The following is a 72089-nucleotide window of genomic DNA, read 5'->3' on the forward strand; positions in this document are numbered from 1 at the left end:
TAATAATTGCAAGAGAAGCACAATTACTTGTTTTCCCTTATGTGTGTAGGAACTTCATGAAAAATCAATGAACTACGAAAAAACTTCAAGGTCCAGTAAAATTTGGAGTTGCTACATATCTGTCCATGCAAGTCTAATTCTTAAAGATCATCACTTGGATCCCTTAAGATTGAGTCAAATGAAGAAAATCAATACATGAAATTTATACTCCACATCATAGAAAAACTTTAGCACTCGGAATCTCCCAATTCTAAGTTTGTATACAGTGTGTGGGCCCAATCCAATATTTACAAAAACTGCTAATTCCAAACAAAGCGACAAGATTGACACTAAATCCTTCCAAACTTGATGGATTCGAACGTGGTTTGATCCTATGGGCAAGAAAGGCTTTGGAGGGGTCTAAACATGTCCAAGGGCCCTTGGATCAAAGCCTTATGGGTTGGATGGCCGAGATTGGAAGACTTGACCTATATATTGTTGGGAAACCCTAACTTTTCACCCGGGAGGCACTCTTTGGTGCCAAAATTGTAGCACCATAACCTCCATCTATAGAGTAGAAAATTCATCACCAACAAAGAGAAAGGGGGCCTTCCCTCTCCCTTTCAGCAGTTGTGGTAAGTCTGCCTAGGGACTCCACCATTTCCACCACCATCTTCCTTGGACCAAACGGTTCACCATTGTAAAAAATAACATGTAATCTGCTACTAAGACATGGTGTTTGATTAATGAATAATTTGCCTATGATTTGTTTCTTGTTTTCATGTCTGAGTAGTTTTCTTTTGTCCTAATATACCGGTGTTCTAGGATGCTTAGTATGCATTGTATGAATTGTTATTGTGTTGTACTAGGGTGTTAATATAGAGGTGCACACTATATTGAATCACCCTTAGAGTAAGCAATGTGTTATGATAAGTTTAGTATGGTAGGCCGGAGTGAAAAAAGTCGTTTCTTGAGTTTAGGAATTATAACATAGGCGTTTCGAAAGGAACCCTAGAGGAAGTTATGGCCACGATTAACGTTTTACCTGAATAAATCTCAGTATTTGTGGATACTTGCTAGGAAAACAATTTTAAGTACATGTGAGGCCATTATTTTGCAGCATGTAAGTACATGCTTCTGCCGCATAACAATTCTAAGAAGTTTGTGTACTGGGTTTGCTATGTCACCGATTGCCTAGGGAAAATTCCACCGCTACCTTCACAACCATAAAAGTTTCTCTCATTTTATTTTTACAAACTACTCCCTCTGTAAAGAAATATAAGAGCAGTGAGATAAATGCAATTATATTTCTTTTCGAAGGGAGCAATATATAGTAGTACCTAACTATTAACTTTATCATTTTATCTTAGTTGTAGATAGATACTTTAAACATAGTAAACGTTTAGTGGGTTCTTTTCTCCTGGCCGCCAGCGGGGGCGATATAGGAGGTGGCAGGAGTGGGGATCAAGGCAATACTGAGTTTTTTTTTCAATCACAAAGTGAAAGGAGTTCTTTTTAGAAATGATAAATACTGAATGTTTGGGATTTGATCATGGAAGATCGAACCTTTTTTATGACAATTTTAGTTGACGCGAGGATGAAAACTTTAGGTGGAAAGCATGACAATTTTCTGGCCAAAAATGAACTTAAAGTAGATTGTCTATGTTTACCAACTAAACTTGTCATGGTAAACAAGTATAAATTGTCAAAATAACATTTTATCTAACATGGTCAAATCCGGACTTATGGATGTTTTTTTTTTGAGAGTATGCCAAAGGCGTACCATATTTTCATAGAAGGCAGAAGACAATTATAAGAAGTTACAACTCGTTACGAACAACAAGTGTAGACAAACACCACACCCAAGCTAATCCGAAGAAAAGCCTCCGCACATATTACATACACAACACAAAGACACCTGCCCTAACCAGAGCAACATAGCCGCGTCGCGACCAACACCGATCATCTCAAAGAGCAACAACTTCAATGGACTACCCTAGTCGATGCACCAACCACCCTTGAATGCCGAAGAGGAGATGACGAGTAGTTGGCGGGACTCGGCTGGTCCCAAGAAAGCCACCGTCTTGAGCTCACCGGCAATGGCGCCCAGAACCTCCAGTTGGACCAATGACATGCACCGGAGGACCACATTACAGAATCACCAAGCCATGTCTCCACACCCGATGCCCCCAACGGAGAAACGACGCAACAACGCCGCCATCGCCGGTCCAAGACCTAGGCTTTTGCCCGGAAACGACAATCCGAACAAGAGGCGAAAGATGGCGACACACCGTAGCAACGCCTCCAAGGAGGTGAACGATACCCACATGCGTCGTTGTCGCAAGCACGGACCAAAGACGTGTAGGATTTTCATCCGTAATGCCGCGTGCCGCCCACCTCCCATCCCTCGCAACGAATTGGGCCACTCATCTGTAAAGGATTCACACCGCCGCCGCCGCAGCACCTAGCCATCATGGATGTACCATCGCAGAACACCGACGCCCAGCACGGCCGAGGGCACTCAGACCATCACCCACCTCCCGCACGGCCGGGGAAAGCAACTCCAGACCACCTTCCCAACCCAAAACCAACACGGCCAGGGGCCGCCGGCGCCTCAAGCAATGGCTGAACGCGCCACTCCTGCCGGACAGCCACGCATAGAGAGCAACCCTCGACGCCTGGAACCCACAAATAGAGGAAAACCAACGCCGTCGGATGGAGCTCCCTGCCGAGAGCTGTTGTTCCGAGCTCAATCTCAAATCTCACACCACTCCATCTCCTCCTCCTTCCACTCGCCAGTAGCAGCCCCTACACCGGCTTCACCATGAGGCACAACGCACCCCGTCCACCGCAGCAGCTCCCGACCATCGCTAGCGCAGCCCGCCTGGCCGAGATATGGTGCCTCCATGACCGGGTGCGCCGTCCCCTCCGAGATCCGCCGCCTCTATGACTGGGAGGGCCGTCGCGCACCAACACCTCCTCCAAAAGCCCGCGGGCGTGCTCCGCCTCCACATGCGCACCTCGTCGCCTGCCACGCCACCCACCTCATCGCCAGAGAGACCACCGCGCCGCCTAGTTGACGCCACTCCCCCGCGCGTGGGAGGCCCATCGGGGTGCGCCAGACTTCGCCCTCCGCCTTTGACGGCCAGGGGAGCTTGAGGAGGGGGCGCTCGCGAGGCTAGGGTGCCTCCGGAGCGGCCCGCACGAGCGGCTCGAGTACCTCAGTATCTCAATTCTGAAAGTGGGATAAGTTGAAAATCCAGTAGTCAGCTTATAGTAGTGTTGAACTTACGGATTACTACTAATATTGTGGAATGTGTTGAATTTCTTCTTTGTCATCTGCACTTGGTTCCATTTTTATTGATAGACCAACATGGTCTGGTTTTGACTTACAGATTCAATATAATTTTGTGGTACACAGAAGAATAACACATCAAGAAAACGCAAATACAGAACCATCCGCACAGTTTGATCCAATGAAGCTGAGGAAACTTGGGGCCAGCGTTTAAGAAGAATTGGCCCGTAACAGCTGGCAGTTCTTCTATCTACTATAAGGTTTGCAATTTTCGTACCCTTGTTATTTGTTTTACTTCTTTATGGATATTTACTTAGATGGTAACTTTGCTAAATAGTTTAAACAACAATATTCCAGTATGGTACCATAACCCTGAATAAAAACATCCAGCTAGTAGAATTGAGCTATGAGATTGAAGTGCCGCTATTCAGTATTTGTTAACATAACAATTTCATTCAGATTTATGATCCTGCTTGGTATTGTAGCTTTATTTTTACATGACCAGACCACCTTCAGCCAAACAATGTTGTAGATTTTCAGTAGTAAAAATCAACGGTCTGTTCTGTGTCATCTTAAGAGAGTACTGAAGAGCTAGATTATTTCAGAGCTCAATTTTCTTTTTTGCATGGTTAAGATGAATTACACGAAGCGATGTTACATTAAAGTGTAACTGCAGTGCCTTTCTTATCTTCCAGCACTGTACAGTTGGTGCTGCTGCAATTGTACTAGTCAATGGGGTGAAAGCTAAGAACCTTGGCCTTCAAGTTATTGCAAGGATAAAATTTGAGCTGAAGGTAGTCTGGTCTTGCCTTACATGCCTTTCATTATTCATTGCTGGTGAAACAAATGTTGTTTGAAAATTTTCGACCCATTATTCTTGTTAATGATTACTTATACAAACATTATCCTTTCCTATGTCTCAAAACTGTGAACCTAGATAATATCATCCAATGATCTTTTTCTGTAGGATTCAATGTTATTTTTTTCTCTCTTCTTATTATTTTGCATTACAATGAGTTTTTTGTGTTAACATTCATTACAACTTCAAGCGCTTGTACTATTTACAACAGCTCCAACTCTTGCTATCCTAAAGGTTATATCAAATTCAGGTCTCAAGATTCACAAATAGCCTCATTCTAGTGGATACGATCAAGAAAGCGACAGTTTGGTCACACTTGGATCGATCTGGTAAAGCCATTTTTGTTCGATTTTTAGGAATGTCGCTGTTACTTTTAACTCAACACATGGAGATGCTAATTGACCCGAGCTATGTGAAAATTTCCATAATTGAGGAAGAACTCTAATTCTTACTACTACTCGAGCTTCTCGACTTCTTGTGAAATCTATTCATTTAGCAATGTACAGAAGGAAATGATAACTTCATTTTCAATCAAGATATACTGAATGGATATGTAGGAATCAAAGCAACCGCTAGAGCTCTGGAATCAGAGTTCTTTGAATTTGCACATTAAAATATTTATGACGGGTTATATGAAAATAATCTTACTGCATTTGTCTTCGATAGTACATTCATTGTTTTTTTACCACATGTACTAAAAAAGAGAGTTCATGGCCGGAGCTCCAAGTTAAAGAGCCAGCCATGTTATAATAGCTACATAAATGTTCAAATATCTCGATTCTTAAAAAGGATAGGTGACTTTGGTTATTTTATTGTCCTTGCTACTTGTTTATTTTCCCTTAGGGGTGAAATGTCTGATGGATGGATATAGCTTCAGCTCGTTTTTATTCCTGCACCATTCTTCATTAATCATTGCTCACGCAATTTTACTATTTCAGGCCACAAAATGACTGTAATAGATTTCATAGATCTGAGTGATCATGATATTATTGACTTGAGCAGCAGCGATGACGAGATTGTTCAGGAGGGTCATATTGCAACTAAGCACCGGGCGGCGTCGCTTGATAGGCAGACTATGCATGTCATAGCTGGTGTAGGAATCCAAGATGTGCAGGCTGCGTTTGTTGCAACTAGTGAAGGAAGGCAAGATGTGCAGGCTCTGTTTGCTGCAGCTAGTGAAGGAAGAAAAGAGGCTGCTGATTGCGGATATGCTTTGGAAGTCACCACATCGTCCTTGGTTACGGAAAAAGAACCTCTTGTTGCAGCTAGTGAAGGAAGCCAAGATGTGCAAGCTGTGCTTGTTGCAGCTCTTGAAGGAAGCCAAGATGTGCAGGCTGCGTTTGTTGTAGCTAGTGAAGGAAGCCAAGATGTGCAGGCTGTGCTTGTTGCAACCACTGAAGGAAGGCAAGAAGTTGCCGACTCCGGAAATGCTTTGGAGGCTACAGCATCGTCTTTGGTTACTGAAAAAGCACCTCTTGATATGGTTGAATCACACAACTGTCCTCGCTCTCCCACATCAGCGACATTCCCCAGTATATTCCTCTATCCCTTTCTCAGTACAGTTGTGTGTTTATCTTGCAAACAGTCCATATCAAGCAACCATTGCAACAAATTATTATTATTTGAAGTTAACAGCACCCTTCCCAGAAAAATAATTTAACATTGACCTGCTGCAGGCCCGACTTCTACCGTTCTGAAGGCTCCGACCTCTGAAGGTGGCGATGCAAAGCTGGTAAGAGGGAAGGTGAAGCGTCCCAGGAAGAACTACCACACCGGTACTCCTAGGACAAGTCCTAGGTTTGAACTGAAGCCTGAATGTCGGAACGGGCCTCTGGACGAGCTGCCAGCAAAGGCACTGACCTCTGAAGGTGGCGACGCAGAGCTGGTGAGAGGGAAGCTGAAACATCCTAGGGAGAACTACCCTGCTGGCACTCCTAGGACAAGTCCAAGGTTTGAACCGAAGTGCGAATGTCATAACGGGTCTGTGGAAGAGCTGCCAGCCGAGGTTCTGACCTCTGAAGGTGGCAACGCAAAGCTGTTGAGAGGGAAGGTCAAGCATCCTAGGAAGAACTACCATGCTGGCACTCCTAGGACAAGTCCTAGGTTTGAACAGAAGCTTGATTGTCATAACGGGACTGTCGAAGAGCTGCCAGCCGAGGCACTAATTTCTGAAGGTGGCGATGCGGAGTTGGTGAGAGGGAAGGTGAAATGTCCTAAGAAGAACTACCATACCGGCACTCCTCGGACAAGTCCTAGGTTTGAACCGAAGCGTGAATGTCATAACGGGTCTGTGGAACAAATGCCAGCCGGACCTCTGAAGGTAGTGATGCTGAGGTCGTGAGAGGGGAAAGAAATATTCTAGGAAGAACTGCCATACCGGCACTCCTCGGACAAGTCCTAGGTTTGAAACAAAGCGTGGATGTCGTAACGGGTCTGTGGAAGAGCTGCCAGCTGAGGCTCTGACCTCTGATGCAGAGCTGGTGAGGGGGAAGGTGAAACATGCTAGGAAGGATTACCATACTGGCACTCCTAGGACAAGTCCTAGGTTTCAACTGAAGCGTGAACGTCGCAAGGGGCCCATGGAAGAACTGGCAGCCGATCACATGAGGTTCCGCACACTAGAAGAATTAATTGCCTCTCCTGACAATGCAGAATCTGCGAAGACCCCCTCTACCGACTCTCTGAACTAAGGTAGTTGACTGAATATGATGCCCATGAAACTTTCAAACGGTTGTTGCTCTAGATTGTCTCATGCATGTTTATGGAACCACCATTGTTGCATTTGTAGTGTGGCTGGAGCTCACATTTTGCCCCATGTATCTCAGAATTAATATTCCCATTGCACCAAATCCATCTAAATTGCAACTTGTGGCTGGCTGTTGACTGCAATACTTTTGATGTTCATGTGCATTTCTGCGATATTATGTCTGACACACTGCTTCTAGTTAAAACCTCAGAAAGACTTTGAACTTGTTTTGTTTGTCATGCACATTTTGATGTACTTGGAAAAGGTACATGTCTGCTGCTATTTGGGACTTGAGAAAACTTTCAGATTGAAATTTGTGAAAGGAACTACACTTAAATTTGTGAAAAAAAGTGTGTTTGGTACATGAAGCCCGAAGCTATATTTTAGTTCTGTTCACAGATGAATTTACAACTGTGAAGGCTGAACACCATCAGTACTTGAAAAATGTTGTTCCTTGGGAGTTGAGAAAACAACACCAGGCTGCAAGCTGAGATGTAAGTGCGCATTAATCATGTAACCAACCAGCAATAGGTTCAAAATTGTGAGCAACTGCAGTGTGAAATTTGTGAAAAACTCTGTTTTTTATCTGGAGGTTAGAACTATATTTAGTTGTGTTCACAGGGGAATTTACAACTGTGAATGTTGAACAACGTCAGTTAGTGCTACTTACTGGAAGTATTTTCTTTTTGGCGAGGGTACTTACTCGAAGTTCCGAGCCTGAGCATATACTCTTCTTCTGAGCAACCGTAAGTATAATAATATTGCGGAGACATATTGTCTGAAATCGTCTCATATTTTTCAAATACTAGTCCAGAAGACTAAAACTGTATAACTGATGATATTCAGGACAGAAGTGTTGTTGACATGGTTGGTTCAGAAACAAAGATATAACGCACCATGATTTATTTGAATCGTGAACGCTAACTTTTGGAGCATGCGATTTCTGTCTTGAAAGTCCTTTTAGAACTACAAAGCCCAGGTTGCTCAGAAGGAAAAAAAATACAAGCACACACAAGACTAAGACTTGATGCTAACTATGAAGAGAAAATTGTAGACATGCCTGCTGATGTAACGAAAACGGAAAGAGAGCAGGCAATAGTTAGTGAGCGTGAAGAACTTCACTTTCTTTAACTTTTCTTGTTAAGTGAACAACCGAGAGATATTTGGAAAAAAAAGGGGAAATGTTTTGCGCTGTTAGAAAAGATGTTAAATGCAGGATTCTTTTCCTACAAATTTGACACGGCTAATATCCTACAAATTTGGGTTAAGCCGTTAAAATCCATTTGTCATAAAAGAATCATTATTACTTTAGGGGAAAGGCCATGAGTGGACATTTTTTTTTAAGTTTCAATTCTTTTCTTCTTATTATTGAGATACATATTTCAATTTCTAGAACAGTTGAAAGGGGTAAAAAATAACACCAGCTAGATGCATAGAAGTAGTAGTTGAAAGAGGCTGATGCTAAGGGCATCTCCAAGGCGGACCCGTAAACCGCCCGCAACCGTCTGGATCGCGAAAGTCATCCAACGCGGTCCTGTATCGGTCCGCGGGGCCGTATGGACGCGATTTCTCCCGCAAAACGGAGATAAAAGTGGGGGAGGTTTGCAGGAGTTCGGACACGCGAAACTTACGAATCCTACACCCCAGGCCCACCCAAAAACCCTTCCCGGGCCCCGCGACTCAATCCTCCCAATTTTCTCTCCTTCCTTCTTTCTCTCTTGCCGTCGTCGTCACTCCAGCACCGTGGCCACCACGCCACATCCCTGCTAGAAATCTGCGTCTCCGTCACCTCCGACGATCAAGTAGGGCTCCCTGGAGCTTCTCCTCCATCTCCGTTCAACCCCCTGTCGTCTGACCGCCCCACCAGGTACCATCCTCTACCATGCCCGACAACTGTTCGATGAATGCCGGAGCTAAAAACAGTTTTCCTTCTTCTTTCTAGCAATGGATTCTGATTTGGAGTACATATACGAGCAGTAGGTTGAGTTGTCCGACGGCTCGTCGGACGAGGAGTACTCCGATGAGACGGCGATGATGCAGGCGGTCCTTAAAGACGTGGAGCGTGCGGAGGAGCATGTACTCAATTCCAAGGGCCTGATCGAAGGTCATCGAGTGCTCAACCGCAACAAGGCGCATGGCCATTTGACACTGATGGCCGACTACTTTGCCCCCGATGCACTCTTCCCTGACCATTTTTGTCGGCGTTTTCGGTTGCGCAAGACTGTCTTCGATCGTTTGTACCATGGCGTCAGGCCTTACGATGACTACTTCTTCCTGAAGAAGGACGTCGTGGGAACGATTGGCTTCTCTGGTTACCAGAAGTGCACGGCCGCACTCCGAATGTTTGCATATGGCATGGCCGCTGATTCGTAGGACGAGTACCTACGGATGTCTGAGAGCACATGCGGAGATGCCATGGTCAGGTTTTGCAACTGTCGTGGTCGTGGTGTTCGGACCTCTATACCTGAGAGAACGAACCGTGGCAGACACTGAGAGGCTCCTGGCAATCTTAGAAGCAAGAGGGTGCCCAGGTTTTTGGGCTCTCTTGACTGCATGCATTGGAAATGGAAGAACCGCCTGAAGGCCTTACAAGGGAAATATCAGGGTCATGTTAAGAAGCCCATCATCATTCTTGAAGCAATTGCATGCCATGATCTTTGGATTTGGCATGCTTTCTTTGGCATGCCCGGTTCTCACAATGACATTAATGTGCTGCAAAAATCGTCGTCGTTTGCGAGGCTGACTGAAGGAAAGTTCCTCCTTGCCACTATACTGTCAATAGACATGAGTACAACATCGGCTACTATCTGGTTGACGGCATATATCCTCCATGGGCTACCTTTGTCAGCACCATCTCAAACTCGGCTAGCCAGAAAAGGGCTCACTTTGCCCATAGACAAGAAAGCAGCTAGAAAGGATGTCGAGAGGGCATTTGGAGTTCTTCAGGCCCGTTTTGCAGTTGTTCGTGGACCTGCAAAACAATGGGATCGAAGACCTTGTGGGAGGTGATGACATGTTGTGTGATCATGCACAATATGATCGTTGAGGATAAGGGTCACGATGTTGCCGATGTCTGGATTTTTGAACATGGGTGATCCTATCCAATTTCCAGACCAGAATCCGGCTACATTTGAGGAGTTTATTCAAATGCATCAATAAATTCGGCATCGACCAACTCACGAGCAGCTCAAGGAAGATACAAAATTTTAACTAGTGCTGCATGCGGTTATTTGAACTTCTGTACCCTTTGCATGCGGCTATTGATCGTGCGGACTTGGGGAAAAATCCAGAAGACCAGATGTATGCGGTTACAATTGGATGCGGCCTTCCGGATTTTTTTCGGGTCCACGGACGGGCTGCGGGGCGTTTTTTGCGGGTTGCCGTTCAAGATGCCCTAACGGAGTAGAATAGAAGCATAATAGATACTACTTTTCCACTTGAGCAACACAAACGCCATCTTATTTGAAAGAACCTGAGGAGGGTGGGGGAGTAGTAGTAGTAAGATGGATGCATTTAGACTATATTGTGTACTACTACAAACAAACAATCTGGCTCATACCCCAAAAATTAAGGAGATACAATCACAAATCAGTCGGTTTCCCTTGTCTCACACGCCACACAGGCAGCACTCCACTCCACTCGACAGGCAGCACTCCACACGCCACACTGCCTCAGCTTGCTTGTGATGGATGGTGCAGAGTCGACAGGAGTAGAGGATGGGCGCTGACCGGGCGTCAGCGAGAACCACCTTTCCAACTGGGTTGATTGGTTGAGTAGCCACCCACATAACCTGCAAAGCATTCTACTAGAGTAGCTCCTTTTTTTTTTTGAAACTTGACCCTCCAAAGCAATGAGTGCACGGCTGTGAACTGCTCGTGCTTGTCTCGTTGCCATGGCGGTGTTAGGCCAACTCCAAAGCATAGCCTCAAATAGACGTTCATTTTATTCGGATTTCGTCCGTTTAGTGCGATAAAATGGAGGCCCGTGTTCGGTTTGGCCTGTCCGCCGGCCGGTGCGTTCAACACGCGGCACATCACTTTTTTTCCGGCCCCAGATGAAAAAAAGAGATCGGCCACACATTTAAAAACATAGAAATAAACTTAATTAAACAGTTCTAAAATATTTAAACGTTTAAAACAAGTTCCGGCCCGCACATTACACTTAGAACTTAAAAAACATATAAAAAACTAGATGCCGCCGACGCCGTGGCCGTCGTCAATGTCGTCGCCGTCTTCAGGCGCCGCCGTACTCCTCGTAGTCGTCCCTGGCTACGGTTGGACACGCTGACGCTTCGGCGGCCATTTGAAGGGTCATATCTGTAGATGCTCTTAACTATGAAGAGAAAATTGTAGACATGCAAAATCACCAATACACGTAGCTACTGGATCAGGTGAAAATGTTGCCACCCAAGAAAAAAGTACAACGTATGGTGTAGAGTTACAGATCCAGCATTTCCCAGCGTTAATGCAACGAGGGGGAGTGATTTCAGCTGCTACCACTTCTGCAGAAGGTAGTGACCAAGCCGGAGATCGTCGAGGAACTGAGGAAGTTGTTGATGCTATAGAGACAGAAGCATGTGGAGATGATACAAGAGGAGATCAAGCTACAGGATGGGATGTCCTCCAGTATGCCAGATCTGAAAATGTCTACTTAGGTGGCACAAGGACTCCTCTTGCTGCAGTCGGAGGTCCCATTAGGAATCACCATAATTTCAATAAGAAAAATTGGTGGTAAGACTGATATGTGCAGAAGTAGTGGAGAAACTGCGCAAAAGTTGAGTTGCCCCTACACTACTAGTCGTAGCAAATCACTTGCAAGAGTGGGCTTGCCCGGGGGAAAGGATTTTGATCCATGGCCGCTTCGCATGCCCTTGCCACATTTTGGTACAACTTCCCTGGACTCTTGTTATAATGTTTTAGAGCAACTTCAATGGGGCGACCCATTTCGCCCGTCGCCGTCTGTTTGGGTCGGCACGAACAGAAAAGGCGGCCTAACACGCCAACCTAAACGGACGCGTGTCCGCTTGGCGTCCGCATGGCAACCCATTCCCGGCCCATTTTTGAGCCGGATTTGCATCGGCGTGGCCAGAAAAGGCGGCCCAACGCGTCAACCTAAACGGACGCGTGTCCGCTTGGCGTCCGCATGGCAACCCATTCCCGGCCCATTTTTGAGCCGGATTTGCGTCGGCGCGGACACGGGACGGACGCGCGCGCGCGCCTACTCCTCTCCTCGGGCCCGCCGGTTGGTGGCAGCTGCCACCACCATTTCCCTCCATTTTTCCCCAAAACACTCCCGCCCCAACCAGCCATGGACGACGCCATCGACCTCGACGTCGCCGCCGGCCTCGCCTCCCTCGCCTTGTTCGGCGCCACCGCCCCCTCCAGGAAAGGCAAGCCTCATGCCCCGCGCAAGACGACCGCCACGACCAAGCCAAAGAAGGCGTTGATGCTCGATCAGCGGGCATGCATCGGCCAAGAGGAAGGGTCAGAGGCACGCCGCGGACGCGAGGGATGAGGCCACCGCGCAGGGCGCCGCCGTCACCGCCGCGCAGCAGGAGGTGCGGCAACGAGGGAGGCGCTCTATATGCTAGGGTTAAACCCTAGCCAACACGGCCTCGTCCAAGCCACCGTCGCCGCGGCCAGCACCGGCTCATCGGCGTTTCCTCGGATGGTACTGCCCGACTCGCCCCAAGCGTCGGCTTGCAACCCGATCCCCGGCTTCCACGTCTACCCGCATGCCTCCCGCCTCTCTGGGAAGTGCTCGCCCGACGTGAGTTTCAAGAAGCAATGATTTCTAATCAACTCACAGGAATTTCTCTTGGCCCAAATTGCCCTCCCATCCACTCACTCATGTTTGCATATGATCTTCTAGTTTGTGACCAAGCTTCCATACAAAAGGCAATGACAATGAGTAAACTCATTCAGGGCAAACACCAAATTGGCATAAATCTGGAATTATTTTCAGCAAAGGTGTGGACAATAATATTAAGCAAACTATCAAAAGTATATTTCCAGTTCCAGACATAGATCAAAATACTATTCATCTAGGGCATCCGCTTATTCTTCCGGCCAAGGACAGATCCAAAGCATTTAATTTTGTCATTGATAAGCTCTCTCGTGCAGCAAGACTCACTCTCATTAACTCAGGTTTTGCTTCCATCCCTGTTTATTACTCCCTCCGTTCCAAATTACTCGTCGCAGAAATGGATGTATCTAGAACTAAAATACATCTAGATACATCCATACCTGCGACAAGTAATTCGGAACGGAGGGAGTACATGTCCAATATTTCCCCCCCAAAAAGTTCTTATCTAAACTCACTGCCATCATTAGGAACTTTTGGTGGATAGAGGTGAGAGAAAATAATAATTCAAAATCTCTTTGTCTTCGATCTTGGAAAGATATTTGTTCACCAAAAAATGAAGGAGGCCTTGGAGTAAAAAATATGCAAGCCACTAATCGAAGTTTAATTCTTTCAGTGGCATGGAGAATAGTAGAGGATTCTAATAGCTATCCCTCCAAGATACTCAAATCCAAGTACTATCTTGATACTTCTTTTTGGAAAGCTAGCCATTGTGTTCCCAAATCTGCCTTTTGGACAACTATCTTGAAAGTTAGACCCATGCTTATTAAAAATTCTTTCTACCAACTCACAGAAGGGAACATTTCTCTTTGGAGTAATCCTTGGTACAGTTCTTGGGATAATATATATGACCATGTCATCATCCAACCTAGAGATTATGTCTATCCATCTCTTGTCAAAGATCTTTGGCTCCCAAATATGAAACAATGGAATAATCAACTCATTGACAAACTCTTTCATCATAAAGCAGACTCCAATCATCCAGGATGTAGGAGAAGATCTCCTTTGCTGGAAACTTACTCCTACAGGGAAATTCACAACAAAGAGTGCATATAGATTTTGCTTACAGGTTTTACAAGAAGGAGGAGAACCACATCCAAGAGCTATTTCAGAGAGCTCAAAGGAGCTTTTAAAACAAATTTGGAAAGCGAAAAATATAGCACCAAGGATTCAAACATTTGCATGGAGACTAATCAGGAAAGCTCTTCCAACGGGTAAGAGAGTAGGTAAATACATTCCTCATATAAGTAAACTATGTTCTAGGTGTGGAACGGAAGAAGATGAGAAACATATTCTCTTTTTATGCCCATTTGCCAAAGCTTCTTGGTTTGTGCATCCCTGGTATATTAGAATAGATGAACTCTTGAAAGACTGCAACTCCATTACAGATATGATTTCTTGTATTCTCAACTCCAATCATCCACATGCTGCTTTAAGCAATATATTTACTTTCATGTGGTGTATATGGAAGTTAAGGAATGACAAACTGTTTCAGAGAAAAGAAACCTCTCCTCTACTGGTTTTTTATGCAGCCCAAGCTATTCAAAAGTGTCTATCACAAGAAAGGGGAGTCCAGGAACAATCTCATCAAGAGGATAGAAATCAAGAAACACAAATATCAGGTTCTCATATGCAAGGGACAACAATAGATTTGTCACAAATACCAACAACAAACAGAATCTTCATTGACGCTGCACGGAAGGCACAGGATCAACACAACAGCAATACAAGAATTGGATTAGGTGTTCTTTTGCAAGTAAATCAAGGAGGCTAAAACTGAAAGTCCAAGTCTGGGCTACTAGACATCAAGCAAAATCAACATTTCAAGCAGAAGCACAAGCTTTAGTACTTGCAGCCAACTTGTTAGACCAATTACAAATACAAGAAGCAGCAATCTTCACAGATAACTTATCTTTAGCAAAAGTAGCAGCAACTAGATCTCCTAGAACAGATCCAGGACATTGGGAAGCTAGAGGTTTAATTGCAAAATTTTGTGCAATCACTGATCCTCCTTCAATTCAGGTATTTCATATCCCAAGACTTTCATAATAAAGAGGCTCATAATTTAGCCCAGTTAGCTATCCAATGAAGATCAGTTCAAGCACTTGAAGTCTCTTGTAGCAATGTGATTCATGTTTAGGAAGGTTGTCCTTTGAAGTGGCTATGTTCTAGCATGAAAGTTCAGGGAGTTGTAACAGTCAATGTAAATTGTTTGAACTCTGAATAATTTGGTAATGAATTGGCGCCTTGGCGCCTTTGGTTGTTCAAAAAAAATTGTAGACATGCCACCTGCATGTAATGAAAATGGAAAGAGAGCAGGCAATAGTTAGTGAGTGTGAAGAACTTCTTTTTCTTTAACTTGTTCTTGTTAAGTGAACAACTAAGAGATATTTGAAAAAAAAGGGGGAATGTTTCGTGCTGTTAGAAAATATGTTAAATGCATGATTTTCTCCTACAAATTTGACTACTCTTTTTCTGGGTGGGGAATTTGACTACTCTAATATCCTTTGGTTTAAGCCTTTAAGGACTCGTTAAAAGAGAGCCTTGGATCAATGGTTGGGCATGCAGTTGTGCAGCCTAGCGACTGATACGTCTCCAATGTATCTATAATTTTTGATTGTTTCATGCTATTATATTACCTGTTTTGGATGTTTATGGGCTTTACTTTATACTTTTATATCATTTTTGGGACTAACCTACTAACCAGAGGCCCATCCCAAATTGTTGTTTTCTCGCCTATTTCAGTGTTTCGAAGAAAAGGAATATCAAACAGAGTCCAAATGGAATGAAACCTTCGGGAGAGTTATTTTTGGAACGGAAGCAATCTAGGAGACTTGGAGTATACGTCAGGGAAGCAACAAGGAGGCCACGAGGCAGGGAGGCGCGCCCTACCCCCTGGGCGCATCCCCCACCCTCATGGGCCCCTCGTGGCTCCCCTGACCGACTTCTTTCGCCTATATATGTCCATATACCCTAAAAACACCGAGGAGCACAATAGATCGGGAGTTCCGCCGCCGCAAGCCTCTGTAGCCACCAAAAACCTCTCGGGAGCCCATTTCGGCACCCTGTCGGAGGGGGGATCCCTCACCGGTGGCCATCTTCATCATCCCGGCGCCCTCCATGACGAGGAGGGATTAGTTCACCCTCGGGGCTGAGGGTATGTACCAGTAGCTATGTGTTTGATCTCTCTCTCTCTCTCTCTCTCTCTCTCTCTCTCTCTCTCTCTCTCTCTCTCTCTCTCTCTCTCTCTCTCTCTCTCTCTCTCTCTCTCTCGTGTTCTTGATTTGGCACGATCTTGATGTACCGCGAGCTTTGCTATTATAGTTGGATCTTATGATGTTTCTCCCCCTCTACTCTCTTGTGATGAATTCAGTTTTCCCCTTGAAGTTGTCTTGTCGGATTGAGTCTTTAAGGATTTGAGAACACTTGATGTATGTCTTGCCATGCTTATCTGTGGTGACAATAGGATATTCACGTGATCTACTTGATGTATGTTTTGGTGATCAACTTGTGGGTTCAATGAACTTATGCATAGGGGTTGGCACACGTTTTCGTCTTGACTCTCCGGTAGAAACTTTGGGGCACTCTTTGAAGTACTTTGTGTTGGTTGAATAGATGAATATGAGATTGTGTGATGCATATCATATAATCATACCCACGGATACTTGAGGTGACATTGGAGTATCTAGGTGACATTACGGTTTTGGTTGATTTGTGTCTTAAGGTGTTATTCTAGTACGAACTCTATGATAGATCGAACGGAAAGAATAGCTTTGTGTTATTTTACTACGGACTCTTGAATAGATCGATCAGAAAGGATAACTTTGAGGTGGTTTCGTACCCTACAACAATATCTTAGTTTGTTCTCCGCTATCAGTGATTTTGGAGTGACTCTTTGTTGTATGTTGAGGGATAGTTATATGATCCAATTATGTTATTATTGTTGAGAGAACTTGCACTAGTGAAAGTATGAACCTTAAGCCTTGTTTCCTACCATTGCAATACCGTTTACGCTCACTTTTATCATTAGTTACCTTGCTTTTTTTATATTTTGAGATTAAAAAAACCTATATCTACCATCAATATTGCACTTGTATCATCATCTCTTCGCTGAACTAGTGCACCTATACAATTTACCATTGTATTGGGTGTGTTGGGGACACAAGAGACTCTTTGTTATTTGGTTGCAGGGTTGTTTGAGAGAGACCATCTTCATCCTACGCCTCCCACGGATTGATAAACCTTAGGTCATCCACTTGAGGGAAATTTGCTATTATCCTACAAACCTCTGCACTTGGAGGCCCAACAACGTCTACAAGGAGAAGGTTGCGTAGTAGACATCAAGCTCTTTTCTGGCGCCGTTGCCGGGGAGGCGAGTGCTTGAAGGTATATCTTTAGATCTTGCAATTGAATCTTTTAGTTTCTTGTTTTATCACTAGTTTAGTTTATAAAAGAAAACTACAAAAAATGTAATTGAGTTTGCCTCATACGCTTCATCTTTTTAATATCTTTAGTAAGTATGATGAAAAGGAAAATTGTGCTCAAGTGCTAGAAGAAGAAGTCTATAAAATGTTTGGTACTAAATCTTTGAATGATGAGCATGATTGCAATGTTGTTAGTATGAACTCTTTGAATATCCATAGTACTAATGATGATTGCCCTAGTTATGATGAAAATGTCTCTTATAAGCATGTCAACTTTTGTGGAGCGCATAGAGTTTGCAAGTACACATCAAATAGGGAAGATAGATTCTGCAAGAGGCATAAGTATTTAGAAACTAAATGGTTGCAAGAAAGGCTAGATGTTTGTGCTGAAAATTTAAAATTTCTTTGTTGTACTTGTGAACTTTGCAATGAACGTGGTCATTTACATCTCCGATGCAAATTGTTTCATGATCGAATCGTGTCCAAAAATTGTGATGATTTGATTTCCCTTGCTCATCATAATGAACTTAGTTTGCTTTTGGGTTATGAAGAAATGAAACGTTTAACTAAGCATATTCCAGAATATAACCTTATGCAATTCCTTGATATTGATCTAGAGGAAATTTATATGTATTGTGTGGCGAATTGCATTGAAAATCCTTATATTGCCAATTACATAAAGAAAACAAAGAAAATAGAAGATGATGAGAATACTAATGAAAGGGAAGAGACTTCTCAATATCCTCCTATTATTTCTTATGATGAATCAGGTAACGAGGAGGAGATTTCTATTCAACCAGTCTCATTAATAAGGAGCTCAAAAAAGAGGGTTAAACCCACACACGATGTGAAGAAGAAAATGAAAAGACGGAGGAGCAAAGGTAGAAAGGTATCCCTCCCAAATGATGTTGCTCCTACTACTCATTGTGATGATGATAACTGCTATACTATTGGTGCTAGCCATACTATTAATGATGAGAGTGATTATGCTTATGATATGAAAAGGCCCAAGCTTGGGGATGCTATGTTTGATGAGAATGACATGTTTGAGAATATATTTGCTGCAATTAATGTTTGTCCCAAGCTTGGGGATGCTACGTTTAATGAAGATGATATTTTTATCTCCCAAGTTTCGATGAGGAAATTTATTATGATGATAGCATGCCTCCGATTTATGATGATTATATTGATGAAAGTGGGTTTGGAAGAGTGTCAACTTTAAGAAGTAATGATCCCACTATTTTGGAGGGTGTTGAATCTTATGATATTTATGAAAGTGGATTTGGAGAGGTCATGACTTTATTTAGTGATGGATCCACTATTTTGGAAGAGGTTTCAATTGATTATGATGAGAACAAAGTTGCTACTTATGATGATTATTGTGATCAAACTTATGCTATAAAAGGTAGTGATGATTATATTTATAAAACTTGTCATGATTATGATTACCTTTTTTCTGAACATTACTCTTTTAATGTGGAAACAATTTATAGTATTCGAGTCTCTTATGATACTCCCACTATTCCGAATGAGAAGAATTTTGCTTATGTGGAGAGTAATAAAATTTCTATGCAAGTAGATCATGAAAAGAATGCTTTATGTGCTGGTTATATGGTTAAATTAATTAATGATGGTACTTAAAATTATTATGAGGGAGGAATATATACTTGTAGGAGTTGCATTAATATCAAGTTTCCTCTCTATGTGTTGAAAATCTTGAAGCTATGCTTGTTTTGCCTTCCTATGCTAGTTGATTATTGTTCCCATAAGTTGTTTGCTCATAAAATCCCTATGCATAGGAAGTGGGTTAGACTTAAATGTGCTAGTCATATTCTTCATGATGCTCCCTTTATGTTTCAATTCTTATCTTTTATGTGAGCATAACTGAAATCATCATGCCTAGCTAGGGGCGTTAAACAATAGCGCTTGTTGGGAGGCAACCCAATTTTACTTTTGTCATTTGCTTTTGCTCCTGTTTAGTAATAAATAATTCATCTAGCCTCTGGTTATATGTGGTTTTATGTTTTAATTAGTGTTTGTGCCAAGTAGAACCTTTGGGAAGACTTGGGTGAAGTCTTTGTGATCTTGTTGTAAAAAAACAAAAACTTTAGTGCTCACGAGATTAGCTGCCATTGTTTTACTGGAGAGTGATTTTAGGTTGATTCTTTTTGTAGATGATTAATAGACAAATTCCTCAGGTCCACCAATTTATTTCAGAATTTTTGGAGTTCCAGAAGTATACGTTTGATACCGATTACTACAGACTGTTTTGTTTTTGACAGATTCTATTTTCTATGTGTTGTTTGCTTATTTTGATGAATCTATGAGTAGTATCGGAGGGTATGAACCATAGAGAAGTTGGAATACAGTAGATATTACAACAATATGAATTTATAATGAGTTCACAACAGTACTTAAGTGGTGATTTATTTTCTTATACTAACGGAGCTTACGAGTTTTCTGTTGAGTTTTGTGTTGTGAAGTTTTCAAGTTTTGGGTAAAGATTCGATGGACTATGGAATAAAGAGTGAGAAGAGCCTAAGATTGGGGGTTCCCAAGGCACCCCAAGGTAATATTCAAGGACAACCAAGAGCCTAAGCTTGGGGATGCCCCGGAAGGCATCCCCTCTTTCGTCTTCATCTATCGGTAACTTTACTTGGAGCTATATTTTTATTCGCCACATGATATGTGTTTTGCTTGGAGCGTCTTGTATGATATGAGTCTTTTTTTTAGTTTACCACAATCATCCTTGCTGTACACACATTTTGGGAGAGACACACATGATTTGGAATTTATTAGAATACTCTATGTGCTTCACTTATATCTTTTGAGCTAGACAATTTTGCTCTATGTGCTTCACTTATATCTTTTAGAGCACGGCGGTGGTTTTATTTTGTAGAAATTATTGATCTCTCATGATTCACTTATATTATTTTGAGAGTCTTTTAGAACAACATGGTATTTGCTATGGTTATAAAATTGGTCCTAGAATGATGCGCATCCAAGTTGGGTATAATAAAAACTATCATAGAAAGTGAATTGGATGCTACGATAGTTTGATGCTTGATAGTTGTTTTGAGATATGAGGATGGTAATATTAGAGTCATGCTAGTTGGGTAATTGTAAATTTAAAGAATAGTTGTCTTGAAGTTTGTGATTCCCGTAGCATGCACGTATAGTGAACCACTTTGTGATGAAGTTGGAGCATGATTTATTTATTGATTGTCTTCCTTATGAGTGGCGGTCGGGGACGAGCGATGGTCTTTTCCTACCAATCTATCCACCTAGGAGTTCATTATAAGCACTCTCAATGATTTATAGATTTTTGCAATAAGTATATGAGTTCTTTATGACTAATGTTGAGTCCATGGATTATACGCACTCTCACTCTTCCACCATTGCTAGCCTCTCTTGTACCGCGCAAATTTCGTCGGTACCATACACCCACCATATACCTTCCTCAAAACAGCCACGACACTTACCTATTTGGCATTTCCATAGCCATTCCGAGATATATTGCCATGCAACTTTCCACCATTCCATTTATTATGACACGCATCATCATTGTCATATTGCTTTTGCATGATCATGTAGTTGACATCGTATTTGTGGCAAAGCCACCTTCATAATTCTTCCATACATGTCACTCTTGATTCATTGCATATCCCGGTACACCACCGGAGGCATTCATATAGAGTCATATTCCGTTCTGAGTATCGAGTTGTAATCTTGAGTTGTAAGTAAATAAAAGTGTGATGATCTTCATTATTAGAGCATTGTCCCAAGTGAGGAAAGGATTATGGAGACTATAATTCCCTCACAAGTCGGGATGAGACTTCGGACTTTATTAAAAAAAAGAGAAAGGCCAAATAAAAAAAAGAGAAATGCCAAATAAAAAAAGAAAAAAAAAGAAGAAGAAAAAAGAAAAAAATGAGAGAAAAAGAGAGAAGGGACAATGTTACTATCCTTTTACCACACTTGTGTTTCAAAGTAGAACCATGATCTTCATGATAGAGAGTCTCCTATGTTGTCACTTTCATATACTAGTGGGAATTTTTCATTATAGAACTTGGCTTGTATATTCCAATGATGGGCTTCCTCAAAACGCCCTAGGTCTTCATGAGCAAGAAAGTTGGATGCACACCAACTTAGTTTCTTTTGTTGAGCTTTCATACATTTATAGCTCTAGTGCATCCGTTGCATGGCAATCCCTACTTACTCACATTGATATCTATTAATGGGCATCTCCATAGCCTGTTGATACGCCTAGTTGATGTGAGAATAACTTCTCCTTTTTATCTTCTCCACAACCACCATTCTATTCCACATATAGTGCTATGTCCATGGCTCACGCTCATGTATTGCGTGAAAGTTGAAAAAGTTTGAGAACATAAAAGTATGAAACAATTGCTTGGCTTGTCATCGGGGTTGTGCATGATTAAATACTTTGTGTCGTTAAGATAGAACATAGCCAGACTATATGATTTTGTAGGGATAACTTTCTTTAGCCATGTTATTTTGAGAAGACATGATTGCTTTGCTAGTATGCTTGAATTATTATTGTTTTCATGTCAATATGAACTTTTATCTTGAATCTTTTGGATCTGAACATTCATGCCACAGTAAAGAAAATTACATTGAGAAATATGCTAGGTAGCATTCCACATCAAAAATTCTATTTTTATCATTTACCTACTCGAGGACGAGCAGGAATTAAGCTTGGGGATGCTTGATATGTCTCCAACGTATCTATATTTTTTGATTGTTCCATGCTATTATATTACCCGTTTTGGATGTTTATGGGCTTTACTTTATACTTTTATATCATTTTTGGGACTAACCTACTAACCGGAGGCCCAACCCAAATTGTTGTTTTCTTGCCTATTTCAGTGTTTCAAAGAAAAGGAATATCAAACGGAGTCCAAACGGAACGAAACCTTCGGGAGAGTTATTTTTGGAACGGAAGCAATCCAGGAGACTTGGAGTATACGTCAGGGAAGCAATGAGGAGGCAACGAGGCAGGGAGGCGCGCCTTACCCCCCTGGGCACGCCCACCACCCTAGTGGGCCCCTCGTGGCTCCCCTAACCGACTTCTTTCGCCTATATATGTCCACATACCCTAAAAACACCGAGGAGCACAATAGATTGGTAGTCCCGCCGCCGCAAGCCTCTGTAGCCACCAAAAACCTCTCTGGAGCCCGTTCTGGCACCCTGCCGGAGGGGGGATCCCTCACCGGTGGCCATATTCATCATCCCGGCGCCCTCCATGACGAGGAGGGACTAGTTCACCCTCGGGGCTGAGGGTATGTACCAGTAGCTATCTGTTTGATCTCTCTCTCTCTCGTGTTCTTGATTTGGCACGATCTTGATGTACCGCAAGCTTTGCTATTATAGTTGGATCTCATGATGCTTCTCCCCCTCTACTCTCTTGTGATGAATTGAGTTCTTCCCTTGAAATTGTCTTGTCGGATTGAGTCTTTAAGGATTTGAGAACACTTGATGTATGTCTTGCCGTGCTTATCTGTGGTGACAATGGGATATTCACGTGATCTACTTGATGTATGTTTTGGTGATCAACTTGCGGGTTCAATGAACTTATGCATAGGGGTTGGCACACGTTTTCGTCTTGACTCTCCGGTAGAAACTTTGGGGCACTCTTTGAAGTACTTTGTGTTGGTTGAATAGATGAATCTGAGATTGTGTGATGCATATCATATAATCATACCCATGGATACTTGAGGTGACATTAGAGTATCTAGGTGACATTAGGGTTTTGGTTGATTTGTGTCTTAAGGTGTTATTCTAGTAGAACTCTATGATAGATCGAACGGAAAGAATAACTTCGTGTTATTTTACTACGGACTCTTGAATAGATCGATCGGAAAGGATAACTTTGAGGTGGTTTCGTACCCTACAATAATCTCTTCGTTTGTTCTCCGCTATTAGTGACTTTGGAGTGACTCTTTTTTACATGTTGAGGGATAGTTATATGATCCAGTTATGTTATTGCACTACAAAAAATATGTCAACTAGTGACCTTCTGCCACTGACCCTGGAAGAATTGGTCATAGATCTATGACCATTTGAGACCAATTGGTCAAAAGCTGTTCGGGGGGCTCCAAATCCTAAATCATTACAACCATTTTGGTCAGAAAGGTCATAATTTCCTTACACGAAATGGTCATAAAGCAAACAGCGCTAGTCCCATGCCTTATTTTCTAGTTGGTAATGACCAATATAGATGGTCATAGCCTTGTAAATTGTGGTGGGTTGAGATGACTAGGCGCCATCTCATCAGTTTTGCCTATGTGTCATGTCCATGTGTCAATTTTTGCCCTAGGTTGTGAAGCAACCTATATTTCTGTTATTCTAAAAATTCCCCAAAAAAATCTCATAAATTTTTTGGATCATATCTTCATCAAATATGTCAAAAACCTTCCTTGCCTAGTTCAAAAATAATTCAACAATATTCATTTTCCTATTCTGTTCAGAGCAGCACTTTGTGAAGGAAGTGTTATTTATATATTCTTGATTTCCCTAAAAATTTGTGAAGACATTCTTCTTAGTATATGATCATCCTCAGCCAAAACTCACGCCCATTGGTCATGTGCATTTCCCATACCGCTAATCAAACACTTGACTGCTAATTCATGTTTGAGCATAGTTCGGTCTACTCATGAGAATCTTATGTTATAATTTTCTTCCTAGCACCTACATGGGGAGTGCCCAACCCACTAGGCATTCCTTCCGCCCAGAACGCATGACAACACCACGGTCACGCGGTGACCATGCGATGGGCATGCGAGCTTACGTTCTATACAGTTGGGGCCCTCGGCCACCATCCAAACCTTGATGTATCGCCACCAAACCATGTATTTCTGATTAAATAGGTACTTATGTACCTAGAAATGATTTTTGGAAAAAATAAAAAGAAAACTATGAGGCAGCTGCAGTTCAAATTTGACCCGCTTCCTACTGAATCAGCGGGAATTTGTCTTTTTCACCAGAGGTGGATCAAAACTTTTGACACCCAACCATTTTCTCAATTGTGCATTAAATATGGCCTAGTATTTTATAAAATTGATTAGGTCCAATTTTGCAACAAATATATGATAGGTCCTTCACAAAAAAACTCATTTCGGGCACTCGGAAAATGGAAAATGTATTTTCCATGCAAAGAAAATGAAAACTCCCTTAGGCAACATTGTTTGGTATTCCAAGATGCACCCTTGTGCACAGTATAAGATCATTTGAACAAACTATGTTATGAATGTGGCCATAAGATTGATCATTTGACTTGAAAGCTAGGAATCTTCATGCATGATAGCCCATTTCGGAGGACACTTTTTTTAAAATAATTGTCGTATTACAAGTTTATAATTTTTCCTGATAACTTGTTCACATATAATGACACAATGCGAAGGTTTTCCAATTTTTTAATTTTTTTTTGCATTTTTATGCCCATTTCAAAATGCGGTCAAAACGGCGGAAATGACCGTTCCTAGCTAGTGGTATTTGGAAAAAATAAAGATCAAACTATAAGGCAGTTGCAGTTCAAATTTGACACATTTCCAACTTAATCGACGGAAATTTGTCTTTTTCACCAGAGGTGGATCAAAACTTTTCACACCTAACCATTTGGTCAATTGTGCATTAAATATGTCCTAGTATTTTAGAAAATTGATTTGGTACAATTTTGCAACAAATATATTATAGGTCCTTCACAAAAAAACTCATTTTGGGCACTCGAAAAATGGAAAATGAATTTTTCGTCCAAAGAAAATGAATACCCCGTTAGGGCATCTCCAGCCGTTGGCCCCCCAGGGGGGCAACTAAAAGCGCCGCCTGGGGGTGAGCCGGCGCAAAAAATGGCCCTGGGGGCGAGTCGGTCCCCAGCCGTCGGCCCCCAGGGCTGCCCCCAGGCGCGTATTAAAAAAAAGAAGAGCCGTTCGGCGAAGTTATGATAAAAAGTAGTTAAATTTCGGCTAAACATGGCAAATTTCGGCGAAATTCGCGCATTTTCATTACATTAACCTGATCTAAAAAAGAAAGGGGCTGAAGTCGTCACCGCCATCGTCGTCATCGGCCTTCTCCTCCTTGACGCGGGCGCCCCTGCTGGACCTGGCGTCGCCATGGCGGACTGGTGGTGGCGCGTTGTCGTCGTCGTCGTCGCTGTCGCATAGGACGACGACCCCGTCTTCATCGCGGCCGCGTCGGCGCTCCTCGAAGCGGCGCAGGGCGGCGCGCTGGCGCTCCTTCACCTTCTCCCGGCGTGCCTTCTCCATCGCAATGGAGTCCTGGCGTGCCCATTCTAGGGCCGTGTCATCGTCGTCGAACTCCGCCTTCACCGGCGCCAGCCCTGGCTCCGTCTTCACCGGCGCCAGCCCCGGCTCCGTCTTTGGCTTGACGAAGCGCGGAGGAGCCGACAAGGAGGAGGCGTGCCGGCCGCCCTCGTTGATGACGATGCCGGCGCTGCGAGTGCGCCGGCCGAGCGGCGACTCCGCCACGGGTTCGGCCTTGACGCCGAGCAGGGCCGGAGTGCCGGAGGAGTGCGATGAGGATCGGGAGGAGGAAGAGGAGGAGGAGGACCCGAACCTCCTTGGCGCCCATGGCCCGACGCGTCGGTGCTGCGTCGGGGGGTACGCCAACGGCGGGTTGTTGCCGCCCTCGAGGTACGTGAGCACGCCCTCGAGTGTGCAGCCGGGGACGCCCCACCAAAGGTGGCGCCCCTTGCTGTTCTGCCGGCCGCCGACCACCGGCGCTCCGTTGGTGGACGCCAATCGCTGCTGCTGGCGGCGCTTGAAATACGCCGCCCAGGCCGCGTGGTTGTCGGCGGCGTACTGAGGGAGGGAGAGTTGGGCGTCGGTGAGGGACGCGCGCACGATCTCGACCTCCTCGGCGAAGTACTTCAGCTTCGCCACGGCGTCGGGCAACGGGGGAATGGGCACTCCCCCGGCGCTGAGTCTCCACCCCGTTGGCCCGGCGCGCATGTCCGGCGGCGCCGGGATGTTCCCCTGGAACAGGAGTCAGGACTCCTGTTCGCGGAGCGAACGGCGGCCGAAGCCGTTGGCCGCCGCCTCGTCTCCGGGGAAGCGTTCTGCCATGGCGACGGCGGGGCTGGGCGGGCTCGGGAGAGGTAGAGGGAGGGGCTAGGCGGCGGCGCTCGGGAGAGGCAGGGAGAGGGAGGGGCTGGACGGCGGCGAGGGGCGGGGCTGGTGTGGGCACAGGCGAGTGGAGGCCGCCGGCTTTTATAGCCGGGGCGCGCCCGTGTGTACGCGTGCGAGGGAGGGGAGGCGTCGACGCGCCGTCCCGTGAAGCACCGTCCGTGAGGAATCAATGGCAAGGCTGACCGGCGGCAGCCTTGCCATTGATTCCCCGCGGGAACCGAGGCCGTTGGGGGAAGACGAGTCGCTGACGCGGCTGGCCCGCGTCTTTTTCGCGCCAAAACAGCTCGCCCCGGCGCCACCGGGCGCCCCCCAGCGCGCCGGGTTCGGGCTGGGTCCGCCGGCGCTGTTTTCGGCCCAAGCCGGCGAAAATCGGGCTCCTGGGGGCGCGACTGGGCCGTTTTTTCGGCGCCGGCGCGAAAAAATCGCCTGGGGAGGCCTTTCCTGGGGGCGCGGCTGGAGATGCCCTTAGGCAACATTGTGTGCCATTCCAGGATGCACCCTTGTGTACAATATGAGATCATTTGAACAAACTAAGTCATGAATGTGGTCATAAGATTGATCATTTGGCTTGAAAGCCATGAATCTTCATGCATGATAGCTTATTTCTGAGAACATTTTTTAAAAATAATTGTCGTATTACAAGTTTATAATTTTTCCTGATAACTTGGTCACATATAATGACACAATGCGAAGGTTTTCCAATTTTTTGATTTTTTTAAATTTTTTATGCGCATTTCAAAATGCGGTCAAAACGGCGGGAATGACCGTTCCTAGCTAGTGGTTGAATCTTGGAATTTTTTTGGTGTTTCTCTGATTAAATAGATACTTATGTACCTAGAAATAATTTTTAGAAAAAATAAATAGCAAACTATAAGGCAGTTGCAGTTCAAATTTGACCCGTTTCTAGCTTAATCGATAGAAATTTGTCTTTTTCGCCAGAGGTGGATAAAAACTTTTGACACCTAACCATTTGGTCAATTGTGCATTAAATATGTCCTAGTATTTGAGAAAATTGATTTGGTACAATTTTGCAACAAATATATTATAGGTCCTTCACAAAAAAACTCATTTTGGACACTTGGAAAATGGAAAATGAATTTTTCGTCCAAAGAAAATGAAAAATCCCTTAGGAAACATTGTGTGCCATTCCAAGATACACCCTTGTGCACAATTTTGAACAAACTAAGTCATGAATGTGGCCATAAGATTGATCATTTGGCTTGAAAGCCATGAATCTTCATGCATGATAGCCCATTTCAGAGGACACTTTTCTAAAATAATTGTTGCATTACAAGTTTATAATTTTTCCTGATAACTTGGTCACATATAATGACACAATGCGAATGTTTTCCAATTTTTGATTTTTTTTTGAATTTTTATGCCCGTTTCAAAATGCGGTCAAAACGACGGGAATGACCGTTCCTAGCTAGTGGTTGAATCTTGGAATTTTTTTGGTGTTTTTTTTATTAAATAGATACTCTCCCCTCCCCCCTATTCTCTCCCCTCTCCTCTAATGCAGATCCCCCTCGTCCCCCTCGTTGCCGCCACCCACCCCTCTGAACCTCGCCACCACCCACCTCCACCGCCGCCCTCACTCTCCCCTCGTCTCCCTCGCCCTCGACCAACCTCGCCGCCGTGTAGGGGCTGGCTTGTTGCCGCGTGCTGTTCCTGCGGGTTGTCGCTGCGGGGGCCGGCTCCCATGATTCGATCCAACCCTCTCCCCCGATCCCACCTGCCAGCGGTGACCTCCTCTCAACCAGCCCTGCCGCCGGCCTCCAGATCCAACCCAGCAGCTGCCAGCTCATGCCTAACCCCTACCCCGCGGCCATGGCCGTGGCCCTGCCGCTAGGGTTTCTCACCCAGCCTTCCCTCGCCGTCACCCGTGCAGGAGGAAGGAGCCCAAGTCTCCAATGGCCATGAGCGACGGCAAGGACACCCTCGACCTCTCCGCCCTCAGTGTCGCCGTCCCCAATGCCACAAGTTCGTTCGCCGCTCCCGCTCCCCCCTTGCTATTGTTGCCGTTGATGGGGCATGAGGTATTATTGGTTTCGCTGGTGGTGGTTTCTATGCAGAGCTCAGCGCGTGGACTCCTGAGCTCAGCACCGAGAGCTCAGGCCAACCTGGTGGAGTCGATTAAGGTGTGGTTTCCTGCAACGCTTCTGCGTTATTTTGTTCCTCGTTCATTTGGGTGGCTCTGGGTTGTTTATGTGGCCTAGTTGTGCTGATTCGGTGCGGTGGTTGTGCAGAACACGCTGCAAGGATTAGCGGTGTGGCACCTGGACATGCTCGAGAGCCTGTAGCCCAAGGTCAGGAAGCGTGTCGAGGCGCTCAAAGAGATCCAGGTATAACTACAGGGGTTCCACTACGCTCTACTAGGAGATTCGTGGAAGCATGGATCATTAACTGTTCCTAAGTGCGATTTATGTGATTCTCTGATGCAACTTGCAGTTGACGGTACAATTTGGTAGGTACTGCCATTGATAAGAAGTCTTGCGTACCGGTACATCTTGGTTCGTAGTCGTACTACCAACAATTATATTTGTTTTCGATGTGTAGTCTTGCCTAAGGGAGTTTTTTCAATGCTACAAATATACTGATTAAAAAATTTGTTTTCTCCAACATTCTCAAATATACTGACTACACATTCTGCCAAGAATTGATTTACTACACATTCTCAAATTCTCCAACATTATATTTGTTTTCAATGTGCCATTCGATTTGGAGGATATGATGATCCTTTCCCCAGATGATTGGCAATGAACATGCTCAGCGCTATTTCTCTTCGGAGAAACCAAGCCAGTATTCTGATCCTCCTAGCCATTGCACATGCCTGTATTCATATGGCCATTGTGGATAATTCTGTGCTTTAATAATTCTCCTGATATATCACTGTTTATTAGTACGAGATTTCTTCTGCTTGGCCATAACAACAATTTCATGTTGTTTCTTTTGTAATTCGATGGTTGACAGTCTGATATCGAATAATGTGGTTACATCCTATTTACAGCAAAGCTTGTGATCCTTGCTAACAACTGCCTCCGCTCCGCAAGTCTGAGATTGAGTACTACGCTATGTTGGCGAAGGTCACTGTCCACCACTACCATGGAAGTAAGTTTGCATTCCTATTTAATCCAGTTTTTGTGTAGTGGTGAGTCTGTAAGATGATGTTCATTTCTGCCCATGACAGTGCAAAACCCTTCCTACTTGGCTCACAGTCCTGTCTATTACTTGTTGCTATTACTTTGTTGTGGAAGTATTAGCCGTAATTGCAGTAGAAAGCTAATAAATAGTTTGAAATTGTGAATAACATGGTAAAGCAGTCATAATCATGACTTTTTGTTGTTGCCTCAATAATATGCTGCTCAAAAGTAACAGCGCCGAATGTTTGATTTCCAGACAATGTTGATATGGGAACTGCGTGTGCTAAATACTTCCAAGTCTGCTGCCTGAGTATCATTGACCCTGGTATCTAGCACCACATTTCTCATTGTGTTACCTGGTTCATACTTTGATATACAACAACTGGGTTTCTGATCATGCTCTGTTCCTTGTTGAATTTTTAGGCGATTCCGACATCATCAATGCAACACCAGCTGGCCAGAAACCTGTGTATGCCATTTTCAGTGTCCCGTCTGATGTGTCATATGAGGTGTTCTAGAGTGTAGTTCTTGCTGGACTTGATTTGGTCTTGTGTACATCATTTATCAGTCAATGCGTCGGACCAAGGAGAGAGCTAATCAAACCAATGCGTCGGACCAAGGAGAGAGCTTGTCGATGCGGATGTGCAGGGGAACTTCCATGGACGCAGCCCCATCCCCTGCTGCTGGCACCAGGTACATTGGCGGCACCATCAGGAACGTGGGCTCGCCCGCGGCGACCACCGCGCCGGGGGACGAGCTGCTCCTCATGTGCATGTCCACCAGCACCATGTCCTCCTTGCCGCACTTCGCCGGCTCCAGGTTGACCCACATCTTGCAGGCGAACCGGGGCCGCGTCGCCGCGCTCGCCCTGGCGCACACCACGGACACGGCGGTCAGGCCGGCGCCAAGCGCGCCCACGGTGAGGAGGAACACGCGGTTGTCGTCGTCGCCGAGGAGCACCAGCCGCGGCACCGACACCGGCACGCGGAGCTTTGAGTGGATGCTTTGAAAAATGAATAGTATTTCCATGAAATTTTTGTACATGTACTACAAACCGGATGCATTTCTAGGAAATTTTGCTACGGAATCCTTGCTCCTATGTTTTTTCTATGAAAACCCTCCATACTGAATGAGGACTAAAATCTGTTTTTTTTTAGAAAAGAATGAATATTCATTTTGGGAAAAGGCTATGAGTAGTTATTTTTTAAAAGGTCAAGTTAGAAGTTCAATTTTTCTTCTTATTATTATCGAGACACACATTTCAATTTCCAGAACACATTGCAGAAAATTATAGCACAAGGTAGATGTATGGAAGTAGTTGAAAGAAGCTGATGGTAATGGAGTACAAGCATGCTTGATATTTTCCACTTGAGCAACAAAAACGCAATCGCATTTGAATTTTGAAAGGGCCTGAGGGCGTGGGAGTAGTAGTAAGTTGGATGCAATTGGACTATATACTAGTAGTACAAAAGAACAATCTGGCTCATACATACTCCCTCCATTTCAAAATATAGTGCGCCCGCGCTTCTCGAGGTCCAACTTTGACCATAAATTTAACCAACGAGACCAACTGCGGCGGGAGAAAAAATTATATAATTGAAAACTTCTTTCGAATACGAATTCACTGATATAATTTTTGCTCCCGCCGCAATCGGTCTTGGTAGTTAAATTTACGGTCAAAGTTGAAGCACGGGGATAGAGGAAGCACTACATTGTGGAATGGAGGGAGTATAAATTAAAGAGATTTGATCAATCTTTTCCCTTGTCTCACACGCCACACAGACAGCACTCCACTGGGTAAAGCTGCGTGCTAGTACTGCTTTGATGGATGGAGCAGAGTCCAGAGGGGTAGATGACGGGAACCATATTCCTCTTCCCGAACTGAGCGGCGAGCCATGCCATGGGATCGGCCCGGAGGCTAGTGCTGCGCTGCACGTAAAGTACTCCTCCAATGAGTGCAGTGGTAGCTGTGAACGGAAAAAGTCTATTTTAAACCCTGAATTTATAGAGGTTCGACGAAATGAACCCTCAAGTCGAAATCCCGGTCGATTGCACCCTGAACTATGCAATCCTGGTCTAAATCGAACCTTTGGGTCGTTTGGATAGCCGGGATTGGGGTATTTCGCAAACGGCGCACACCTGCTCCCTGCTGGGCCGGCCCGCTTTATTTTTTTGTTAAAAAAATACACCAGCCCGCTTTATTTTTCGTTAAAACAAAAATAGTGCACCAGCCCGCTTTATTTTTTCGTTAAAAATCAAAAATAAGTGCACGGTGAGGCTCCAACGCGAGACCCGTGCTCTACGTATGATCGATGCAACAACCACTAGGGACACGACACATGTTGTATCACTTCCTCCCTTTTTCTTCTTTTCTCCTTTCTTTTCTTTCCTTTTTATTTTTCTTCTTATTTTTCATTTTCCCTTTTTTGTTAAATTCATGATTTTGTTTGAAATTGATGAACTTTTTTCCATATTTGCATATTGTTTTGAAATCCCATAATTTTATAAATTTTTCAATGTTTATTCGAAAAAAATCAGCATATATCACAAAAATGTTCAATACGTATTTTCAAAAATTGTTCGATGCATATATTCATTTTTTAAAAATGGTTATCATATGGGAAAATAATAATGATACAGATGGGTTTCGAACAAATGATGTACTGCTACTTGGCTCGCGGGAAGACCACCATCCAAGGATGGTTCTTGTTAGGGTAGCAGGACAATTTTTTATATAGCATAAATGCGGACAAAAAATTTTAAAGGCGAAACTAGATGACCAGTAAACTAACGTTCCCTTCATATAATTTCTGTATACATCGGAAAAAAATTATACACATGTCTATTTTCTTCACACACATTTCTCATTTTTCTGTATATATCCGAAATATTTTTATACATGTTCAAAATTTTCCAAATATAGGATTAATAATTTTATAAATATCTATTTTTTATAAACATTCACCGCCTTTGGTATTTAACTTATGGTTAACATTCTTTTTTCAAATATATGTATTTGAAACTTTTTGCAAAAACGTGTCAACCATTTTTGGGATGGTATGAAACATTGTTTAAAACTACGTGACATTTTGTACATTGTATACATTTTTTAAAATGTCATGAACATTATTTTAAAATGCGTGAACATTTTTGAAATGCAACATACATTTTTAAATTACATATATATTTGTAACGCTAGAATATTTTTAAAAGTCACAAACACCAAAATATAAGTGTAACCGAAAAAAGCCAAATGGGCCGTCCCAGCGCAGAGGACGGGGGCGCTCTATGGTCAATACTGCCGCTCTCCGGCCCACTAGTCAGATGGATCCCGGTTGAATTTTGCCGGGGTTCGATTTAGACCAGGATTGCATAGTTCAGGGTGCAATCGATCGGGATTTTGATTTCGGGGTTCATTTCGTCGAACCACTACAAATTTAGGGTTTAAAATGGACTTTTTCGCTGTGAACTGATGGTGCTGCGCTGCACGTAAAGGACTGGGCCTGCAAAGCGTTTTACTAAACTGCTATGCAGACGACACTTCACCGCACGAACTTTGGACGACGGAGGAATTAACGGTGATATCCAGTGTTTGGTCTATGCATTTTGGTCTATGCATGGACGGCTTGATGTACTGTATCGTCTGAAAATCGTTCAGATTTGTCGTGTGTGTAGCAGCGTCTTTCAAACCTGATCCTGTAATGAGCGCAGTGGTAGCTGTGAACTGATGGTGCTTGTCTCGTTCCCATGACAGCATCACACGGCCTGTGAAAATCGGCCCGGGCGAGGCGATGCACACACGCTACTTGGTGCGGTTCGTGGAGAAGAATCACCAAGCCAAACTACGTCCAAATGCCATGGGTTTTTTCACAGCCCTAGGCTGCCGCCACGCGAAAAATGCTTTGTCAGCCGCGCCGCTTCCCCCTCCGGCGGTCCGTTTTGTCGGAGGAGCAGCACCGCGTGGGGGTCTTCGTCTTTGGCGGTGGCCGATGGCACAAAGGGGTGGTTGGAGGTGGTGTCGCATAACTGCTGCATGGTGGTGATTCATATGGCCAATGGGGTGTCATAGGTTGTTTCAGGATTTATCTTCTCTCTGGATTGTGCGTGCAACCGCCGTACTAAAATATGGGGGGACGCCAATTTCTTGACAAAGGATCTCGCGGCCACACGAATCTCCCACCCCGAACGCAAAATTGGGAGGGTCAACAAAAAATTGGCTCGGATTCAAAATTTTGGGGTTATCCAAATGCATGCCCCGCCTATCGGTAAAGCCAATAATTTGGTAAGGTAACTTCCAGCTGCCATTAGTCTCGTTGACTTGTTTTCTATTTTAATAAATTTATGATTGTGTTCATTGAAGAAAGCAAAGGCCAAGGGTTTCTTCCCGGACCCGGCCTTTCTCGTACCGTCATGCTCCCAATGCGGCTGGCTGCAGGGGCCAATCTCTAAGATACCGGCGGGCCCAATTGTCAAAGTGTGCCATGCTCTTATTCTTGGAGGAGCGGCACCGGGCTTAGTCTGTCGTTTGGGGCGGTAACTATGACATGGTGGAGATCCCTATGGTCTGATGGGGCGTCGTAGGTGATGTGGGCATTTACGGGCCCTTCTGGATTGTGTGTGCGCCCGTCATACCAAAACATGGGCGAATTCACAAACAACGGATGTTGTGGCCACGTGAATCACACTCGTGGGCACAAAATCAGCATGGGCAACTGAAAAAGCAAGCGTTTTGACTCTCCGCTAGCTGGCATACTCTTCTGCTATGAATGGAACAAAAAAAAATCAATGGTTCAGATCTAATCTTTTTTATAGAAGAAACCTACTGCGAGCTCACGAAAATTCGCTTTCGACGGGAGTCGAACCCCGATTTGCAAGGAAACACCACCGTGTCCTTGCCACTGGGCTACATCCGTAAATTTTTATGGGAGTTATCCAAACGCGTGACATGCCTATCAGTCACCTCCAATATTTTGGCAGGGTAACTCTCGGCTACCATTGAGTTTGTAAGTATATTGTTTTGGTGTGGGTAACTCTCGGCCTCGGTTGTCGCCGCCGTCCGTCGAAGTCGTAGCTTGCTAGAGAGGTTGTTCCCGCAGGAGGTGTGACGACGAGAAGAGCCTTCTCTCAGTCGGGAGACGAGCCATGTGCTGATCTCGCACACTCCGTCCATGAATGCGTTCAAGTTGCGTACCGCCTCTACATGGTGTTGGCCATGACAGTTGGAGATGGCGAGGAGACCATGACACTGACAGCTCTTCCGGCGTCCATGGAGCAGCGTTGCGGCGCGGTGCCGTTGGAGCTTGTCATCGAGGTCGCGTGCCCCTCGTATGAACTGTGGCTGCCTTCTCGATGAAGGAGAAGTGCACTGAGGTGCTCTATTCGTCGATGAAGCTAAAGTGTTGCCGCCGCCGGATCCAGTTTTCATGCTGGAGCAGATTGATTCGTACGGAGTCGGGGGCTCTATAGTACAAGGGCAAGCTCAGATTCGAAGGCCTCCCAAACAAGTCCTGGACTACGAAGTCGGTGAAAGTTGATCTGATGGACCTTGGTGACAACTTGATCGAGGTCCTGGCGCCGACAAACCGCCGCCAGCTCGAGGTAATGGCTTGGCTACGTGACCCGTTCTATGTTGGCAAGCTGGTGACAGTTGAGATACCTGAGCCCAAGCTGTTTAACAAGCCACTAGAGTCGATGGAAGAGTATGAAGCAACACAGTTTGACTTGGGTGACTACAGGCCATTGTCGCCGAGGAAGAAGAAGACACTATTGTATCCAATTATGTGACATATGAAGGAGGTGGTTGATTGCGGTCCTCTGCTCGCCGAGGACTTGCCGGGTGAGTGGCTACCGGGAGAAGATGACATATGGTCAGTTCTTTTGGCGGCTTAAAAATAAGCCGCCTCCTTCCCAACTTTTCTCGTAAGCCGTCTTCCTCATTCATTGAGGCTTCTGAACTAGTTATGAGATAACTAATTTAGAAGTCTCAACAAATTTAGGGAGCGGCTTATTAAGCTAGGAGAGGCAGCTTATTTTTTTAAGCCACCCAAAAAAACTGACCCATAGTCTTGTGCTATCAATAAGAGAAAAAGATAAATAAAAAATCAGTGACTCAGATCTAAAATTTTGGTAGTTATCCAAATGCATGCCATGCTTATCAGTCAATAACGGTAGTTTGGTAGGGTAACTCTCGGCCGCCATCCAATTTGTAAGTAGATGTTTACACTTATAGTATCGATAACTTGCTTTCATTTTAATATAGACAGATTACTTTGTTAGAAAATGGTATTTTTTTTCTAACAAAGCACATTTATTTTAAAAAAAGAATTATGGTCATGTGTATTAGAAGTCACTATTTCTTTTGTGGGGGGAGGGGCAAACTCCATCCCTCAAAGCTCAACACTTTATTATTAGCAGTCTAAGCCGTGTACAGAGATAAGTTTGGCCCTTAGGAAGGAGATGGCTTCAAAAGCCCTTTTGGAACTACATCTGGAACCTTTGCTGCAAAGAAAAGCACAGCTAGGGAAGATGTACTGGAGAAGGATTTCTTAGCAAGATTATGAGCCATAGAGCTTTTAATCATTGGAATGTGCTCAATCCTGTAAACATGAGGACTGAAGACAAGATCGAAGAAATCAGCAAAGTAGGATGCCGAATCAAATCCTTGGCCTCCGGAACTCTTACCAAAGTCCTGCAATCAGAGAAAATTTCGAAACAGTGTTCCAGTTCAAAGCATTGAGGACTGCAGCCGCTAGAAGAAGTCCCATTGCTTCTGCCTGCAAAACTGAACAAACTTTCATAGCAGACGCTTGAACAAATATGGAATGGTTGCTTGATTCATTCCTTAGGAAGACTCTGAGAGAAGCTTCATCAGGAATAACTGCAGGGTTATATGCTGCATCAAACATGTTGAATATTCAAATTTATACATAGAGAAGAGTTAGGAGATTTTTTTGACAGAAGGCCTCCTTTCTTCCTCATTATCCTCCCGTAAACCCGCATTAAGCGTCGCTTTGGTGTCATGGATAACATTTCTTGACATGAGATAGATAGATTGCAACAGATGCAAATGAAATGCTTGCAAGTTGGAATGATACAACACCGCAAGAAGATGCATTTCACCACAGGATTAGCACAAAGCATAATATCCTACAACGACATTTAAGTACCCTACAACGACATTAAAGTTGACTACTAGGCAGGATAAGACTACCATCAAAGATGAACTGCATCTGCTAATAAACATCACCCAAATAGAGTACTTAGTTTAAGCTGGAACTCCGAAATAAGCAACCACGAACTGCCTTGAGTGAGTGCTGGAGCTAATCAAACCAATGCGTCGGACCAAGGAGAGAGCTTGTCGATGCGGATGTGCAGGGGAACTTCCATGGACGCAGCCCCGTCCCCTGCTGCTGCTGCTGGCACCAGGTACATTGGCGGCACCATCAGGAACGTCGGCTCGCCCGCGGCGACCACCGCGCCGGGCGACGAGCTGCTGCTCATGTGCATGTCCACCAGCACCATGTCCTCCTTGCCGCCGTTCGCCGCCGCTGCCTCCAGGTTGACCCACATCTTGCACGCGAACCGGGGCCGCGTCGCCGCGCTCGCCCTGGCGCACACCACGGACACGGCGGTCACGCCGGCGCCGAGCGCGCCCACGGTGAGGAGGAACACGCGGTTGTCGTCGTCGCCGAGGAGCACCAGCCGCGGCGCCGACACCGGCACGCGGAGCTGGCTGGCCTTGCCGTACTGCACGGCGCGCACCGGCACCGAGTGGACGGTGTGGAGGTGGCCGGCGAGCGCCTGCGGCGCGCCGACGTAGCCGCAGCCGGGCTCCGTGCAGCGGCAGGGCGCGTGCGCGCACGCGGTCTGGTGCTCGGCGACCTCGTGGTAGGTGACGTACCTCGGGCAGCCGGCGTTGGGGCACTCGATCCTGGTGGAGGACACGACGGCGTCCAGCGCGGGGCAGGGGTCGAAGAAGCCGGCGCCGTCCACGCACGCCTTGCACTGGCCGCAGGGCAGCTGGGCGACGCAGCCGCCGCAGGCCAGGTGCCCCGCCTTGCACTGCAGCAGCAGGAACACAAATCGGAGTCCGCCGGTAAATCAGCACATCTTCTTGAGGAAGGAAAGGATGGATGTTTCACCGGCCGGCACGGCACCGAGGCCGAGTGTGGAAGAAAAAAGGGAAGAACCTGGAAGACGGGGGGCTTGAAGGGGAGGGTGCAGAGGGGGCAGTGGAGCAGGCGCTTGTCGATCCTCACGGCGAGCTCCTCTCTCGGGCTGTACGGCGCCGCCGCCGCGACGATGCCCCCTGGGTCTCCTCCTTCGGCCGCATCTGGAGCGACGAGCTCTTGCTTCACGGAGTGGGCGTCGGGCAGGTCCAGGCGCGGCTTCTTGGCGCTCTCCTCGTCGGCCTTGTCCGGCGAAGCCCTGCTCCTCCCCTCGGCGGCGGCGGCGGCGCCCTGCATCCTGGCTGGCCGGACTTTGGGGAAAGAAAACTTTTTTCTAGCAGGAGTTGTGAGAGAGAGAGAGAGAGGAGAAGAGCAGAGGTCCAAGAAGAAAAGGGGCCGAGGCAGCTACTGTTCCAAGTACTACTGCAGTATAAATGCTTCTGTCCTCATTATCAGCACTTGCCACTGTTCCACACAATCCCCCTGCATTAACGTAGTAGTACTATCTCTTCATGATAAACGAGCCAAAATGATTTGATATATGCACATTACTGTCATAATGCCCCAACCAGCTGCATGTATGTTATATCATTGTTTAGCGTAAAAAAAGGAAACGTTTGGGCGCGGTGCGCCAGCCGAAACGTTGCGCCGGTTCGCACGCCACGCTGGCAAACGCGCCCGTGCAGTGGCCCCGCCTCCTTCCCTATGCGCCTCCATCCCCTACCTCCAGCCTAGTGCGCGCATCCTTCCCCTCCCCCGGGCTGCGACTAGGCCACAACAGACTCCATCGCCGGCGGCCAGGTGCTCCCTCGCCGGCCGCCATGGCTGCCTGCTGCCATGGCTAGATCCATCCCCTACCTACAGCCTTCAAGCGCGCGCATCCCACCCCCTCCTCCTCCCGGGTAGCGACTGGGCCACCACAAGCTCTGTCGTCGGCGGCCAGGCGCTCCCTCGCCGCCCGCCATGGCTGCCTGCCCGCTATGCCCGGATCCATCCACGTATAGAAGTGTTGCAACCGTCACCTAGAAAAGCTTCAACAGCCATTGAAAAAAGCTTCAACAGCCATTGAAAAAAGCTTCAACCATAGACATAGAAAAGCTTCAATGGCACTGCACAAAAAGGGGGAAAGTTGCAGCCGTAGTTGATTTTTGCTACTACCGGCGAAGCTTTTTGCTACATCCATCAGGCGGAGCTCGGACCTCGCGACGACGACAACGATGTTTTGCTGCACCCGTAGCAGGATTTTGCTACAACTAGCATCGTTTTTTGCTACAACCGGCATAATGTTTTGTTACATCCATCATGGCCGAGCTACGACCCGCGACGACGACGACGACTTTTTGTTACAACTGTTATATGTATTTGCTACGTCCGGCAACGGGTTTTGTTACATCCGTTCATTTTTTTAGAATGCAAATGTTTGCTACCTGCAACGGCGAGCTACAACCAGCGACAATGGCGACCTTTCTTTTTTGTTGCAACCATGTCTCCATTTTGCTACGACCAACAACGAAAAATGCTACAACGGCCAATTATATTTGCTGGAACCAGTCAATCGCCAGCGAGGCGGAGCTGCATCCATGGCGTGCGCAGGCGGGATCCATACATGGCGAGCGCGGACGGCGAAGCTGCATCCATGGCGTGCGCAGGCGGGATCCATACATGGCGAGCGCGGACGGCGAAGCTGCATCCATGGCGAGCGCGGCCAGCGGAGCTGCATCCATGGCGAGCGCAGCCAGAGGAGCTACATCCATGGCGAGCGCGGATCTCCGACGAGCGCGGGCGGCGGAGCTGCATCCATGGCGACCGCTGTTCTTGGGCAAACGCAGAAGGCCGGCGAGGGCGCCCACCGGCGACGAGGGAACGCCGCGGTGGTGCTTCAAGCTCGGCCGTTTTCTCGCGGGGTATGGCGTGGTCTCGGCGGCGCTCGAGGGAGGAGACAACGTTTCTGCGAGAGGAAGAAGGGAGCTGGGCGAATCGTTTTTTACCTAGATCTGACGGTCTCCGCGATTTGATCTGACGGCCCGCGCGCGACCGGCCGAAACGTTCGGCCGGCGCACCGGCGCAGAGTGCTGCCCTAAAAAAAATGTCTTACATTTTGATAAGGAGGTTGTATTTTTACGATTAGGCAAATCAAATATCTACATTATTCCTCTCCATCCTCTCCATATGTTCCATATCTAGCGGTTGCCGTAATTAGCGTAATCGGTCAATTATGGTTAGGATAGTAATTGTGAGTACTTGTATATCTTTTGTAAGCATCTATTGCTTTTCTTAACCGGCTGCATCTATTACTATGAGATATCAATGTTAAGATATTTTTGTATATGTTGTGAGTACTTCCTTGTATATACTCAGATTGTGGGTCACCACTGTGGTTTCCATTCCCACACTTATATATTGTATAGATATAAGCCGTGCTCTTAATCAATTTCATTATCGCTACTTTGTCCATGTATTCATGATGTCTTCTCTTTCAAGTACCTACAAGTGTGAGATTAAAGGTTGACTATTGCATATCCATGTTCTAGAAACATTGAGGAACATAATTGTAAGCGTATGTTTCTTTTTCTTTCTTGCACATTTGCCTGCTTCATTGATTCATAATGGAGTACTTTTGACTCCATCGCCAGATAACAACACCAACAAATACGTGGGAGCATAAGGGACACGTGTAACCAAAGAGTACAAAGGAGCAACATAGACGCATCACAACTTCTCACCCAACTCAGAAGCGAGAAACTATGATGAGAGATATACGCGGGAAACAGTGACGTGAGATATACGTGGGAACTCAGATGCGGGAAACTATGGCGAGAGATAAAAGCGGAAAACTATGGCAGGAGATATAAGCAGGAAAGTATGGCAGAGGAAAACTCTGCTGCCGCCTGGTCCCGTAGCGGCAGATGCCATGTGTTGGCTGGCGCGACTGCCGTCACTGCCCAGGCGATCTTTTTTATCTATATGGTCCATAGGTAGTCCTTTTTGTTAATTAGATTAGCCAAGGTGGTTTTTTTTGGAAGAAAAAATGGTTGCATGCAGCTATTTGCTTTGCCAAAGCCAATAGAAACTAATTGATTTCGCAGAAATAAATTAGTGCTAAATAGTCACACTAAATCCGATTAGAGCTGCATCCCGTAGCTGACTGGCCAGTCGGCTTCGCCGAAGCAGACTGGATCCTAATCGGCTTCGATGAAGCCGATAGGATTCCAATCGGCTTCAGCGTGATGAACTGAACCCAATCGGCTTCGCTTAACGGTGTAATATTTGTCAAATTTATTAAAAAAGTGTATTATTTAAAAAATTAGCTCTGTTTTGGTCAGCACGTTGGAGTTGCTATAATTGTTTCTGTCTACCAACTGCGTGAGCATGAACAATGACCTACGAAAATGAAAATGAAAATGAAAAAGAAGAGCATTTCGCGGGCCAGGTTTCAAAATTTAAAAGGAAGAAGCGAAAGATGTCTATCTCTCCTTCACGTGGCTGACCCCTCCCCACCCCCACCCATGGCTAACACATTTGAGGCAAAAGAGCTCTGCACACCCATTTCATCCGCCTGAACCACCCCCATTCTAGGAACCAAGGCTCTCCCCACCCAGAGTCACGACTTCTCCCTCCTGGCCGACGGCCTCATTCCCTTCCCCTCCACTCCTTCGGCAAGCAAGATGGGTCGCGGCGGCAAGAAGGCCAGGGTGGAGTCGCCCACCGCCGATGTCACTCTCGCTTCACGTGGCCGTCGGGCAGGTCCAGCCCCGCCTTCTTGGCGCTGTCGTCGGCCTTCTCCGGCGAACCCCTGCTCCTCCCCTCGGCGGCGGCGCCCTGCATTACGGCTGGCTGGACTTTGGGGAAAGAAAACCCCTCTGTGTGTGAGTCAAGCCAAAATCTTCAGGTGGTGGTGGGAGAAGAAAAAGCAGAGGTACAAAGGAGGTGCGAGAACAAACGCAGCTGCACTATAATAAATGCTTGCTTCCTCATTGACCACGTATTTCTTGCCACGACACACTAATATTCTTACTAGAGTAATGTTCTTCATGCCAAGGGAGCCAAAATAACTTGATATGCACATTAATATCATAATGCCCTATCCAGCTGCATGTATAAGCATTCCTCTGCATCTAGGTATAAGACTACTTGAACTGCAAAAACATCTTATATTTAGAATTTTAGATACAGAGGGAGTATACTCTATACAATACTTGGTTATTCCTTTCCATATCTAGCATTTGCCTTAATTAGCATAATCAGACCATTATAATTAGCATAGTAATTGCGAGCACTTCCTTGTCTTTCTTTTGTAGTAATCTACTATTAATACAATATGAGATTTCAAGAAATGTCACGGTTGTGTCTTCCATTCCCAAACTTATACATTACTACGGCATATCATGACAATCCATGATCTTAATCAATTTCATTATCACTAGTTTATCTATATGTTTATGTTGTCTTTCTTTTAAGTGCCTACAAATGTGTGGAAAAAAGTTTGACTATTGCAGGTCCATGTTCTTTTAGAAAGAAAAATGAGGAACATAAATGTACGTTCATGTTTTTCTTGGCAAAGTTTATTTTTAACTCCACCGCCAGATTACAATACCAGCAAACACGTGGGACCTCATAAAAAGAAAAGGATACATGTGTAAGCACAAGGGACACACGTAGTCAAATAGTACACAGGCGCGCGCACACACGTCATAACATCTCACCCAGGTCACCACACACATCCCGCCGTTCCCATTGTCATTTACCGGTGACTCAAGATGTGGTCGAAGGAGGAGACGGGGGTGGTGGTGGCATTTCTCGCTCCACGTTTGTTGTTGTTCTTTGCTAGTAGCAACCTACTCATCGGGCATGATGCCAACAACAAGGGCAACAACAATAGCAATACGGCCACAAGCCTTCGAAAGATCCTTGGAACAGGGGACACATGTTAGAGACCTCCAATGGCAAAAATGAGTAGGTTCTTGCATAGGAGGAGGAGAAATAAACCCTTGATTCGAGCAGATGCTATAAAGAACTTTTCTAGGAGATTTGTTCAACTCTCTGGAAAAATGTTTTTCTCTTAAAAACTGATGTGCATATTCCTGACATTTTTTCCCGTCGCATCCATTCTCTTTGAAGTTCAACATCTCTTATGTTAGTTCATTGACTAAGTATGCAAAAGGGAAAGAAGATAATTTGTTGGCTGGTTCTTGGCAAGAGGCAGGAGAAGGTTCTCAGCAAACATTGTAACAAAACTCTCGAGTGCCCAAGAAGAGAATGAGGCGCACCAAAAAGAAAAATGAACAACCGGATGAATAAAATGTTCAGATTGACGAAGGTAATGCACTAAAGAAATAAAAAAGGTGGCAGACATAGATAACTCAATACTGGCGAAGGTTGTTCTTCAAGAAGCATTATTGATTCAAATGAAACGCAAGAAGAGAGGGATAAGAGAACTAAACGTATTACACACCCTTGGACAAAGATCTGGTATGCTTATGGCAAGCTTAGTGAAAGGTATAGTAAGCGGTTTGCTTTCAACGTTGTCGTGGTCTGACTTGGTTACTCTCGGCGTTGCTATCAAGGGACAGTATGAGCGTCCTCCTCATGCTGATGCCGATCCCTCTTCTCTCAAGACCCTGCAAGACTACCCTGAGGAACTTGATAAGCGAAGTTTATCCACTGAAATGTGTGCAAGAAAGCAAAGAAAGTGGTTACTGATGTGAGGAAAGTTGTAGCTCCTGTTGAAGAAATTGCAAAAAAGATAGAAAGACGCCCTAAGGTCAAACATGATGCTCAGATTGCAGGTCCACTTCCTCCAAGCCAAAGAAAACGTGGTTGCTAAGAGGTCTAAACCCTCTGAAGAGATTGCTCCTGCACCTCCCCTGTAGAATAATGGTGAACATGTGTAAATATTGCTTTTGATGAATCACCGAAGAAGTCAATGTTAAAGAGGCCTGCTCGGAAAACACCCAAGTCCACTATGGAAATGCATGAAACTGAGAATGTTGATGCATACGAAGGTTTTTATGATAACGGTATTAATGCACCTATTGCTACAGTACAACCTCATCCACAATCTCCTCAACCCCAATCACAACCAGAAACTTCCAAGGATAGTTATAATTCTGAGGAAGGTCGTGCTCAGAGATACAAAATTCCTCTACAAGATGTTGCAGCTTCTCCCTCCAACAAGAAGGAATTGGAAGCTGCTCCATCCTTCTCGATGGTCAATTCTGCAGATTTCGAGACGTTTGATGATATTGTGATAATGGAAAGTTTGGATGAAAGTGCTTGGTGTGGTTGAAGGACTTCTTGAAGATGCGACTGGCTAGGAAGTTGAACTGAATGAAATTTATGCTGAACAAGATGAAGCTCTCAATGTTATGGATGAAACTTTTGATGATGGTGATGAGTATCGTTCTCTGAAAGACATCTATGGCACTTGATCTCAACGAGTCTGAAAGATTAACGAGAAGAAAATCACTTGGCATACCAAGTTGGTGGACATCGTTCTCACTATCATCGAAGTGCACAATGTCAGAGTGACTGGATATTCTGCACCAAAGAAAGTTGTTGCACACTTGGAACAACAACCAAGAGCAAGAAAACCAAGTGTGCCAAGCGCATGGCTTAATAACATGTTGAGCAGTCGAGAGCGAAGAAATTCTCTACATGAGATAATCCCTGTCGGATAATAGTTGTTGTCAACACCAAGGATATCCCTCCGGAGAAAAGTGCTCCGAAGAGAAAGTGGAGCAGAGAGCCCAAGAAGAAAATGTTCCACCGGAGAAGAGCGCTCCATCATATGAAAGTAGAAACTATTCTCCCACCATACTAGAGTGCTCCTACAGAAAATGCTCCTGTAGAGAAAGTTGCATCTTCTGAACCTTGCTCTCCTGGAGAAATCCCTCTAGATGTAGTTCTCGAGAATGCAGGAGCAACCGACTCTCCTTGCAGACATGTTTAAATTCCGTTTGTCAGTCCTTTTGAGGAAAATAATTCTGAAGAAGTGAAGACGAGGGATCTCGAAGAAAAACAAACTGAACAAAGTTGCTCCATCTGAGTCGAGTGCTCACCAAGAAGTTGTTGCAGATAAGGACTTGTGCCTCCCTCTGAAGAACATGCAAAATCTAGTGCTATATCAAGTACCTTTGAGCCCGTCGTGGCAGTTACAACAAAAGTCCTTTAGCCTCGCCTACAATCTATCCCAGAAGAAAGGGAAGAAGTTGTTGTTGCTGGTCATGAAGATGATAGATTTCCTCGTTTTCCTCAAAAGAAGATGCTGAAGTTTGAGTCTGGCAGATCACTTTGTCCTTCATTCAACATGACCCAACATAAAGAGAAGCTAAACTTCTTTGGAGAGAGTCCTTATGATAGTCCTTTAACATCTCAGTCTGCTCGCTTCTGGACAATGAAGCAAATCGAAGCTTTTGTGTAACAAACAGAGAGTATTACAACATGATTACTTGCACATCCTGTTGGTGCACACTCTGAGTTGTTTCTCACCAATTCTAAATACTCTGGATGCACTCTAGCTAACCAGCGTATTGAATTTTCATCATGACTGGAACGCCGAGCTGATAAGTTCTATGCCACAGTCAATGTCACGGGTGATTCTCAGGATTCTTGTACATGAGTGTTGGAATGGATGATGGAAACTAAGAGAATCAAGCACTCACCCTTGATGTTCCTACCGAACTTCAATTTTCCCATTCATGAAGATCATGCTTTGTTATTGAGCTACACAAAGTTAACGACTTGGAGTTTTGGAACAATGCACAATCATAGATGGATCCTACCATTCTTGGGGGCTATGCCAATACCAATGCAAAAGTTAACGACTTGGAGTTTTGGAACAAAACTTTCTACAGAATTATGAGAAAAAACTCAATGTCTGAAGAAAGGCACACACTCTCAATACTTGACTGAAGGAATAATGCACAATCTGCTTATCTCTACACTACAAAAAAAAGACACATCCGTGACATTTTGGGCCGAACGAATTTTTTTCTGTCATACTTATGACACTTCTATGACGATAATTGTGACAAAACCCGGTATCATCATAGATGTGGTGGGATCCTACTTCTATGACAAAAAATCATGATAGAAAATGGGGTTTTCATCCTGGGCGGGCGGAGACACAGCTGCATGACATTCTTTTGGCCATTCATGACAGGAAAAACTGTGGTAGAAGCAAGGGCGAGGAAAATTTCAGGGAGTTCCCGGTTACGGTGGGTGGTCGGGGGCTGAGCGATGCGCCTTTCTCTTGTACACGTACGCGCGTGGGTGCGAGGCATTGGGCTCTAACTAAACCCGAGCGAGGCGTCTCCTAACTGAACCCGAGCGATTGCACTGCAGGCTACACATTACTGAACCCAAGCGATCGAGCGATTCCTTCGCTACTGCTGCTAACTGAAGCTGAACAATGCTGCCTTTAGATGAATAGTAAGCATTGCTAGGGGTTGGATGAACAGTTCCCGGTGGGGGTTGGATGAATAGGACCCCGTGGTCTTGCCGCTGGATGAACAGGACCCCGGTCGATCGAGCCGGTTGGCCGTGGATGAACAGGACCCCGTGGAGGGCTGGATGAATAGGACCCCGTGGAGGGAAGGTTGAACAGTAGCCGGTGGAGGGCTGGTTGAAAAATAGCTAGTGGAGGGCTGGATTAATAGTAGCCTGTGGACGGGTGGTTGAACAGGACTCCGTGGAGAGGGCTGGTTGAACAGTAGCCGGTGGAGGAGCGCGCGGTGGAGGCTGGATGAACATGAGTGAGGGAGTCTTGGACTAGAGGGTGTCCGGATAGCCGAATTATCATCATCGGCCGGACTCCATGACTATGAAGATACAAGATTGAAGACTTCGTCCGGTGTCCGGATGGGACTTTCCTTGGCGTGGAAGGCAAGCTTGGTAATACGGATATGTAGATCTCCTACCATTGTAACCGACTCTGTGTAACCCTAGCCCTCTCCGGTGTCTATATAAACCGGATGGCTTTAGTCCATAGGATGAACAACAACCATACCATAGGCTAGCTTCTAGGGTTTAGCCTCCTTGATCTCGTGGTAGATCTACTCTTGTAATACCCACATCATCAATATCAATCAAGCAGGACGTAGGGTTTTACCTCCATCAAGAGGGCCCGAACCTGGGTAAAACATCGTGTCCCTTGTCTCCTGTTACCATCCGCCTAGACGCACAATTCGGGACCCCCTACCCGAGATCCGCCGGTTTTGACACCGACATTGGTGCTTTCATTGAGAGTTCCTCTGTGTCGTCACCGATAGGCTCGATGGCTTCTTTGATCATCAACAACGACGCAGTCTAGGGTGAGACCTTTCTCCCCGGACAGATCTTTGTATTCGGCCGCTTTGCACTGCGGGCCAATTCGCTTGGCCATATGGAGCAGATCGAAAGCTACGCCCCTGGCTGTCAGGTTAGATTTGGAAGTTTGAACTTCACGGCTGACATCCGCGGAGACTTGATCTTCGATGGATTCGAGCCACAGCCGAGCGCGCCGCACTGTCACGATGGGCATGATTTAGCTCTGCAGCCGGACAGTGCCCTGGAGGCCGCACACGAGTCCGCTCCGACCCTCAATTCGGAGCCGGCTGCGCAGATCGAGGATGGGTGGCTAGACACCGCCTCGGGGGCTGCAACCTCTACAGTGATAGAGCCGAACACTGACCTTGTCCCTCACGAAGCTCGTGACTCCAAGGTGCCGGACTCCTTGCCGGACTCCGAACCTCCCGCGCCCCCTCCAATCGAATCTGATTGGACGCCGATCATGGAGTTCACCGCAGCGGACATCTTTCAACACTCACCTTTCGGCGACATCTTGAGTTCGCTAAAGTATCTCTCATTATCAGGAGAGCCCTGGCCGGACTGCGGTCAGGACGGTTGGGATGCGGGCGACGAAGAAATTCAAAGCCCACCCACCACCCATTTGGTAGCCACTGTCGACGATCTAACCGACATGCTAGACTACGACTCCGAAGACATCGACGGTATGGACGACGATGCCGGAGACGACCAAGAACCAGCGCCCACCGGGCACTGGAAATCCACCTCATCATATGACATATACATGGTGGATATCCCAAAGGATGGGAATGGCGAAGGAACAGCGGAGGATGACCCCTCCAAGAAACAGCCCAAGCGCCAGCGTCAGCGGCGCCGCTCTAAATCCCGCCACAGCAAGAATGAAGATTCCAGCACCGGAGATAATAATACACCGGACAGTGCCGAAGACAACCCACTCCAGCAAGATCCAGCGCAGGAGGACGGAGACGCCAACCCTCATGAGAGAGCGGCAGAAGAAGAGGTAGAGGATTATATGCCTCCCTCCGGAAACGAGGCAAGCCTCGACGACGATGAATTTGTCGTGCTTGAGGATCCCGTCGAACAAGAGCATTTTAAACGCAGGCTTATGGCCACGGCGAACAGCCTCAAGAAAAAGCAGCAATAGCTTAGAGCTGATCAAGATCTGCTAGCCGACAGATGGACTGAAGTCCTCGCGCCCGAAGAGCATGAGCTCGAACGCCCCTCCAAAAGCTACCCTAAACGCAAGCTGCTCCCCCGATTAGAGGAGGAGGCGTATGAACCCGCATCACCAGGAGACAATACGGCTGACCGACCACCCCGTGGTCGCGATAGAGAGGCCTCTAGGCCCTTCACTAGACCCGTACCCCGGCATCGCTCGAAAAGCACAAGGCCACAGGGGAACGCTCCGGACTTGCAAGATATATTGGAGGATAGGGCAAGACAATCAAGATCGATCTATGGATCGCGTGGGCGCCCCATGATACGTGATGACAACCGTCGCGCCGGACACAGTAAGTCCGGCCGGGCCGAACAAAATAGACAAAGCTCTTTCGAGCTCCGTCGTGATATCGCCCAGTACAGAGGCGCCGCACACCCACTATGCTTCACAGACGAAGTAATGGATCATCAAATCCCCGAAGGGTTTAAACCCGTGAATATTGAATCTTACGATGGCACAACAGACTCCGCGGTTTGGATCGAAGACTATCTCCTTCACATCCACATGGCCCGCGGTGACGATCTTCACGCCATCAAATATCTCCCCCTCAAGCTTAAAGGATCGGCCCAGCATTGGCTTAACAGCTTGCCAGCAGATTTAATTGGGAGTTGGGAAGACCTGGAAGCCGCACTCCTTGATAACTTCCAAGGCACGTATGTGCGACCACCAGACGCTGATGACCTAAGCCACATAATTCAGCAGCCAGACGAATCGGCCAGACAATTCTGGACACGGTTCTTAACCAAGAAAAACCAAATCATCAACTGTCCGGATGCGGAGGCCCTTGCAGCCTTCAAGCATAATATCCGCGACGAGTGGCTTGCCCGGCACCTGGGACAGGAAAAGCCAAAATCCATGGCAGCCCTCACATCACTCATGACCCGCTTCTGCGCGGGTGAGGACAGCTGGCTAGCACGCAGCAATAACCTCAGCAAAAATTCTGGCAGTCCGGATATCAAGGACCGTAATGGCAGGTCGCGTCGTAACAAAAACAAATGCCGGATTAACGGCGACAATAGTGAGGATACGACAGTCAATGCCGGATTCAGAGGCTCTAAACCCGGTCAGCGGAAAAAGCCATTCAAAAGAACTACTCCGGGTCCGTCCAATTTGGACCGAATACTCGACCGCTTGTGCCATATACACGGCACCCCCGAAAAGCCAGCTAACCACAACAACAGGGACTGTTGGGTATTCAAGCAGACAGGCAAGTTAATTGCCGAAAACAATGACAAGGGGCTGCATAGCGATGACGAGGAAGAGACCCGACCGCCGAACAATAGAGGACAAAAGGGTTTCCCCCCACAGGTGCAGACGGTGAACATGATATACGCAACGCACATACCCAAAAGGGAGCGGAAGCGTGCACTCAGGGATGTATACCCGATGGAGCCAGTGGCCCCGAAGTTCAATCCATGGTCCTCCTGCCCGATCACTTTTAACCGAAGGGACCACCCCACCAGCATCCGCCACGGCGGATTCGCCGCATTGGTCTTAGACCCAATCGTCGATGGATTTCATCTCACCAGAGTCCTGATGGACGGCGGCAGTAGCCTGAACCTGCTTTATCAGGATACAATGCGCAAAATGGGCATAGACCCCTCAAGGATTAAACCTACCAAGACGACCTTTAAAGGCGTCATACCAGGTGTAGAAGCCAATTGTACAGGCTCAGTTACACTGGAAGTGGTCTTCGGATCCCCGGATAACTTCCGAAGCGAGGAGTTAATCTTCAACACAGTTCCGTTCCGCGGTGGCTATCATGCCCTGCTCGGACGTACCGCATTTGCAAAGTTCAACGCGGTGCCGCACTACGCATACCTCAAGCTCAAGATGCCAGGCCCTCGAGGAGTCATCACGGTCAACTAAAACACTAAATGTTCTCTCCGCACGGAGGAACATACAGCGGCTCTCGCGGCAGAAGTACAATGCAGCCTCTTAAGGCAATTCTCGAGTCCGGCCGTTAAGCGGCCAGACACAGCTAAGCGCGCCCGGAGTAACCTACAACAAGACCACCTGGGACGTTCCGAGCACGCGTAGCAGTGCGGCCCCAACCCCAGCCCCTGTAAAACGTCAAGACAGGTCCTTCGCGTACACCATTACACTCTGAAGATACCATGGGCATGGGGAGAGGGGCGCGACCACGATAGGCCCAGACTGCGGCTCAACCACACCAGGGGCTCTCAAGTGTGTCGTTCTTTTTTTTTCTTTTTCCTTTTTATTTTTACCCACAGGACTCTGTTCGTCAGAGGCCCTGTCCGGCAGTAGACCTGCCGAACTCACGATGCAACAGCCAGGGAAGAAGAAAGGCTACAACGAATATCCAGGTGGTCTCCATTACGAGCATTAAATCTATTTTATGCACCATTCCGCAGCTTACCCCTGGAGGGGGACATGTTTAACAGTCCCATCCCTTGCTTATCGCACCATTTGTATCGTTCTGCACTTACAGCAGTTTTTCTTGAATAAGTAATGCAGCACCTTTTTGCTTCCAATTGCATTTCTCTTTCATACATATGTTCATTTGTGACATGTCGCATCCGTACGTTCTGGTATAGCTAAATACACCAGGGGCTTATGTTTCCCGCATCATGGTGTGATAAGTCCGAACACTTTCACAAGTGCGGCACCCCGAACTTATAGCATTTTATGCATCAGCTCCAAATCATGTCTTGGGTCAATAGTTGGCTTTGCCCGGCTCCCATGTTTTGGTACCTTACGTTCCGTTGTATCGGCTAAGGTAGCACTGGGAGAACCACTGCGATTGTGCCCCAGTTGAGCTGGGTTAACGCCTCAGTGGAGAAAGCTAAAACTGACTGTCATGATGAGGCGAGAGCTGGTCGCTGTTCGAGAGGTTTTTTGTGAGTCCCTAAAGACTTATGCCGCTTAGAGCGAGGAGCCGGTTTTTGTCCGGCCCAGGCGTGGATAGCGCCCCAAATTAGGCCTTCCGAAGACTAGGGGCTTCGCCGAAATTTAAAATTATAGAATTCTATGGCTAAGTGAGAGTGTTCAAGCATTATAAGTCCGGTTGCCTTGTTCGTTGTGTTGAGCGCCTCCCTAGATGGACCCAAATATGGGAACAAGAGTGCTCAAATTTATCCCGAACACCCCAGCACTCGTGGCATGGGGGCTGAAGCCGACGACTTGCCATCTCTCAGATTTGATAAACAGCCGCAAAAAGGTAATATTTTAAATTAAAATGCGTTGCTTAGCGCAAATGAACTAAGTTTTCAGCGCACAGGATAACAAAATGCGAGTCTACTCAAATATTACATCTTTGGAGCACTCACCCGCAATAGTGCGGGCGCCCTTCAGCACACTCTTATAATACATCTCGGGCGTGCGGTGCTCCTTGCCCTGCGGCGGCGGGTCCGTCACGAGCTTCTAGGCATCCATCTTACGCCAGTGCACCTTTGCACGGGCAAGGGCCCGACGGGCACCCTCAATACAAGCAGAGTGCTTGATGACTTCAACCCACGGGCACGCATCCACCAGCCGCCACACCAGGCCGAAGTAGCTCCCGGGCATGGCCTCCTTAGGCCATAGCCGAACTATGAGGTCCTTCATGGCCTGTTCGGCCACCTTGTGGAGCTCGACCAGCTGCTTCAGCTGGTCGCTAAGGGGCACCGGTTGTCCGGCCTCAGCATACTGAGACCAAAAGAGCTTCTCCGTCGAGCTCCTCTCCTCAGCCTGATAGAATGCGGCGGCATCGGATATGCTGCGAGGAAGATCTGCGAACGTTCCTGGAGAGCTCCGAATTCGGGTAAGTAACAGGTAATTAACACTCACATGCTTACTTTGCATGAAAAATGCCTTACCCACCGCTATTTTCTTCAATTCCTCGATTTCTTGGAGGGCCTTGTAGGCTTCGGCCTTAGCAGCTTTGGCACTCTCAAGAGCTGTTGCAAGCTCAGACTCTCGAGTTTTCGAGTCACGCTCCAGGCTCTCATGTTTTTTCATGAGATCCTAGAGCTCTTGCTGTACCTCCGCCACCCGCGCCTCCTGCTTCTCTCGCTCGGTGCGCTTCGCGGCCGCATTGCGTTTGGCCACGGCCACCGCCTCTTTCAGGGTCGCCACCTTGTTAGTGGCCCCTGCAATACCCACGTTATCCTTGTCATTCTTTTTGCAACCAAAATCCTTTTCTGTAAGGTACAATTTTAATAAGGTGTTACTCACCTTCCTTGTCCTCGAGCTGCTTCTTGGCACGGCCGAGCTCGTTCTCGTACCGCTCGAGGCTTTCCTTCAAAGTATTGACCTCCGCAGTCAGTGCGGCAGAGGTCAGCAGCGCAGCCTGCAATCCCATATTGACATATTTTTTATGACTCCTGCGTATATCTTCTTAAGATCCTCAGTCCGGCTTTTCTTTCCGAACACCGAACCGAGCATCAGGCGCTACTGTCTATGCGGTACTATTTTACATATATCAAAATTCTTACCTCAAAGCCTGTTAGAAGGCTGTTGCAGGCTTCGGTCAGCCCGCTCTTGGCGAGCTGCACCTTCTGAATCACCGCACTCATAACAGTGCGGTGTTACTCTTCGATGGAGGCGCCATTAAGCGCCTCCAGCAAGCTATCCGGCGCCTCCGGTTGGACGGAGGCTGCCGGCGTCACGGTCTTGCCCTTATTACGAAGGGGCCGCCCGCCGGGCTCCGAAGCCACTATGGGATCCGGAGCCGAGTCCGGTGCAAAGTCCGGGAGGTTGTCCTGCGACACCTCCGGGGCCTCCTCCTCCTAGCGGGTCCCTTCCCGGGATCCTACCTCGGCATCGTCCGTGTCACGGGGGGTGGAGGCGGTCGGAAGAGAATCCATATCCGACACACCTAAGGACCCGCTCGACGAAGCGGGAAGATCGTCCTTGGGCAGACTGCAGGGTTGTATGCGGCATTAGAAAGACATTGTGTGGCAAAAAATAAAAACTATGAAGTTATTCGGGAGTCCGGATACTCACGATCTCACCAGGGGCTTGGCCCTTGGAGGACAGTCCTCGTCGTCGTCACTGGCGTTGGCAGAGCAGTCCGGGGGAAGAGTTTTTCCCTTCTTGGACCCTTCGGTCTTCCTCGTTGGGGAGGCCTTCCTTTTCTTCTCTCCCCCCTCTGGGGGAGAGGCTTTCTTCTTCTCCTCCTCACCTTGGTGAGAGGAGTCGGCCTCGGAGTCGTCATCCGATAGCACCTGAAAACGGGAACTCTTCCGAGTCCCCGTGGCCTTCTTCTTGGCCTTCTTCTCCGGCACCACGTGGGGTGCCGGAGCCACCAGCCCCGTTAGGCGGGCGTCCGCTGGGTCCTCTGGCAACGGGGCCGGACTGATAGTCTGTTCGGCCTTCGCCAACCAGTACTGTCAAAGGTAAAGGGAGTTTAGATCCCGCATAGAGTCAAACTATAGAAAACGAGCGTTCCGTAAAGGACAAAATCACTTACCTCATCAGCTGGACGCTGCGAGCTGAATCCGCGATCTTCGGTAGCGGATGCGGGAGCCTCGGCGCCCTTGAACAGCACCTTTCAGACATCTTCGTACGTAGTGTCGAAGAGCCCGCTCAGAGTCTGGTGCTGCGCCGGATCGAACTCCCACATGTTGAAACCCCGTCGTTGGCACGGGAGAATCCGGCGGATGAGCATGACCTGGACTACATTGACAAGCTTGAGCTTCTTGTCCACCAGCTTTTGGATACATGCTTGGAGTCCGGTCAGCTCCTCCGAATCACCCCAGATCCGACCACTCTCTTTCCAGGAGGTGAGCCGTGTAGGGATGCCGGATCTGAATTCGGGGGCCGCTGCCCATTCAGGGTCACGCGGCTCGGTGATGTAGAACCACCCCGATTGCCACCCCTTAATGGTTTCCACGAAAGTGCCCTCCAGCCAAGTAATGTGGGACATCCTGCCCACCATGGCACCTCCGCACTCCGCTTGGCTGCCCTTCACAACCTTCGGCTTGACGCTGAAGGTCTTGAGCCACAAACCGAAGTGGGGCTGGATGCAGAGGAAGGCCTCACACACGACGATAAACGCCAAGATGTTGAGGATGAAATTCGGGGCCAGATCATGGAAATCCAGGCCGTAGTAGAACATGAGCCCCCGGACAAAGGGATGAAGTGGGAAGCCCAGTCCGCGGAGGAAATGGGGAAGAAATACTACCCTCTCATGGGGCCTGGGGGTGGGGATGAGCTCTCCCTCGTCGGGGAGCCGGTGCGCAATGTTGCTGGACAAATATCCGGCGTTGCTCAGCTTGTGGATCTGCCCCTCCGTGACAGAGGAGGCCATCCACTTGCCTCCCGCTCCGGACATAGTTGGAGAAGGTTGAGGTGAGAAGTGCGGACTTGGGCGCTGGAGCTCGAGTTCACGGAGTTGGATAAGCCAAGGAGGAAGAAGGCGCATGTAAAAGGGTTGGATCTTTATCCCCTTATATGGGCGGACGAAAACATGCGTCCCCACCAGCCTGATAAAACTCGCTTATCCCCCAAGCGCCGCAATCAATGGCGCGGTTGGGTTACCCACGTCCGTATTGATGGGAATCCCGGAATAAGGGGAACACGATCTCTGCTTCGACAAGACGTGCCAAGGAAACCGCTTCGCTAAACGCGCTGAGGTGGTACAATAAAAATGATTCTAGTAAAGGCTTGGTAGTGGTGTGAGATCACGCCGCAAAATATGTCAGCAGATTGAACTTGTATAATATTATTCTCTCTACGGTGGTGCGTGGAATTTATTTTTGCAGAGCCGGACACTATCCTGGTGTTCACAATCTTCTATAAATTATTTGGAGGAAGAACCCGCCTTGCAATGCCGAAGACAACATGCGCGCCGGACTCGTCGTCATTGAAGCCTGGTTCAGGGGCTACTGAGGGAGTTCCGGACTAGGGGGTGTCCGGATAACCGAACTATCATCATCGGCCAGACTCCAAGACTATGAAGATACAAGATTGAAGACTTCGTCCCGTGTCCGGATGGGACTTTCCTTGGCGTGGAAGGCAAGCTTGGCGATATGGATATGTAGATCTCCTACCATTGTAACCGACTCTATGTAACCCTAGCCCTCCGGTGTCTATATAAACCAGATGGCTTTAGTCCATAGGACGGACAACAATCATACCATAGGCTAGCTTCTAGGGTTTAGCCTCCTTGATCTCGTGGTAGATCCACTCTTGTAACACACATCATCAATATTAATCAAGCAGGACGTATGGTTTTACCTCCATCAAGAGGGCCCGAACCTGGGTAAAACATCGTGTCCCTTGTCTCCTGTTACCATCCGCCTTGTAACACACATCATCAATATTAATCAAACAGGACGTAGGGTTTTAGCTCCATCAAGAGGGCCCGAACCTGGGTAAAACATCGTGTCCCTTGTCTCCTGTTACCATCCGCCTAGACGCATAGTTCGGGACCCCCTACCGGAGATCCGCCGGTTTTGACACCGATAGTCCCCAACACACCCAATACAATGGTAAATTGTATAGGTGCACTAGTTCGGCGAAGAGATGAAGATACAAGTGCAAAATAGATGGTAGATAAAGGTATTTGTAATCTGAAATTATAAAAACAGCAAGGTAACAAGTGGTAAAAGTGAGCGTAAACGGTATTGCAATGATAGGAAACAAGGCCTAGGGTTCATACTTTCACTAGTGCAAGTTCTCTCAACAATAATAACATAGATAGATCATATAACAAGCCCTCAACATGCAACAAAGAGTCACTCCAAAGACACTAATAGCGGAGAACAAATGTAGAGATTATGGTAGGGTACGTAACCACCTCAAAGTTTTTCTTTCGGATCGATCTATAAAAGAGTTCGTACTAGAATAACACCTTAAGACACAAATCAACCAAAACCCTAATGTCACCTAGATACTCCATTATCACCTCAAGTATCCGTGAGCATGATTATACGATATGCATCTCACAATCTCAGATTCATCCAACCAACATAAAAGTACTTCAAAGAGTGCCCCAAAGCTACTACCAGAGAGTCAAGAACGTGTGCCAACCCCTATGCATAGGTTCCCAATGTCACGAAACCCGCAAGTTGATCACCAAAACATACATCAAGTGGATCGCAAGACATACATCATGTGTTCTCATAAAAGACTCAATCCGATAAGATAACTTCAAAGGGGAAACTCAAATCATCACAAGAGAGTAGAGGGGGAGAAACATCATAAGATCCAACTACAATAGCAAAGCTCGGGATACATCAAGATCATGCCATAGAGTCAACACGAGAGAGAACACGAGAGAGAGAGATCAAACACATAGCTACTGGTACATACCCTCAGCCTCGAGGGTGAACTACTCCCTCCTCGTCACGGAGAGCGCCGGGATGATGAAGATGGCCTCCGGTGATGGGATCCCCCTCCGGCAGGGTGCCGGAACAAGGTCCCGATTGGTTTTTGGTGCCTACAGAGGCTTGCAGTGGCGGAACTCCCGATCTAGGTTCTGTTCTGGAAGTTTTTGGGTACGTAGGTATATATGGGTGCAGGAAGTACATCGGTGGAGCTGCGGGGGCCCCACGAGGCAGGGGGCGCACCCAGGGGGCGCCCCCCACCCTCGTGAGCACCTCCCTTGGCTCCTGACATGGGGTCCAAGTCCATCCGGTAACTTTCCTTCCAAAATTAACTTCTCCAGTTGGTTTCGTTCCGTTTTGACTCCGTCTGATATTCCTTTTCCTCGAAACACTGAAATAGGCATAAAACAGCAAATCTGGGCTAGGCCTCCGGTTAATAGGTTAGTCCCAAAAATAATATAAAAGTGGATAATAAAGCCCAATATTGTCTAAAACAGTAGATAAAGTAGCATGGAGCAATCAAAAATTATAGATACGTTGGAGACGTATCAAGCATCCCCAAGCTTAATTCCTGCTCGTCCTCGAGTAGGTAAATGATAAAAAAAGAACTTTTGATGTAGAGTGATACTTTGGCATAATTTCAATGTAAATCTTCTTAATTGTGATATTAATATTCTGATCCGAAAGATTCAAGACAAAAGTTCATATTGACACAAAAATAATAATACTTCAAGCATACTAATCAAAGCAATCATGTCTTCTCAAAATAACATGGCAAAAGAAAGTTCATCCCTACAAAATCATATAGTTAGGCTATGCTTCATTTTCGTCACACAAAGATGTTCCCAACTTCTATACCCCCGATGACAAGCCAAGCAATTGTTTCATACTTAAATAATCTCAAACTTTTTCAACTTTCACGCAATACATGAGCGTGAGCCATGGATATAGCACTATGGGTGGAATAGAATATGATGATGGGGATTGTGTGGAGAAGACAAAAAAGGAGAAAGTATCACGTTGACGAGGCTAATCAACGGGCTATGGAGATGCCCATCAATTGATGTCAACATGAGGAGTAGGGATTGCCATGCAACGGATGCACTAGAGCTATGAATGCTCAACAAAAGAAAACTAGTGGGTGTGCATCCAACTTGCTTGCTCACGAAGACCTAGGGCATTTGAGGAAGCCCATCGTAGGAATATACAAGCCAAGTTCTATATTGAAAAATTCCCACTAGTATAAAAAGGACAACTTATGAGACTCACTACATGAAGAACAAGGTGCTACTTTGAAGCACAATATATGAGACTCACTACATGAAGAAAAAGGTGCTACTTTGAAGCACAAGTGTGGAAAAAGAGATAGTAGCATTGCCCTTTTTTTTATTTTTTTTTGGGCCTTTCTTTTTTTATTTTTGGCCTTTCTCTCTTTTTTTATTTGGGCAATGCTGTAATAATAATGATCATCACACTTCTATAGATTACAACACAAGGATTACAACTCAAAACTTAGAACAAGATATGACTCTAAATGAATGCCTCCGGCGGTGTACCGGGATGGTGCAATGAATCAAGAGTGACATGTATGAAAAATAATGCATGGTGGATTTGCCACAAATACGATGTCAACTACATGATCATGCAATGGCAATATGACAAAAGTAATGTATGTCATGATGATGATGATGGAAGTTGCATGGCAATATATCTCGGAATGGCTATGGAAATGCCATAATAGGTAGGTATGGTGGCTGTTTTGAGGAAGATATAAGGAGGTTTATGTGTGATAGAGTGTATCGTATCACGGGGTTTGGATGCACCGGCGAAGTTTACGCCAACTCTCAAGGTGAGAAAGGGCAATGCACGGTACCGAAGAGGCTAGCAAAGGTGGAAAGGTGAGAGTGCGTATAATCCATGGACTCAACATTAGTCAAAAGAACTCATATACTTATTGCAAAAATTTAGAAGTCATCAAAAATCAAGTACTACACGCATGCTCCTAGGGGGATAGATTGGTAGGAAAAGACCATCGCTCGTCCCCGACCGCCACTCATAAGGATGCACAAGCCAGGTACACTTCATGTTTCAAATTTGTTACACAACTTTAACCATACGTGCATGCTACGGGACTTGCAAAGTTCAACACAAGTATTTCTCAAATTCATAATCACCCAACTAGCACGACTTTGATATTATCACCTCCATATCTCAAAACAATTATCAAGCATCAAACTTATCTTAGTATTCAATTCACTCAAAAGAAAGTTTCACATATCTTGAACACCAAGTATATAAACATTAAGCAAATTACCATGCTATTAACGACTCTCAAAATAATCTAAGTGAAGCATGAGAGATCAAATAGTTTCTTTAAAACAAATCCACCACCGTGCTCTAAAAGATCTAAGTGAAGTACTAGAGCAAAAATTATCACGCTCAAAAGATATAAGTGAAGCACATTGAGCAAAACTATCAAGCTCAAAAGATATAAGTGAAACACAAAGAGTATTCATGCAAATTCTAATTTGTGTAAGGCTCTCTCTCATTAAAGAATTTCAGATCTTGGCATTGTATTCAAGCAGAACGAAAAACAAAATAAAATAGCATTGCAAGGATAGCACAACTCATGTGAAGAAGCAAAAACTTAGGCTCAACCAATACTAACCGATGATTGTCGAAGAAAAAAGGTGGGATGTCTTCCGGGGCATCCCCAAGCTTAGATGCTTGAGACTTCTTGAAATATTATCTTGGGGTGCCTTGGGCATCCCCAATCTTGAACTTTTGTGTCTCCTTAATTCCTCTCATATCATGGTTTTTTCTTCTTTTTATCAAAAGCTTCATTCACAACAAACTCAACAAGAACTCGTGAGATAGGTTAGTATAAACCAATGCAAAACCATATCATCTTCTACTGTAACAAATCACTAGAATTATTATTCAACATTGAATACTAAATGCCTCTGCATATTTAATACTCCTATCCTCAAATAGAATCATTAAACAAGCAAACATACGCAAACAATGCAAACATAACAGCAATCTGCCAAAACAGTACAGTCTGTAAAGAATGCAAGAGTAACAATACTTCCCTGACTCCAAAAATTATTAACTAAAATACTGTAATAAATTTATCAGATCTTAATATGCAAAAAGATTCAACGTTATACCATTTTCTAACTTTTCTAGGTAATTTTTGCAACAGCGGTAAACTTTCTGTTTTCAAACAGCAACATGCAAACTAGCAAAATAAGCATGGCAAAGGCTATCCTTGATTTTTTTTATTGAAACTAAAGATGCAAAACATTATTCTAACTAACAGAAAGAAAAAACTAGCAAAATAAAATGACGCTCCAAGCAAAACACATATCATGTGGTGAATAAAAATATAGTTCCAAGTAAAGTTACCAATGAACGAAGACGAAAGAGGGGATGCCTTCCGGGGCATCCCCAAGCTTAGTTGCTTGGTTGTCCTTGAATTTTACCTTGGGGTGCCTTGGGCATCCCCAAGCTTAGACTCTTTCCACTCCTTATTCCATAGTCCATCGAATCTTTACCCAAAACTTGAAAACTTCAACCACACAAAACTCAAAACAAAACTCGTAAGCTCCGTTAGTATAAGAAAATAAAACCACCACTTAGGTACTGTAATGAGCTCATTCTAAATTCATATTGGTGTAATATCTACTTTATTCTAACATCTCTATGGTTCATACCACTTAATACTAGCCATAGATGCATCGAAATAAGCAAACAACACAATGAAAACAGAATCTGTCAAAAACAGAACAGTCTGTAGTAATCTGTATCAAACGTATACTTTTGGAAACCCAACAATTCTGAAATAAATTGATGGACCTGAGGAATTTGTCTATTAATCATCTGCAAAAAGAATCAACCTAAAAGCACTCTCCAGTAAAAAATGGCAGCTAATCTCGTGAGCGCTAAAGTTTATGTTTTTCACAGCAAGATCATATAAACTTCACCCAAGTCTTCCCAAAGGTTCTACTTGGAACTTTATTGAAACAAAAGCTATAAAACATGATTACTACAGTAGCATAATCATGTGGACACACAAAAACAGTAATGGTAAATATTGGGTTGTCTCCCAACAAGCACTTTTCTTTAATGCCTTTCTAGCTATGCATGATGATGACAATGATGCTCACCTAAAAGATAAGAATTGAAACATAACGGGAGCATCATGAAGCATATGACTAGCACATTTAAGTCTAACCCACTTCCTATGCATAGGGATTTTGTGAGCAAACAACTTATGGGAACAATAATCAACTAGCATAGGATGGCACAACAAGCATAACTTCAAGATTTTAAGCACATAGAGAGGAAACTTGACATTATTGCAATTCCTACAAGCATATGTTCCTCTCTCATAATAATTTTCAGTAGCATCATGAATGAATTCAACAATATAACCAGCACCTAAAGCATTCTTTTCATGATCTACTAGCATGGAAAATTTACTACTCTCCACATAAGCAAGATTCTTCTCATGAATAATAGTGGGAGCAAACTCAACAAAATAACTATCATATGATTGAAAATTAAGATCAAGATGACAAGTTTCATGGTTATCATTATTTCTTAAAGCATACGTGTCATCACAATAATCATCATAGATAGGAGGCATGCTTTCATCATAGTAAATTTTCTCATCAAAACTTGGGGGACTAAAAATATCATATTCATCAAACATAGCTTCCCCAAGCTTGTGGCTTTGCATATCATTAGCATCACGGATATTCAAGGAATTCATACTAACAACATTGCAATCATGCTCATCATTCACATATTTCATGCCAAGTATTCTATGTAGTTCTTCTTCTAGTACTTGAGCACAATTTTCTTTCCATCATACTCACGAAAGGTATTAAAAAGGTGAAGCGTATGAGACAAACTTAACTCCATTTTTTTGTAATTTTCTTTTATAAACTAGACTAGTGCTAAAACAAGAAACAAAAAGATTCGATTGCAAGATCTAAAGATATACCTTCAAGCACTCACCTCGCCAGAAAAGAGCTTAGTGACGGAGTGTGAGTACCCTTTACCTAGCCTCCCCGGCAACTGCGCCAGAAAAGAGCTTGATGTCTACTACACAACCTTCTTCTTGTAGACGTTGTTGGGCCTGCAAGTGCATAGGTTTGTAGGACAGTAGCAAATTTCCCTCAAGTGGATGACCTAAGGTTTATCAATCCGTAGGAGGCGTAGGACGAAGATGGTCTCTCTCAAACAACCTTGCAACCAAATAACAAAGAGTCTCTTGTGTCCCCAACACACCCATTACAATGGTAAATTGTATAGGTGCACTAGTTCGGCGAAGAGATGAAGATACAAGTGCAAAATAGATGGTAGATAAAGGTATTTATAATCTGAAATTATAGAAACAGCAAGGTAACAAGTGGTAAAAGTGAGCGTAAACGGTATTGCAATGATAGGAAACAAGGCCTAGGGTTCATACTTTCACTAGTGCAAGTTCTCTCAACAATAATAACATAGATAGATCATATAACAAGCCCTCAACATGAAACAAAGAGTCACTCCAAAGACACTAATAGCGGAGAACAAATGTAGAGATTATGGTAGGGTACGAAACCACCTCAAAGTTATTCTTTCAGATCGATCTATAAAAGAGTTCGTACTAGAATAACACCTTAAGACACAAATCAACCAAAACCCTAATGTCACCTAGATACTCCATTGTCACCTCAAGTATCCGTGGGCATGATTATATGATATGCGTCACACAATCTCAGATTCATCCAACCAACATAAAAGTACTTCAAAGAGTACCCCAAAGCCACTACCGGAGAGTCAAGAACGTGTGCCAACCCCTATGCATAGGTTCCCAATGTCACAAAACCCGCAAGTTGATCACCAAAACATACATCAAGTGGATCGCAAGACATACATCAAGTGTTCTCATAAAAGACTCAATCCGATAAGATAACTTCAAAGGGGAAACTCAATTCATCACAAGAGAGTATAGTGGGAGAAACATCATAAGATCCAACTACAATAGCAAAGCTCGGGATACATCAAGATCGTGCCATAGAAGCAACACGAGAGAGAACACGAGAGAGAGAGATCAAACACATAGCTACTGGTACATACCCTCAGCCTCGAGGGTGAACTACTCCCTCCTTGTCATGGAGAGCGCCGGGATGATGAAGATGGCCTCCGGTGATGGGATCCCCCTCCGGCAGGGTGCCAGAACAGGGTCCCGATTGGTTTTTGGTGCCTACAGAGGCTTGCGGCGGCGGAACTCCTGATCTAGGTTTTGTTCTGGAAGTTTTTGGGTACGTAGGTATATATGGGTGCAGGAAGTACATCGCTGGAGCTACGGGGGCCCCACGAGGCAGGGGGCACACCCAGGGGGCGCCCCCACCCTCGTGAGCACCTCCCTTGGCTCCTGACATGGGGTCCAAGTCCATCCAGTAACTTTCCTTCCAAAATTAACTTCTCCAGTTGATTTCGTACCGTTTTGACTCCGTCTGATATTCCTTTTCCTCGAAACATTGAAATAGGCATAAAACAACAAATCTGGGATGGTAGGTTAGCCCCAAAAATAATATAAAAGTGGATAATAAAGCCCAATATTACCTAAAATAGTAGATAAAGTAGCATGGAGCAATCAAAAATTATAGATACGTTAGAGACGTATCAAAGACCTAAGAAGAATTTCAATTCTCCCACCATAGACATTTGATATTCTTCACTCGTCATATAGGCAAATTCGTCACTGTAATGTTGGTTAGTACACCCAAAGATAATATCATCAACATATATTTGGCACACGAATAATTCATCATCATATGCTTTGGTGAAAAGAGATGGATCAAGTGAACCGGGTTTGAAGCCTTTCTTCATGAGGAATTCCTTCAGTGTGTCATATGATACTTCTCCATCTTATCTACTTTTCCAAACACTTTTGCCCTTGTTTTGGACTCTAACTTGCATGATTTGAATGGAACTAACCCGGACTGACGCTGTTTTCAGCAGAATTGCCATGGTGTTATTTTTGTGCAGAAATAGAAGTTCTCGGAATGACCTGAAACTTCACGGAGATTATTTTTGGAATTTATAAAAAATACCGGTGAAAGAATCAAGACCAGGGGCCCACACCCCGTCCACGAGGGTGGGGGCGCGCCTACCCCCTGGGCGCGCCTACCCCCCTGGGCGTGCCCCACTGCCTCGTGGGCCCCCTGATGCTCCACCGACCTCAACTCCAACTCCATATATTCACGTTCAGGGAGAAAATATAAGAGAGAAGGATTCATCGCGTTTTACGATATGGAGCCGCCGCCAAGCCCTAATCTCTCTCGGGAGGGCTGATCTGGAGTCTGTTCTGGGCTCCGGAGAGGGGAATCCGTCGCCGTCGTCATCATCAACCATCCTCCATCACCAATTTCATGATGCTCACCGCCGTGCGTGAGTAATTCCATTGTAGGCTTGCTAGACGGTGATGGGTTGGATAAGATTTACCATGTAATCGAGTTAGTTTTGTTATGGTTTGATTTGTAGTATCCATTATGTTCTAAGATTGATGTTGCTATGAATTTACTATGCTTAATGCTTGTCACTAGGGCCCTAGTGCCATGATTTCAGATCTCAACCTATTATGTTTTCATGAATATATGTGAGTTCTTGATCCTATCTTGCAAGTCAATAGTCACCTACTATCTGTTATGATCCGGCAACCCCGAAGTGACAATAATCGGGACCACTCTCGTTGATGACCATAGTTTGAGGAGTTCATGTATTCACTAAGTGTTAATGCTTTGGTCCGGTACTCTATTAAAAGGAGGCCTTAATATCCCTTAGTTTCCAATAGGACCCTGCAGCCACGGGAGGGTAGGACAAAATATGTCATGCAAGTTCTTTTCCATAAGCACGTATGACTATATTCGGAATACATGCCTACATTGCATTGATGAACTGGAGCTAGTTCTGTGTCAAGCTATGTTATAACTATTGCATGAGGAATCGCATCCGACATAATTATCCATCACTGATCCAATGCCTATGAGCCCTTCACATATTGATCTTTGCTTAGTTACTTCTGTTGCCACTGTTACAATTACTACAAAACTGCTACTGTTACTTCTGCCACTGTTACCGTTACTTCCATATTACTTTGCTACTAAATATTTTGAGGAAGCCCATCACTGGAATATACAAGCCAAGTTCTATAATGAAAAATTCCCGCTAGTATATGAAAGTGACAAAATAAGAAACTCTCTATCGTGAGGATCATGGTGCTATTTTGAAGCACACACTACAAAAAAAGACACATCCGCGACATTTTGGGCCGAATGAAATTTTTTTCTGTCATACTTATGACACTTCTATGACGATAATTGTGACAAAACCCGGTATCATCATAGATGTGGTGGGCTCCTACTTCTATGACAAAAAATCATGATAGAAAATGGGCTTTTCGTCCTGGGCGGGCTAGAGACGCAGCTGCATGACATTCTTTGGGCCGTCCATGACGGAAAAAACCGTGATAGAAGCGAGGGCGAGGGAAATTTAGGGGAGTTCCCGGTTACGGTGGGAGGTCAGGGGCCGAGCAATGCGCGTTTATCTCGTACACGTACGCGCATGTGTGCGAGGCATTGGCTGTAACTGAACCTGAGCGAGGCGTTGGGCTCTAACTGAACCCGAGCGATTGCACTACAGGCTACGCATTACTGAACCCGAGCGATCGATCGATGGCTGTTAACTGAACCCGATCGAGCGATTCCTTCGCCACTACTGCTAACTGAAGCCGATCGATGCTGCCTCTGGATGAACAGTGAGCGTTGCAGGGGGGTTTGGATGAACAGTGAGCGGTGGGGGTGGATGAACAGGACCCCGTGGCGTTGCCTCTGGATGAACAGGAACTCGATCGATCGAGCCGGTTGGGACTGGATGAACAGGACCCCGTGGAGGGCTGGATGAACAGGACGACCCCGTGCAGGGCTGGATGAATAGTAGATAGTGGAGGGGTGGATGAATAGTAGCCCATGGAGGGGTGGTTGAACAGTAGCCGGTGGAGTAGTGCACGGTGGAGGCTGGATGAACAGGAGCCCGTGGAGGCTGGAGGAGGTCGACAGTGGATGAACAGTAGTCCGTGGAGGCTAGAGGAGGTCGACGGTGGAGATGAACAGTATCCCGTGGAGTCCCGTTTTGCAGTACGCCACACCCCTCCCGATGAACAGGACCCACGTTTCGACCGTAGCGCTCCAACAGAGGTCCGTTTCGTCCATTTTGCGGTACGCCACACCCCTCCCGATCAACAGGACCCCCGTTTTGACCGTAGGAGGCCCGTTTCCTCAGTTTTGTGGTACACCAGACCCCTCCCGATGAATAGGATCCCGTTTCGAATGTGGCCGGTCGAACACAAGGCCGTTTCCTCCGTTCTGCGGTACGCCAGGCCTCGTTTCCATCGCCATTTCCATCCAAGCCCTCCCGACGAACACGACGACACATTCCGTTCCGACCCAGCCGGATGGCTCCCTATGAAGACGATGATGACCCTGTTTCTCCGTTCCGACCCAGCCATGTACACGAGCGCTGGCCGTACGTATGCGCGAGTAGGCGTTCGAGACCCCGCCCTTATGTACGTACATGGCCGTATTTTCTTTCTTGCACACTGGCCGATGTACGTACATGTACATGCTACGTGCGCGCCTCTACTACGACACGTGCGTGCCTCTACATCCACCAGTATGTACGTACACGTTCGCAACCAGAATGACAACGCTACATACGCTTCGACCAGGTGGGTCCCGACTATCAGGCACTTCCTTCCGTGCGAAGATGTAGCTGGTGGGTCCCAGCAGTCAGGGGGGCGAATCGTTTTTATTTGCCCGGACGCACTTCCTTGCATGCGAAGATGTAGCTAGTGGGTCCCAGCAGTCAGGGGGGAAACATTTTTTACGCGAAATACGGTGGCCCGTCCAGTGGTTTCCTACTGTTAGGTGGAGGAATCATTATTTCCGCGTAATAAGCAGGCACTTCCTTGCTGCGGCCGTGCTGTCAGCCTCTCCACGTACAGTCCATGTCAGATGGAAGTCATTCCTTGACCACATTGACCACGCCGTGCTGAGAGCAACAGGGTGGTGGACGACGGCGAGGCCTAGGAAGGGGACGACGCGGAGCCGGGGAAGACGCGACATTGGATGCCCACGCATAGAGGAGTATGAGGTTTCACTGGTTCGGCTGTGGTGTGAGGCTGTCGTCGCCGCAGAATAACAGGGGGTGTGGGTGAGTAGAGGGATGGCCTGGCCAGCGGTGGGAGTAGTAGGGGCGGTGAGGCCTCCGCGGCATCACCTCCGGCCACAGTAGGCAGGAGCATGCGGCACGACCGACGCTGCTTTGGGCGGCTGCAGCAAGAAGACCAGAGGTTGAAGAAGCACTACAGCCGTTGGATGGACATCGTACGGTCACTGGAGCTAGAATCATTCATATTGACTAAAGTTGACAGGCCTCCGTCCCAGTCAATTTAGTAGGCCCACAAGTCATCCTCCCACCAAGGTGGGTCCCAGCTAGCAGGGGGTATTCATTTTTTGTGCGTAATAAGGAGGCACTTCCGGTGGGTCCGAGCTGACAGCGGGGGGAACATTTTTTTCACGAAATACGGTGGCCCGTTCGGTGGGTCCCAGCAGTCAGGGGGGAATGTTTTTTTTTGTGAAATACTGGTGGCCCGTCCGGTGGGTTCCTGCTGTCAGGTGGAGGAATAAATATTTTGCGCGTAATAAGGAGGCACTTCCTTGCGGCTGTCGTGGACCCAGCTGTCAGCCTCTCCACGTATAGTACTCTTCTGATGGAAGTCGGTTGTTGACCACATTGACCACGCCACGCCGAGATCACCACGGTGGTGTACGACGGCGAGGCCTATGAAGGGGACGATGCGGAGCCGGGGAAGACGCGGTAGTGGAAGCCCACGCGGAGAGGAGTACGAGGGTTCACTGGTTCGGCTGCGGTGTGAGGTTGCCGTCGCTGCAGACTAACAGGGGGTGTGGGTGAGTAGAGGGATGCCCTAGCCAGCGGTGGGAGTAGTAGGGGGCATTGAGGCCTGCGCGGCAGCACAGCCGGCCATGGGAGGCGGGAGCAGGCGGTCCCGCCGGCGCTGCTTTGGCGGCTGGAGCAAGAAGATCAGAGATTGAAGAAACACGATGGCCGTTGGATTGACATCCAATGTTATGTCTGCTAGAATTGTTTCTTGACGTATATAATAACTAAAAATATCTTGCATACGCGTCAACTTAACAGGCCCACAAGTCAGACCACTCCCTCTCTTTTAATAATTTATATATAGCTCATTGCAACTTCTTATGCAATTTATTGCAGTTGTTTTTTTGGTTGGCCAGGGCCAATTTCGCATATTTCTGTGGGTTCCAAACTATTTTTAATACCGAAATGTCGAGCCAGATTTAAAGTACTTTGAAGATGTCTTTAAATTAGGTTAATGCCCAGTGAAATAGGAATCTGAAAATGTGAAAAAAAATCAGAAATTATAAGTAATTGCCAATTTGTCATCTGTTTTTATATTTACAACCCATTTCATAAAAATTTCAAGATTTGTAGGCGTCTTGAAAGAGTTGTGGCCCATCAGGGCGTAGAAAAATAAGTAGGTCTGGATTGGGTATTCTTCAGAAAAAATATACTTGGCTCATTTTCATAAAGAAAAAATAGCTGGGCTGGTCACATAGTGAACATAAAATATAAGCCTGGGCTAGACGGGCCACAGCCCAGTTCAAACCCTGCTCCGTCTCAACAATAACAAAAAAAAATACTACTCGAGCAGCTACATCCTAGGTGTCAGCCGATTTTGTGATGTTCTCTTGTCTATTGACTATATACGCTCACAAAGTCGTGGGTCCCAGATGTCAGGAAAACACTAGGAGGAAGCATTTTATTTTTCCATACGCTCACATGGTGGGCCCCTACTATCATCCTCTCCGCGTACTTCTGTCGATTCCTATTTTTTGTTGACCATCATGACAATGCGAGAGGGCGGCACTGTGGCGAGCGCACCAAAGTGTGCGGAGGATGTTGACGTTAATGATTTAGGAGATGGTGGGGCGGTGATGCGTGCGCTAAGGCGCAGCCAGCCGTGGGAGGCGGAAGCAGGCGGCCCCGCTGGCACTGGTTTGGTTTTGGCGGCTGGAGGAAGACAGGACTGAATAAACACGACAAACTGGTTTGGTTTTGGCGGCTGGAGCTAGACAGTAAATCAATAAAATTTACTTGATGTGACATGAGTGAATCCTTACCAGGAAATCACTATGTTGAAGTACTAAACAGAAGATTGATCGTCCAACTACGCGTGGCATGCAGGGGCCCCGCCTACTCCCACAAACAGGATAGTCCAAAGGTCGTGACAAATTGTATGTACCGAGCATCCATGGGACTGGAAATCATGGTGGGTGCGATAAACCCTGCAATGCATACAGATATTGGAGTGTAACCATAATTGATAAACCGTCCTCACAAAAAGATCACAACTGTAAAACTGTGTATAAGCAATAGTTTATGAACAACATATATAACAGAAAGCAGCTCGTACCATAAGTTTCTCGACACAGTTGGACCTGTTCAACAAGTGCAGCAGTGGCACACATATCCCACGTGCCCTTCCACCATTGAAACGCCCCACAAGGACCTCAAGACGATCAATAAAGTGTAGGAACTTGTGGATGTCGTCCCAGTCAACTTTAGTGCCATCAGTAACAGCCGAGTTACTACAGAATAACAAACAAGCAGCCTGCTTAACTCTGAAAAAACCTACACGTGCCACCAATTATAAGAAAATATTAGTTAGAAGTAGCATCTTCATGAGATATTCGTTGCTACTTCTAAAGTTAAATTGTGATTAGTTAGACAGAGTAGGTGGATTAAGAAGTAATCGAGGCAACAAGCAAGAACCAGATACAAAACTAACATGGATGAACAATTGGAACGACGTCGGGGTGGAAGATCACAGTGAAGATGAGTCCAGGTTCTGCTATTTCCATCAACATTCGTGCGCCAACTTTCAGTCCGTAATACTTGAGAAAGTTTATTCAAGTTCATCCATAAAAAAAGCAACGATCTTCTTGGTTCATGAACCCAACTCGGAACTTATATCCATGGCTTGTCTTCACTGTGACAATTAAACTAGTGTATTCAGTTATGGCAAGGCCGAGCATCTTGAGTACATGTGTTCTGGCAGAGCAAATAATGCACTGCAGGAAAAATAATATGAGAACACAATGTATTCCCTATCCAAATCTAGAAATAACTTCCTCCTTCACGTCAGTGTTGACCATCGTACTAGTAGTACCATTTATCCAAATATAGCAATCCAAATTTCCAAATTAGTCGACAGCATGTTCAAAAAAAACCACCCTCCCGGATAGAAAAGAGGATTCTCGGAACATACTATGCGTGTTTTAAAATCCTGTGTTAGGATGAGAAGGAACAAGTGTGGCGTCTCGCCGAGGGTGTAGAAACCTATAGGGTCCTCGCACTTTGGGCACTGCAAATGAAACACACTAGATTCAGTAGGAAGAAAAATGCATCAACGGCGGCGGCTGCCATCCTAGGATTACCTACGACCAAGGGACTTGGATTTATCGGGGATGGATGAAGAATCCGTACCTGGTTCTCCATGAGAAAACCCTATGCAATCACCGAGAGGGGGTTTTCTCTAAACAAGCAAACGAGGGAGAAGGGGATTCAGGCCCAGTGAAATATTGCCGCTTCGTCCATCCAGCTTACTGCTAAAGCTGGAAAGGGGAGGGGTTGTGATTTGACGGCTCATTGGGCATTACCGCGGCACTACGACCGGGGTGTGTCTACCGTGCAGTTGTGCACTCTAATTTGTGCATATGGCACGTGGACCTCGTTGCCGGTTGCCCCACACATCAGCGAAAGGAAGTAGAAAGACAGGAGTAACTAGTTACACATAAATATATTTTTGACAGAGAGATACTCCCTCTGTAAAGAAATATACAAATCTTTTATATCACAACTTTATACATAAGAAAAATCAAGGGGAATATATATAACATATATAATTATAAAAAACAGAGTTGTTTTTAACACAGTATAGACGAGTTGGTGATGATGGTGTGCCTGCCATCCTGCAATATAGGCCGCCGATTTATATCTGACGGATAGGAAGGAAACTATGGCAATTTTGCAAAAAGGTACCCACACACCTCTTCACCTTTGCAAATAAGGTCTTCCCTCGTTCATCCTTTTATCTCACAAGATAAAATACTCATACAAATGCATCTTGATGTTACGTGCAATGCACGGGCATTATGGGGGTTCAGCTTTTTTTATGGGGGTTCAGCTAAGAATATGATACTCAGACAGGCTCACGGTTCTGGACTTTGGGCCGCAGGCCCACCCTACATGTTTGGGGGGCCATGTGGTCTACCTCAGCGCTTTTCATATTGCAAGCGATCGGTACGGCGCTGGTTTTAGATGTTGTCGCAAGGCGAATACACAAAATTGAATAAAGCACGGCAGCTGTTGGAAAGAAATTGAACGACAGTTCCTAACCAGCAACGAGGGTTCCCATTCTATCAACGATATACCATGTGATAAATAATACTGTCGTACTACTTATAGACACAGGACACTTGTTTCACCATGCCAGATTATTACATCAAAATCTCTCGGAGGATAGATCAGTTCGGCAGTTGGGTGCTGCTACTGAAGAATTTCAAAGTTGATTTGGACCAGATCTCCTTGCCGAGAAAGTTCGATTTTGACATCATCCCCTACCGCAAGATATGATTTAGATTTGAACCTTGACCATCCTTTAGCATCAATCATCATGTGACCATCCTTTGTACTTACGGTATATTGAGCAGGTTCATTCACACCAAGGTAGCGCATGGTAAGAGAAACTCGGCCGCGGTCGCCTGGATTGTTGAACGACTCCCTCCTTGCTCTAGGAATTCTCTGTTTGCAAACAACAAGACATACCCAAACAGTTAGATCAACACGGTGAATCATGTGAAACAACATGGAAAGAAAAAAGAATGAAGCACTTGGGCGGCCAATGCTTACCAAGAAGGTGGACATGTCGGTTTTTGTAAGGACTTTGGTATATGAAGTGCGAACTGCAGCCCAGTCTGTTGCCGACGCAACTGCTCGCTCGGTTGCCGCTGCACGGGCTGGAGCAGATGCAAGTGCAAGTGTTGGTGCAGGTGCCGAAGCCACTGCTGCTGCCGGAGATGGTGCTCCTTGTAGAGCTGGTGCCGGTGTCGGAGCAGGTGTCGATGACCGATCCTCCGGTAGATCAGACTGATTCACTGATGCGGTCGGTGCCCAATCCTCAGCTGGATCAGACTGAGCTGCTGCCGCTGTCAGTGCTAGAGCAACTACCGGTGCTTGATCCGTTGCTGAAGGTGGTATCAATGTGCGAGACAACGACGATCGTGCCTGGTCTGCTATGATCAGCTTTCTAACTTGACTAGGATCCGTGACCATGATCCAGTTTTTTTCTTCATTTCTTTTAAACGAGAGAAGGACTATTTGTGGCATTTTTGTTAAACCAAACTGCAGTTCATCATAGGGATTCAGCTTGTACTCAGACAACAGACTGATCCAGTTTTTTCCTGTAATATAAGTTATGGACAGTGCCTT

General features: G+C 45.9%; 2 protein-coding genes, 1 long non-coding RNA gene and 1 pseudogene across 3 annotated transcripts; 3 read left to right on the forward strand and 1 right to left on the reverse strand.

Annotated features, from left to right (window-relative positions):
* The first annotated feature begins 3846 nt into the window (after positions 1-3846).
* On the forward strand, positions 3847-9252 carry LOC123067160 (uncharacterized). The gene is made up of 4 exons (XM_044490079.1): positions 3847-4068; positions 5072-5665; positions 5810-6324; positions 8860-9252. Exons 2-4 carry the CDS (start codon positions 5080-5082, stop codon positions 9250-9252), a joined length of 1494 nt encoding a protein of 497 aa, XP_044346014.1. The 5' UTR covers positions 3847-4068; positions 5072-5079.
* An 18642-nt stretch (positions 9253-27894) lies between these two features.
* Positions 27895-29843, forward strand: LOC123064387 (uncharacterized). Its single transcript, XR_006430693.1, has 4 exons — positions 27895-28470; positions 28579-28674; positions 29340-29440; positions 29729-29843. It is a non-coding gene; the product is annotated as an uncharacterized lncRNA (long non-coding RNA).
* LOC123073061 (uncharacterized) lies at positions 29054-29145 on the forward strand (annotated as a pseudogene).
* A 6648-nt stretch (positions 29844-36491) lies between the features above and the next one.
* On the reverse strand, positions 36492-38026 carry LOC123064388 (E3 ubiquitin-protein ligase SINA-like 10). The gene is made up of 2 exons (XM_044487872.1): positions 37662-38026; positions 36492-37533 (listed from the first exon to the last, which is right to left on the reverse strand). Exons 1-2 carry the CDS (start codon positions 37935-37937, stop codon positions 36796-36798), a joined length of 1014 nt encoding a protein of 337 aa, XP_044343807.1. The 5' UTR covers positions 37938-38026; the 3' UTR covers positions 36492-36795.
* Between the last annotated feature and the right edge of the window lie 34063 nt (positions 38027-72089).

This window comes from Triticum aestivum, chromosome 3B, assembly GCF_018294505.1.
Source record: "Triticum aestivum cultivar Chinese Spring chromosome 3B, IWGSC CS RefSeq v2.1, whole genome shotgun sequence".
NCBI lineage: Eukaryota > Viridiplantae > Streptophyta > Magnoliopsida > Poales > Poaceae > Triticum > Triticum aestivum.

Coding starts and splice junctions, on each gene's coding strand:
- LOC123067160 (XM_044490079.1), top strand. CDS start 5,080: ATGACTGTAATAGATTTCATAGATCTGAGTGATCATGATATTATTGAC. Junction 5,666..5,809: donor CACATCAGCGACATTCCCCA/GTATATTCCTCT, acceptor GACCTGCTGCAG/GCCCGACTTCTACCGTTCTG. Junction 6,325..8,859: donor AAGGTGGCGATGCGGAGTTG/GTGAGAGGGAAG, acceptor TACGAGCAGTAG/GTTGAGTTGTCCGACGGCTC.
- LOC123064388 (XM_044487872.1), bottom strand. CDS start 37,937: ATGCAGGGCGCCGCCGCCGCCGCCGAGGGGAGGAGCAGGGCTTCGCCG. Junction 37,534..37,661: donor TCAAGCCCCCCGTCTTCCAG/GTTCTTCCCTTT, acceptor CTGCTGCTGCAG/TGCAAGGCGGGGCACCTGGC.